This window comes from Tamandua tetradactyla, chromosome 5, assembly GCF_023851605.1.
Source record: "Tamandua tetradactyla isolate mTamTet1 chromosome 5, mTamTet1.pri, whole genome shotgun sequence".
NCBI classification, from domain to species: domain Eukaryota; kingdom Metazoa; phylum Chordata; class Mammalia; order Pilosa; family Myrmecophagidae; genus Tamandua; species Tamandua tetradactyla.
In genome coordinates, this window is record NC_135331.1 from 86656476 (window position 1) to 86728564 (window position 72089).

The window sequence follows — 72089 nt, forward strand, 5'->3', positions numbered from 1 at the left end:
CATTTTGTCAGTCCATGGATGGTAGTTTTTGCAGAAACATTGCATGCAGGGAATGCAGGCTGATCACCTTGGCGAATGGTGCCATATTGGGGTCTGAGTGTGTGTCTCTGTTGCTGGGAGATTAAGCATTCAGCAGTGGCCATAGCCAGGTCAGCTTGATGAGTGGAGGTCCATGCTGGTGATCCCATGGATAACCTCCATCCCTACCACCATGCCCGATTTGTTCATGAGCCCAGTGGGCAATGGCAGAAGTGGCTGAGGAAAGAGGATAACTTACATCCACAGGATGACTCATCTTATCTACTTGATTATTAAAGCCTTTCTCTGCTGAAGTCACCCTCTGGTGAGCATTAACATGGAACACAAATACCGTCAAGTTCTTTCCCTAACCAGAAAGGTCTGTTCATATATCTCTTCCCCAGACCTCTTTGTCATCAATTTCCAAACATGCTCCTTCCAAGTCCCTGACCACCTAGCTAAACCATCAGCAGTAATGAGTCAGTACACAAATGCAATTCTGGGCAATTATCCTTCTAAGCAAAATGAACAATCAGGTGCACTGTTGGAAGTACCACCCAATGGGAAGATTTACCCTCACCACTGTCTTTTCCTTTGTGCCCTTCTTATTTTTTTCCCATCACATAGTTGTATGTGCATCATGATCATTTCTTAGAACATTTGCATCAATTTAGAAAAAGAAATAAAAAGAAAACAGAAAGAAAACCTATGTATACCTTACCCCTTACCCCTCTGTTTCATTGATCACTAGCATTTCAGTGAACTAAATTTATTTTAACATTTGTTCCCCCTATTATTTATTTATTTTTAATCCATATGTTTTACTTATCTGTCCATAAGGTAGAGAAAAGAAGCATCAGACACAAGGTTCACCACTGTCTTTTAAGGACATCTCAGAATGGGGTTGTAGTGCTGCAGTTGTTTGCTTCCATTTTGGTCCCTGCATATCATGCAGAACCATCTGCTAACCAGGTCCAAGTTTTCTCTTTCTCAGTCAACTGAGTGTAAGGAACTCTCCAAGAGGCCATAGCTCTGGTGTGGGAAAGAGAAGGTAATGTGACAGGAGTGTGGGCCATATACATTTGGGCCACTTCTTCATGTAACCTACTTGTGCCTCCAGGACCTGCTTGAGCCCTATCTCTAGTACACCATTTCCATTTTATGATGGAGTGCTGCTGCACATGCCCAACTTTATGGCTTGGTGGGTCAGAGAACATCCACCTCATCATAAGCAACTCAGGTCTCACAGTAACTTGGTGGCCCATAGTTAAGTGTTTAGCCTCTAGTAAGGCCTAGAAGCAGTTGTTTCCCAAAAGGAGAGTAGTTATCTGAAGCAGATGGCAAAGCTTTGCTCCAAGATCCTAAGGGTCTGTGTTGTGATTCTCCTATAGGGGGCTGCCAAAGGCTCCAGACAGCATTCCTATTTGCCACTGACACTTCCATCACCATTGGATCTGCTGGATCATATAGCCCAAGTGGCAAAGAAGCTTGCAAAGCAGCCTCCTCCTGTTCCAGTCCCCACTCAAAAACTAGCAGCTTTTCTTGTCATGTGGAAAATGGACTGTAGTAGCACACCCAAATAAGAAATATGTTGTCTCTCTTATCCAAAGAGGCCAACTGGGCATTGTGCCTCTTTTTTTGGCCATAGGGGCAGAGGCAACAGCTTATCCATCATCTTAGAAGCAATATCTTGACAAGCGCAGCACCACTGGACACCAGGAAATTTCACAGACATGGGAGACTCTTGTATTTTGTTGGATTTATCTCCCATCCCCTGACCTGCAAATCCCTTACTAATAAGTCTGGAATAGTTGCTACTTAGGTCCAATCAGCATGATAATATCAATATAATGGAAAAGATCACTTGCAGGAGGGAGAAACATTCAAGTTCCCTGCAGACAAGATTGTGACATAGGACTGGAGAGTGATACACCCCTGATGCAGGACAGTGGAGGTATACTGCTGGCCTTGCCAGCTGAATGCAAACTGTTTCTGTTAGTCATTACTGACAGCTATTGAGAAAAAAGCATTTGTCAGATCAATAGCTGCATACCAGGTTCCAGGCAGTGTGTTATTTGCTCAAGTGATGATACCACATCTGAAACAGCACCTGCAATTGGAGTCACAACCTGGTTAAATTTATGATAATCCACTGTCAACTGCCAAGTCCTATCTGTTTTCTGCACTGGCCAAATAGGAGAGTTGAATGGGGATGTGGTGGAAATCACCACCCCTGCATCCTTCACGTCCTAAAGAGTGGCACTAATCTCTGCAATTCCTCCAGGAATTTGGTATTGTTTCTGATTCACTACTTTGCCAGGTAGAGGCAGTTCTAGTGGATTCCACCTGACCTTTCCCACCATAATAGCTCTCACTCCATGAGTCAGAAAACCAATGTGGGGATTCTGCCAGTTGCTGAGTAGGTTGATTCCAATTATACATTCTGGAACTGGGGAAATGACCACAGAATGGGTCTAGAAACCCCCTGTGTAATGCACCTCAGTTAAAACTCTATCAATCACCTGAGTTCCAGAAGCTGCTACTACTCTGACTAGTGAACCAGAGTGATGTTTTGGGACTCCTGGTTGACTGTCGCTTCTGAGACTGTCCAATAATCTCTGAAATATCTGATCATTTCCATTTCCCCAGTGCACAGTTAGCTGGCAAAAGGCCATATGTCTCCTTGGGGAAGACTGGGAGGAAGGTTAACAGTGTAAAATTTGGGCAGTGTAAATGGGTGCTTCCCCGTGGGTACCCAACCCTCCCTTCATTTGAGGGGCTCTTGGTCTGAAAACTGTCTCAAATCTGGAAACTGATTAAGGTGTCATGATTCTCTGTGTTTGAAATTCAAGTTAGACTTCTGTTCACTTGGCCTAGAAATCTGCTTCTACAGCTCAAACAAGAGTTTAGTAGGGACCCATGATCTACTTCTAGGTACCCATGATCTGCTAGCCAATGCCACAAGTCTCTGTGTGTCAGATTATTTTGACGGCTGCTTTGAGTCTGCTGTCTGCTATAGATCTAGGGATTCATTCCTATGGAGCCCCCTCATTTTATTTAAATAAGAAATTCCAAATTAAGGTGTTCCCATATTGAGTACAGACATCGAATCCCTCACATGTAACTTGTTTTGATGCTCAGTAGAGTGGTAAACGAGGACTTTCCAAATCCATTAAATTTATGAGTTTTTTATATGTTATGTGTGGTAGTTAGAGTCATTTGTCAACTTGGCCAGGTGAAAGCACCTAGTTTTGTTGCTGTGGACATCATCCAATGGTATGTGAACCTCATCTGTCGCTGATTACATCTGCAGTCGGCTAGGGGGCGTGCCTGCTGCAATGAATGGTGTTTGATTTAATTGGCTGGATGCTTAAATGAGAGAACTCAATGTAGCATAGCCCAAGCAGCTCAGCATTCTCAGCTCAGCCCAGGCCTTTGGAGATGCAGAAACGAATCACCATGGGGAAAGTTGTTGGAACCCAGAGGCCTGGAGAGAAGGTCAGCAGAGATCGCCCTGTGCCTTCCCATGTAATAAAAAGCCTCAGTTGAAAGTTATCTGCCTTTCCTCTAAAGAACTATATGTTTTTAACTAAATAAAACCTCTTTTATTAAAAGCCAATCCGTCTCTGGTATGTTGCATTCTGGCAGCTTTGGTAGACTAGATAAGGAAAGGCACTACCCTATTGATTACAAAGTGCTTCTTCAGAATGTGAGTTGTCTGGTGTGTTTAAAGATTAAAGTATGGCTGAAATTTCTTCCATATTCCAAATGTATAGCGTGTGTTCTCTCATTCGATCAAGTTCAGAATATTGAGTGACAGCATTCCCATTTGGTGATATGGGTTTACTCTAAAGCTTGAAAAATACGTTGTCCAGAAGTTCCTGAAAATCAGCCTCCTCGTCCCTTGTCAGTCTCCCTGTAATGCCCACACCCTGCCCGTAAAGAACCTAAATAGGATGTATTGGTTGGTGCAAGACCTCAGAGCAGTGAACTGCTTTGTCGTCCCCATTCAGCCTCTAGTTTCTAACCCCTATACCCTTCTAAATAAGACTCCTAGCTCTACCCTGTGGCATTCAGTCCTGATTGAAAGGATGCCTTCTTCTGTACACCCACTACACCTGGACTCCCAGCTTTTGTTTGCCTTTGAATGGCAGGCCCAGCAGAAGCTCCCCCACCCAGCTCACCTGGACAGTGTGACCTTGGAGGTTCAGAGTTAGCCTTCATCTTGCTGGAAATGCTTTAGATCAAGACCTAACCCTCTTATATTTAGAGTCCAGCAAACTTCTTCAGGATGTAGATGATTTCCTAATATGCAGTCCTACTTGAGAGGCTTCTGTAATGGACATGTTACCACACAATATTTTAGCTGAACGAGGATATTGGATCTCAGCTTCTAAAGCTCAGATTACCTTAGAAAAGTCCTTTACTTGGGTTTGTCCTCACCCCAGAGAACTGTTCTAGGTCATCTGAGAGAGTCCAGGCTGTGCTCTAATGCTTGTCCGTGGAACAAGGAGGCAATTACAGGCATCCTTGGGAATGGCAGAACCTGGACACCTCGATTCAGAGTAAAGCATGGCCTCTAGTTGAAGTCACCATGGGGCTACGTAGTGGCCCCTTGGAATGGGGAGCAGAGCAAGCTACTGCCTTCACTGCTCTAAAAGGGGCCCTTACCTCCCTGCCTGCCTTGGGCCTGCCAAACTTAGAGAAGCCCTTTACCTGTATCTTACTGAGTAGAAAGGAGTAGTATTGGGAGTCTTAGTACAAAAGTAGCGAATTCCCCAACCAGTAGCACACTTTTCAAAGCTATTAGATGCCACAGCCCAGGGGTGGCCACCTTGCCTCTGAGCAGGAGGGGTCACTGCCTCACTTGTGGAACAAGCCACCCAGCTGACCTGGGGACAGGCCCTAGTAGTATACACAGCCCACCACGATAGAGACTTTCTGGAGACAAGATGACATCAGTGGCTCTCAAGCAGAAGGCTCCTGAAACATTCGGCCCAATTGTTAGACACTCTGGAGGTCCAGATGTATGTCTGTACTACCCTAAATCTAGCCACCCTGTTGCCTGTAAGGAAAATGTACCTTTCAAGCCCAACTGGTCTGAAACATTAGCTCAGAAGTACTCCAGCCGACCAGCCCTACAGGATCAACCCCTACTAACCCCAAAATTGGAATGGTTTACAGATGGAAGAATTTTCACACACACACAAAAAAGGGATGAGAAAGGTAGTATATGCTATATTATTCTTGCAAGAAGTTATTGAGGCAAAGCCTCTACTCCCTGGAACCTCAGCACAAAAAGCCAAACTCATAGCTCTCACCCATTGACTAACACTGGCAGCCGGGAAGATAGTCAACCTCTATACTGATTCTAAATATGCTTTTCTAGTGCTGCATGCCCTCTCTGCTATTTGGAAAGAAATGGGACTGCTCACTTATGACAAGAACCCTATCAAACACAGACAAAAATTTTCAACTTAGTAAATGCTGTGTTGCTTCTTCAGGAAGTTGCAGTGATCCATTGTCAGGGATATCAAAAGCCTGACTCCCTTGTCATCAAAGAAAATACCAAAGCAGATGAAGCTGCCAACCCTTACGATGGCATTAATCTTTAAAATTTCTCTCCCACCCACGCCTGTGCTTAAACACAGGAGGAAGAAGAACTAGCAAAGAAGCCTGAGTATGTATGAGAGGCAGGTGGATGGCTTGCTAATAAAAGAAAAATGTTCTTGCCTAATGAAATTCAATGGAAGGTCCTCCAAGGTCTTCCTCAAAGTACCCATCTAGGCAGGGATGCCCTTACCACTGGGGCACACAGGATTTTTGGAGGACAAAACTTAATTAAAACCATTAAAAAGTCATGTAATAAAGGGAATATATGAAAATCCCACAGCTAACATCATCCTCAATGGGGAAAAACTGAAAACTTTCCCCCTAAGATCAGGAACAAGACAAGATGTCCACTATCACCATTGTTATTCAACGTTGTGTTGGAAGTTCTAGCCAGAGAAATTAGACAAGAAAAAGAAATACAAGGCATCAAAATTGGAAAGGAACAAGTAAAACTCCAACTGTTTGCTATATGATACTATATGTTGAAAACCCTGAAAAATCCACAGCAAAACTACTAGAGATAATAAATGAGTACAGCAAAGTGGCAGGTTAGAAGAGCAACACTCAAAAATCTGTAGTGTTTCTATACACTAGTAATGAACAATCTGAGGGGGAATAATGAAAAAAATTCCATTTGCAATTGCAATTAAAAGAATAAAATATTTAGGAATAAATTTAACTAAAGAGACAGAAGACCTACACAGAGAAAACTATAAGGAATTGTTAAAAGAAATCACAGAAGACCTAAATAAATGGAAGGGCATACCGTGTTCATGGATTGGAAGACTAAATATATAGTTAAGATGTCAATTCTCCTTAAATTGATTTACAGATTCAATGCAATACCAGTTAAAATATGAAAAACTTACTTTTCAGAAATAGAAAAACCAATAACCAAATTTATCTGGAAGGGCAGGGTGCCCCGAATAGCTAAAAGTATCCTGAGAAAGAAAAATGAAGCTGGAGGTCTCATGCTACCTGACTTTAAGGCATATTATGAAGCTACAGTGGTCAAAACAGCATGGTACTGGCATAAAGATAGATATCTTTATCTATCTGACCAATGGAATTAAATAGAATGTTCAGCTGTAGAGCCTCTCATCTGTAGAGAATTGATCTTTGATAAGGCAGTCAAGCCAACTCACCTGGGACAGAATAGTTTCTTCAATAAATGGTGCCTAGAGAACTGGATATCCACATGCAAAAGAATGAAAGAGGATCCATAGCTCACACCCTATACAAAAATTAACTCAAGATGGATCGAAGACCTAAACATTAGATCTAAGACCGTAAAACTGTTAGAAGAAAATGTAAGGAAATATCTTATAAATCTTATTATAGGAGGCGGTTTCCTAGACCTTACACCCAAAGCACGAGCATTGAAGAAATAAATAAATAAATTGGAACTCCTCAAAATTAAATGCTCTTGTGCATCAGAGAACTCTGTTAAGAAGGTAAAAAGACAGCGTACACAATGGGAGACAATATTTGGAAATGACATATCAGATAAAGGTGTAGTATCCAGAATATACAAAGAGATTATTCAACTCAACAACAAAAAAGATGACAATTCAATTACAAAATGGGCAAAAGACTTGAACAGACATTTCTCAGAAGCGACAATAGAAATGGCCAAAAGGCTCGTGAAAAGATGCTCAACTTCCCTGGCTATTAGGGAAATGCAAATCAGAACCACAATGAGATATCATCTCACACCCACCAGAATGGCCATTATCAATAAAACAGAAAATGACAAGTACTGGAGAGGTTGTGGAGAAAGAGGCACACTGATCCACTGTTGGTGGGAATGTCAAATGGTACAACTGCTGAGGAAGGCAATTTTGGTGGTTCCTCAGGAAGCTAAGTATACAACCGCCATATGACTGAGCAATACCATTGCTACATATCTACTCACAGGACATGAGGGCAAAGATTCAAATGGACATTTGCACACCAATGTTTATAGCAACATTATTTATAATTGCCAAGAGATGGAAACAGCCCAAATGTCCATCAACAGATGAGTGACTAAACAAGCTGTGGTATATATATATGATGGAATATTATGCAGCTGTAAGACAGAATAAAGTTATGAAGTATGTAACAACGTGGATGAACCTTAAAGACATTATGTTGAATGAGTTTAGCCAGAAACGGAAGGACAAATACTGTACGGTCTCACTGACATGAAGTAACAATAATGAATAAACTTGGGGAATTTCAGTTAAGAACAGAGGTCATCAGGAGATAGAAATAGGGTAGACATTGGGTAATTGCAACTGAAGGGATACAGATTGTGCAACGCGACTGATTGTAAAAATTCAGGAATGGATAGCACAGTACTACCTAACTGTAATACAATAATGTTAGAACACTGAATGAAGCTGAATGTGAACAAGATAGAGAGAGGAGGTCTGTCATGGTCAAGTTAGTGTGTCACCTTGGCCAAGTGGTGGCACCTGTTTGTCTGGTTGGGCAAGTGCTGGCCTGTCTGTTGCAATGAGGACATTTCATAGACTTAAATCATGATCACGTCAGCTACATCCACACTGATTCCATTTGTAATCAGCCAAAGGGGAGTATCTTCTGCAATAGTGATGCTTAATCTGATCACTGGAAGCGTTTTAAGGAGGATTCAGAAGAGACAGTCTCTTCCTGTTTTGGCTGGTGATCCTCTCCTCTGGAGTTCGTACAATCCTCCATTGGAATCGTCGGCTCACAGCCTGCCCTGCAGATTTTGGACTCTGCGTTCCCATGGTCACGTGAGACACTTTTATAAATTTTATATTTGCACGTGTTCCCTGTTGATTCTGTTTCTCTAGAGCATCCTAACTAATACAAAGATGGACTATACAAACTATCTGCTGTGGTAGCAAGAAATCTGATTATATTATCACATCATTTAAAAACAGTTTTTCAGAATAAAAATAATAAAGATTCTACTTTTGTAAAAAAGCTTGCTATTATCTACTGTCATCTCCAATTAATAAGAGAAAATTCAACACAACCTCTTTCTCCAAATACAGCTCTAATATTGTCTATAAACTGATGTTTAGAATCACTCCTAATTCTCATCTCAGAATCCTTTGGATTCGCTTACACTGAAGACTACAGTAACCCAAAATACTCAATTATGATTTTAAAAGAAGGATGTTTTAAAAACTTATTAGTTAGGCATTGGAAAAGTTATCAGTTTTTTCAAAGTACAGATTTGGCAAATTTGCCTCAAGGTTACATAACAAAAACCATATGACACAAACCATCAACTCAGTCATCTGCCCTCCCATCTTCTTTTCACATACTGGGTGACTGAGGAACACGCACTAACTGGAATTCTGAGGGAGGAGCTGATCTTAGAGACACTTGCCTAAATGACCATGAAGGAAAATAAGGCACTTCTTTTCTTTAAACTTATTCCAATGTTTAAAAAATAAAAAAGAAAGATAAAAAGGTTCTTTTGGTCTTGTTTCTTGACAACCACCGGAAAAATCATTTAATGTAATAAAAGGTTTATTTGTTCTTTTTTCTTTTATTTTCATAACACTCGAAAGTATAAAATGTTACAATTCCAAAACTACATTTTATTTCTGCACCAGCACCCTTTTATAGTAAAAGTATCTACTTTTTGTTCATTTACACTTTATCTTCAATTTCATTACATGTATACAGCAAATAGGCAAGCACGGCTTTTACATCCTTAATGATTTTTTCTTTCTGTAGAGGGAGGTTTTAAAAAAATATCTGAACAGTTTGTACAGTAATATGACACATAATGCATATACACTTGTTCTCATATATATATACATATTTTGTTCTCATATATTTTTTTATTAATAAAAAAATTAACTAACACAACATTTAGAAATCATTCCATTCTACATATGCAATCAGTAATTCTTAATATCATCACATAGATGTATGATCATCATTTCTTAGTACATTTGCATCGATTTAGAAAAAGAAATGGCAAGACAACAGAAAAAGAAATAAAATGATAATATAGAGAAAATAATAAAAATTAAAAATACAAAAAATATATATAAAAAACAAACAAAAAAAAACTATAGCTCAGATGCAGCTTCATTCAGTGTTTTAACATAATTACATTACAATTAGGTAGTATTGTGCTGTCCATTTTTGAGTTTTTGTATCTAGTCCTGTTGCACAGTCTGTATCCCTTCAGCTCCAATTACCCATTATCTTACCCTTTTCTAACTCCTGACGGTCTCTGTTACCAATGACATATTCCAAGTTTATTCTATAATGTCAGTTCACATCAGTGGGACCATACAGTATTTGTCCTTTAGTTTTTGGCTAGTCTCACTCAGCATAATGTTTTTGAGGTCCATCCATGTTATTACATGCTTCATAAGTTTATTCTGTCTTAAAGCTGCATAATATTCCATCGTATGTATATACCACAGTTTGTTTAGCCACTCATCTGTTAATGGACATTTTGGCTGTTTCCATCTCTTTGCAATTGTAAATAATGCTGCTATAAATATTGGTGTGCAAATGTCCATTTGTGTCTTTGCCCTTAAGTCCTTTGAGTAGATACCTAGCAATGGTATTGCTGGGTCGTATGGCAATTCTATATTCAGTTTTTTGAGGAACCGCCAAACTGCCTTCCACAGTGGTTGCACCATTTGACATTCCCACCAACAGTGGATAAGTGTGCCTCTTTCTCCGCATCCTCTCCAGCACTTGTCATTTTCTGTTTTGTTGATAATGGCCATTCTGGTGGGTGTGAGATGATATCTCATTGTGGTTTTGATTTGCATTTCTCTAATGGCCAGGGACATTGAGCATCTCTTCATGTGCCTTTTGGCCATTTGTATTTCCTCTTCTGAGAGGTGTCTGTTCAAGTCTTTTTCCCATTTTGTAATTGGGTTGGCTGTCTTTTTGTTGTTGAGTTGAACAATCTCTTTATAAATTCTGGATACTAGACCTTTATCTGATATGTCATTTCCAAATATTATCTCCCATTGTGTAGGCTGTCTTTCTACTTTCTTGATGAAGTTCTTTGATGCACAAAAGTGTTTAATTTTGAGGAGTTCCCATTTCTTTCTTTCTTTCTTCAGTGCTCTTGCTTTAGGATTAAGGTCCATAAAACCGCCTCAAATTGTAAGTTTCATAAGATATCTCCCTGCATTTTCCTCTAACTGTTTTATGGTCTTAGACCTAATGTTTAGATCTTTGATACATTTTGAGTTAACTTTTGTATAGGGTGTGAGATACGGGTCCTCTTTCATTCTTTTGCATATGAATATCCAGTTCTCTAGGCACCACTTATTGAAGAGACTGTTCTGTCCCAGGTGAGTTGGCTTGACTGCCTTATCAAAGATCAAATGTCCATAGATGAGAGGGTCTATATCTGAGCACTCTATTCGATTCCATTGGTCAATATATCTATCTTTATGCCAATACCATGCTGTTTTGACCACTGTGGCTTTCATAATATGCCTTAAAGTCTGGCAGCGTGAGACCTCCAGCTTCGTTTTTTTTCCTCAAGATACTTTTAGCAATTAGGGGCACCCTGCCCTTCCAGATAAATTTGCTTATTGGTTTTTCTATTTCTGAAAAATAAGTTGTTGGGATTTTCATTGATATTGCACTGAATCTGTAAATTAATTTAGGTAGGATTGACATCTTAACTATATTTAGTCTTCCAATCCATGAACACGGTATGCCCTTCCATCTATTTAGGTCTTCTGTGATTTCTTTTAACAGTTTTTTTTGTAGTTTTCTTTGTATAGGTCTTTTGTCTCTTTAGTTAAATTTATTCCTAAATGTTTTATTCTTTTAGTTGCAATTGTAAACGGAATTTGTTTCTTGATTACCCCCTCAGCATGTTCATTGCTAGTGTATAGAAACGCTACAGATTTTTGAATGTTGATCTTGTAACCTGCTACTTTGCTGTACACAATTATTAGCTCTAGTAGTTTTGTTGTGGATTTTTCCGGGTTTTCAACATATAGTATCATATCGTCTGCAAACCATGATAGTTTTACTTCTTCTTTTCCAATTTTGATGCCTTGTATTTCTTTTTCTTGTCTAATTGCTCTGGCTAGAACCTCCAACACGATGTTGAATAATAGTGGTGATAATGGACATTCTTGTCTTGTTCCTGATCTTAGGGGGAAAGTTTTCAATTTTTCCCCATTGAGGATGATATTAGCTGTGGATTTTTCATATATTCCCTCTATCTTTTTAAGGAAATTCCCTTGTATTCCTATCCTTTGAAGTGTTTTCAACAGGAAAGGATGTTGAATCTTGTCAAATGCCTTCTCTGCATCATTTGAGATGATCATGTAATTTTTCTGCTTTGATTTGTTGATATGGTGTATTACATTTATTGATTTTCTTATGTTGAACCATCCTTGCATACCTGGGATGAATCCTACTTGGTCATGATGTATAATTCTTTTAATGTGTTGTTGGATTCGATTTGCTAGAATTTTGTTGAGGATTTTTGCATCTATAATCATTAGAGAGATTGGTCTGTAGTTTTCTTTTTTTTGTAATATCTTTGCCTGGTTTTGGTATGAGGGTGATGTTGGCTTCATAGATTCAATTAGGTAGCTTTCCCTCCACTTCGATTTTTTTTGAAGAGTTTGAGCAGAGTTAGTACTAATTCTTTCTGGAATGTTTGGTAGAATTCACATGTGAAGCCGTCTGGTCCTGGACTTTTCTTTTTTGGAAGCTTTTGAATGACTGATTCAATTTCTTTACTTGTGATTGGTTTGTTGAGGTCATCGATTTCTTCTTGAGTCAAAGTTGGTTGTTCATGCCTTTCTAGGAACTTGTCCATTTCATCTGCATTGTTGTATTTATTAGCGTAAAGTTGTTCATAGTATCCTATTATTACCTCCTTTATTTCTGTGAGGTCAGTGGTTATGTCTCCTCTTCCATTTCTGATCTTATTTATTTGCATCCTCTCTCTTCTTCTTTTTGTCAATCTTGCTAAGGGCCCATCAATCTTATTGATTTTCTCATAGAACCAACTTCTGGTCTTATTGATTTTCTCTATTGTTTTCATGTTCTCAATTTCATTTATTTCTGCTCTAATCTTTGCTATTTCTTTCCTTTTGCTTGCTTTGGGGTTAGTTTGCTGTTCTTTCTCCAATTCTTCCAAGTGGACAGTTAATTCTTGAATTTTTGCCTTTTCTTCTTTTTTGCTATAGGTATTTAGGGCAATAAATTTCCCTCTTAGCACTGCCTTTGCTGCGTCCCATAGGTTTTGATATGTTGTGTTTTCATTTTCATTCGCCTTGAGATATTTACTAATTTCTCTTGTAATTTCTTCCTTGACCCACTCGTTGTTTAAGAGTGTGTTGTTCAGAAAGATCTGAGTTACCTTGAAGGGACATGTTTAAGTGCCTTTCCAACCTCCAGCCCCACCAGTGGGAATAGAGTTCTGGTGCAAGATGCAATCAGTTCTAGAAAGAAAATAAAATGACATTTTTTGGCACATCTGAATTGTGATGCATGGATTTTGAAAAAAAAAAAACAAAAAACCTGTGTACAGCAAGTTCTGTTTTGGAAAATTGAAGCCAGTTGAAAAATAAAATCTGACATAATCTTATCTTTTGCAAAACTAACAGTCGCCAATAGTCCTACTTCCTTAGTTCATGGATACTTTAGTATTTTATTCAAAATAAGTTTCTTCACTCTTTGCTCCTTAACTGCATTCTGTGTCAACAGCTGTCATTTCAGAGCTTTTGGCAGCCAAACTATTACTGCAAATTGACCTTCAGTGAGTCATATTACTTCATCCAAGTAGATTACAAGGCTTCAAACAAGTGATGCTACTTTCACAGGTCCAAAAGTGACATGCATTTTTTTTCATCATAAAATAGAGCCATGGCTTTCCCATAGAGTAACTTTGCATACTCTCTAGTTCAATCAACTTATTTATTTCTAGGATGCAAGGTTACATGCTTTATACTGAATTTCAATCTACTTTTAAGACTATTATGATTTGAAAGCATCAAGGTGTAATAGTTATGAATTTTAATTCACCATTTTTTTCTTGCTCATATTTTATCCAAAATTTTGAAAAAATTTTTCTCTAAATTTTCCAGAGTTAAAAGATATGTCAAAATAGGTGGGGGTGCACAGGGGTTCAGTGGTAGGATGCTCGCCTTCTATGCAGGAGGCCCGGGTTCAATTCCTGGACCATGCACTTAAAAAAAAAAAAAGAGTGGGAAAGGGTTTCTAAAATGTGCTCAGAGGCAATAAAAACTACCTTTTCCATTTTTTAAATGCATGATCCATTTACTGGATGCAAATAATAGAGCTTGTCATATCATATCCAAGAGCATTAATTCTACCATTTGCATGGTATTAAAGTACTTTTGAAACTTATAATTTATATTTAGAGTCTTTAACATCAATATACAGTATATATCAATGTACATTCTGTCTTTAATAGAGAGTTAGAGAAAATTTATCTAACAATAAATTACCAACATATTAGTTGGAATGTTCTATGATCATTACATTAATTTTGTATGTTATGTTAGTTGATATCAGGATATTCAATTGGGTGATTTCTTCTTGTAGATCTAGCAGAGTATAAAATAAGAGGCCAAAGGTAAGTCCAACTCTGTTTTTTTTTTATTCCATTCATGGTGTATAATCAGTGGCTCACATTATCGTCACATAGATGTATATTCATCACCATGTTCATTTTTTAGAACATTTGCATCACTCCAAGAAAGGAAATAAAAAGAAAAAAGAAAAAGCCTATGCTTACCATATACTTTACCTTTCCCTTTCATTGACCACTAGTATTTCCATCTACCCAATTTATTTTACCTTTTATTCCCCCTATTGTTTATTTACCTTTTAACCATAAAAAAAAAAGAGTGTATTGTTGAGCCTCCACGTATTTGTGAATTTTCTGGCACTCTGCCTATTATTGATTTCCAACTTCATTCCTTTATGATCCAAGAAAGTGTTGTGTATGATTTCAATCTTTTTAAATTTGTTGAGACTTGCTTTGTGACCCAGCATATGGTCTATCTTTGAGAATGATTCATGAGCACTTGAGAAAAAGGTGTATCCTGCTGTTGTGGGGTGTAATGTCCTATAAATGTCTGTTAAGTCTAGCTCATTTATTGTAATATTCAAATTCTCTGTTTATTTATTGATCCTCTGTCTAGATGTTCTGTCCATTGATGAGAGTGGGGAATTGAAGTCTCCAACTATTGTGGTAGATGTGTCTATTTCCCTTTTCAGTGCTTGCAGTGTATTCCTCACGTATTTTGGGGCATTCTGATTCGGTTCATAAATATTTATGATCGTTATGTCTTCTTGTTTAATTGTTCATTTATTAGTAGATAGTATCCTTCTTTGTCTCTTTTAACTGTTTTACATTTGAAGTCTAATTTGTTGGATATTAGTATAGCTACTCCTGCTCTTTTCTGGTTGTTATTTGCATGAAATATCTTTTCCCAACCTTTCACTTTCAACCTATGTTTATCTTTGGGTCTAAGATGTGTTTCCTGTAGATGTGTTTCATATAGAAGGATCCTGTTTTTTAATCCATTCTGCCAGTCTATGTCTTTTGATTGGGGAATTCAGTCCATTAACATTTAGTGTTATTACTGTTTGGGTAATACTTTCCTCTGCCCTTTTGCCTTTTGTATTATATATATCATATCTTATTTTCCTTCTTTCTACACTCTTTTCCATACCTCTCTCTTCTGTCTTTTCGTATCTGACTCTAGTGCTCCCTTTAGTATTTCTTGCAGAGCTGGTCTCTTGGTCACAAATTCTCTCAGTGACTTTTTGTCTGAAAATGTTTTAATTTCTCCCTCCTTTCTGAAGGACAATTTTGCTGGATATAGAAGTCTTGGTTGGCAGTTTTTCTCTTTTAGTAATTTAAATATATCACCCCACTGTCTTCTAGCTTCCATGGTTTCTGCTGAGAAATCTACACATAGTCTTATTGGGTTTCCCTTGTATGTGATGGATTGTTTTTCTCTTGCTGTTTTCAAGATCCTCTCTTTCTCTTTGACCTCTGACATTCTAACTAGTAAGTGTCTTGGAGAGCGCCTATTTGGGTCTATTCTCTTTGGGGTGCGCTGCACTTCTTGCATCTGTAATTTTAGATCTTTCATAAGAGTTGGGAAATTTTCATTGATAATTTCTTCCATTAGTTTTTCTCCTCCTTTTCCCTTCTCTTCTCCTTCTGGGACACCCACAACACGTATGTTTGTGCGCTTCATATTATCATTCAATTCCCTGAGCCCCTGTTCAAATTTTTCCATTCTTTTCCCCATAGTTTCTGTTTCTTTTTGGATTTCAGATGTTCCATCCTCCAAATCACTAATTCTAGCCTCTGTCTCTTTAAATCTACCATTGTAGGTTTCCATTGTTTTTTTCATCTCTTCTACTGTGTCTTTCAATCCCTTAAGTTCTGTGATTTGCTTTTTCAGACTTTCCGTTTCTTCTTTTTGTTCATCCCATGCCTTCTTCATGTCCTCCCTCAATTTATTGATTTTGTTTTTGAAGAGGTTTTCCATTTCTATTCGTATATTCAGAATTAGTTGTCTCAGCTCCTGTATCTCATTTGAGCTATTGGTTTGTTCCTTTGACTGAGCCATATCTTCAATTTTCTTGGTGTGATTTGTTATTTTTTGCTGGTGTCTGGGCATTTAATCAGATTTCCCTGAGTGTGGGACCCAGCAGGTTGAAAGACTTTCCTGTAAAGTCTCTGGGCTCTGTTTTTCTTATCCTGCCTGGTATGTGGTGCTTGTCTGTCTGCGGGTCCCACCAGCAAAAGATGTTGTGGCTCCTTTAACTTTGGAAGACTCTCGCTGCTGGGTGTGTGGTGGAGACAGAGGAAAGGTGTGGGTTGGTTTTAATGGCTTCAAATTCTGAAGTCCTGGCATCTGAATTCCTTGAGAGAGGGATTCCACCTGAGTTGCATTTCACCCCTCCTGCGGTGAAGGTTCAGGTGGTAGAGAGCCCTGAAAGCAGCCTGTTTCTGCATTCGGGGCAGTTGCAACCTGTGTAATCCCAGCGCTGAGCCCAGAGGCAACGAACCCTCCATAGAAACAGCCGCAGAAGGCTCTGTTTCTCCCCCTTTCCTCTTTTTCAGTTATCCCAATCGGCGACTTCCGCCTTGACCAGTTTCGCCTGAGTTGTGGGTCTATTTTTAGTAGTCAGAAGTTGTTCATTAATGCCACTATTGGTGTTAGGTTGGGCTCAGTCTCTACTACTGTTGGAGACTCTTTCCTTTCCCTCCGGGAAGCCGCGCATGGGGGAGGGGCTCCGGTCGCCGGCTGCCGCAGCTTGGGGAACCGCTGTTCCGAGGCTCCCAGCTGGCCCGGGAAGCCGCATGTGGGAGGGCCGCCGCGGCTTGAGGAACCGCCGATCTGAGGTTCCCAGCCGGCCCATGAAGCCGCGTGTGTGGAAGGGGCTCCGGTCGCCGGCCACCGCGGCTTGGGGAACCGCCGATCCAAAGCTCCCAGCTGGCCTGGGAAGGAGGGAGGGAGGGGCTCCGGCCTCCAGTCGCCGCGGCCCGGGGAAGTGCGTGCCTCTCGGGGACCTCACCGCAGCGGAGTCTCTTAGCCGGTCCAGCCATTCCAGAATGGGGTACACTGTGTGTCTGGTCTCTGTCATGGCTCCAGGAGCTGTTCTGTACTGTTTCTAGTTCTTTAGTAGTTGTTCTGGAGGAGGAACTAAGACCCGTGCGCCTTACTAAGCTGCCATCTTCTCTGGAAGTCTGTTCTCATATATTTTTAAGGTAGGTTTAAAATGAAAGTTCAATAATTGTAACTTGGATTTTTTTCCTTAAAAATAGTGTTACGATTTTGTTTTTTGAGTTACTTTTCAAAATTCCTTGTTAGCTTTTCTCTCACGGTGCACTTTCTTCTAATGTAGTAGAAAAAACCCTGCAACTTTTACCCTTTGAGGGCTCTGGAGTGACTAAGCAGCATATCCAATTTTGAATACTTGTTGAAATCCCTTCACAAATGACATCCCTGACCAAAGGCTCATGCCTGATGCATCATCATTACACTGTATATTCCGAGAGAGTGCCGACTTCACTATGAAAAGAAAGATTCCTAGAAGTGTTTCCCAGTAACTGCCCTAGTCACTGAGCAGTTAAGGGCCATCTGTCTCCCCTTCTTCAGTGAGGCCATCTTACGTTTGTTTAAAGTGGGGCATGAAAAGATGATCAGCGCTGTGGGGTGAATTGAGCCTTATTGCTTTACTACTATTCAGTGCAGGTTCTAGAACCACCTTCACCCAAACAGGAAAAAAATTTAAAAAGCTGAGTTGGAGGACAATTTCTCTGTCTTTTGTTTGGTTAAAGAGCAAGGGAAACGGACAAGTGCCTCAGCTCGCTGCACTGACAACAGACAAGCAAAGGCGATTACCAGTTAACTGATCAGCAGACAGGCGCGGTCCGGTCATCACTGGCTGAGGAGTTCAGAGGTCAGGAAGTCATAGGTTAGTTCCCGGTAGCGGCTCGGTTTGCATCACAACCCTTTGGTAAGGATGGACACGCACATCTTGCCTTCGGACTTCAGTAGCCACCACACCTAATACACCCCTGGCTTCAATAGGATGCTCGAGGATTAACGTCGCTGTTGACAGATGTATACGGCGTGTACATTACACCAGCGTCAGGTTCCGGGGGACCTATTGCAGCAGTTAGATGGGGAGTTCTATTTGTCTGATCAAAGGCGTTGTGGTAGGGCCGGCTGGCGTAGGTGAACTCAGAGCAGCTGGTGGGAAACAGGTGCAGGCCCAGTAATAATCCTCGGGGCAGCCTGGGCTGCTGCTGCAAGAGGAAAGGCAAGGGCTGGTGATTTGATGTGGGCATCTGTGTACGTGCCCTCCAGATTTGCGGTTCCATCAGCTGCATCATCCTAAGGCTGTCTTCTCCGTCTGTCGCGGGCACCAGTATTTCATCACTTCTTCAACGGCTGTCTTCAGTTTGACTTCTGCTCTGTTCTGAGCATCTCCCATAGTGATTAGTTCATGTAAACCTACATTCATATGCTCCCGATTGGGCTGGCCTCTATTGTGCTCCTTCTTATCCCTCACTGAGCCTTTGCCTCGGACTATTATTTTACATCCTGTTTCTGCTTCAAGCTATTTAGCTGTCAATCCTCCAAGTCCAAGGATTCTCCCAACAAAATTAAAATCTGGATATTCTTTTACAGGCACAGAAAGTTTCTCTTGATACTGAACAATAGGTCCCACAGCATCAGGCAATCTTGCGCTCCTTTTCTCTGTACTGCCATTTAATGTGTCATTGCACATGTCTTTCCCTACTCCGCTAATTTCTTCGTCCAGCAGCCGCTCGAGTAGGTTGAAGATCCCGCAGAAGTTGGGCAGGCTGCTCATGAGCTTCTTGGGGTTCATCATCTGCATCAAGTAATCGGGGAAGCCTTTGGCTTCTCCTTGGCTTCCCTTTCTCTCGACCACATTCCAAAGCCGCAGCTCGCCGCGCGGGGCTCGGGGAGCAGGGTGAGGGCCGGGAGCCTGAGAGCCCGAGAGCCCGAGAGCCCGAGAGCCCGCGGGCCGCACCGGGGACGCCGAGAGCGCGGAGAGCTCCGGGCGGGGCGCAGGCACCCAGAGCAGCGCGCCCCCCGCCCCCCGCCCCCCACTGGCGCTTCTCCCTCCCGCCGCTCCCAACCTGGAGAGGACCGGCTGGCGGGGGCGGAAGGCGGCTCTCCTCTGGCCCTGGGCTGGGGCCGCCCACCGCGCTCTCCACCCCTGCCGCGGGCTCGGGTTTTCCCGGTGCTCGCCCCGCTGCCGTCGCGCACTGGAAAATAGAAGTTTTTGAGGGTCCTTCACGCTCCTTGTCCACCAATCCCACCCACTGTCAGGAGTATGCTTCCTACTTCAGAAGGTATACTAAACCTTCAGGAGATTTTTATAAGAGACTGCATTTCTTTTCTTTCAAGTTTTTTCATTACTTACATAAAGCTCTACTGATAAGTTTTTCTAATTGTAAAAGGTGTCTGTGAGCCCTATATCATTATCAATGCATAATAAGTTTTACTATTAGGAAACCTTTTTTTTTTCCATTTAATATTTTCATTTCGTGGCAGGACGGACGGGGGTGAGTTAAAGTGATGAAGCGGGGACCAGTTGTGCTGTGCTCGCCGCTCCTTTGTCTGCATTTGCTATTCTGTCCCTTTGGTTGGTTTATTCATGGACCAGTGTCACAGTCTTAATGACAGGGAGTATATAAAAATGCTTTCCTTTTTCTTAGGACCAGAAACCCACCCCTCAATTACTCTTCTTTTGCAAGAATTTCCTGACTATTCTTATTTATTTTCTCACAGAAACTTTACAATCAACCTATCTAACTTGAGAAAAAAGTGGTTCTTGGTATTTTTATCAGGTTGTGTTAAACTTATAAATTAATTTTGCAAAATCACTTCTAATTTAGTCTTTCCTTCCAAGAAAATCGTATGTTCCTCCATTTGTTCAAGTCTACTTTTGTAAATTTCAGGAGTGTTTTAAAGTTTTCCCCATATAAGATTTTACATTTCTCACATTTTTCACTAAAAACAAAAGTATTTTTTGTTCCTACTGTATGTGGGGTCATCTCTTCAATCAATACTTAGCTTTTTATTGTTTGTGTGTGCAAAGGAAATTGCTATTGCTTGGTAATTCATATCCTACGATTTTACTAATTTCTCTCCAACTTTCTCATGTTTCTCTATATGCAATCATACCATTAACAAATGGAGGTACTGTTAATTCTTTCTCTCCCATTCTTTTGCCACGAATTGCTTGTTATTAGTAATCACATTGACTAATACGTTCCATATAATGTCAATAAATAATGGCAATGGAGAACCTTCTTGTCTTGTTCCTAACTCAGCAGAAATGCATTAGCCATTTCTCTGTAACGTTGACCTTTGGTTGAGGGGTGTGAGTGTGTATGTGTGGTGTGTGGACATTTGAATATGTGTGTGTGTTTATGTTCGGAATAATGCTTTGGAAGTCAGGAAGAATTGTTGACAAAATAAAATGTTATGTCAACATCATGGAGAATATAATAGGATTTCCCTTCTTAGATTTACTAATAATTAATTACAACAGTGTTTTTATCAAACAGTGAACTAATCTTTCTGCAGTAATCTCCATTAGGTCATAGTGACTTATTTTTCAAAATTATGCAGTTTGTCTTCATTACTATTTATTAAAGACATTCACAAAAGGAATTTGTCTCTGGTTATCTTTCTATGCAATCATTCTTAGATTCTACCAGCAATGCTATTCTCACTTAGCACCATGAATTAGAATGTTTTCCTTACTTTTTAATGTTTTGGAATAATTTAGTTAGCAGTGGGATTGTTGGGTCCTTAAAGGTTTGAACAAGTACTCTGTGAATATTTCTGAGAGGTCAGGCTTTTTCAGTGAGAAACCCTTTACAACTTTCTCTATTTCTTTATGGAAATTGATTTGGTTAAACTTTCTCTTTCTACTGGATTGTCTTCTCTCGTAGAGCTGGGTATCTGTGTCACTTGGCTCTGACACTACTATAGATTTCAAGCTTTGCCAAAGTACTGAGCCCCTCCCTTCAAATCTGTACTAGAACTAAAGCCCTCTGCACATCATGGGTGTGTGACTCTCCTGTGTGAATGTTGAACTTCCTTCAGTGAGTTCTGAAATGGTGTCCTGCTGTGGCCACACCTACCAGCTGAGATGGCGCCAAAGGAAGTGGATGGTTCCAGTTTTGATCATCTGGGAAAGCGCTGATGGACAGGAAAATACAGGGCCTGTAGGAACGTGAGAATGGACAGCTGCTAATCAGCCTTGCGTTCTGCACTGATCACTTTCTGGATTCAGAGGGGAGCTGGACTTGGCCAAGTTGTTACTGCTCACAAACAAGTCAGCGACTGTTTGCTGAGTACTGGGTCATGGGCCACCAATCTGGTCTGTTCCCATATCTCAGTGGCAAAAGAATTAGTCCAGTTCAGTAGAAAAGAGGGAAAAATGCCCTGATGAGGTACAAGTTTTGGGGAGGGGATATAATGTTCATTTGATGTAGTCATAGGGATGTAAGTATGTTATGGACTGAATTCTGTCCCCCCCAAAAGACACGTTCAAGTCCTCACTCCCAGTCCTGTGTGAATGTGGAGTTATTTGTAAATAGGATCTTTGTGAAAATGAAGCCAAATTGGATTAAAGTTGGTCCTAATCCTGTATGACTGTGTCCTTATAAAGGAAGGAGAGAGAGAAGGGGGGAGGGGGGAGAGAGAAAAAGAGAGAGATAGCTTGATAACTACGTGATGCAATCAGTACACCACAGATTACCAGCAAGTCACTTCTAGAAGCCTATTGCCTTCAGGGGACACAATTATAACCCACTGCATTAAATTAGAAGTCATCAATCCACACTGCTATTACATGGACACATAAGTAAATAACTGGGAGAAGGGAAAACTTTTCTTTACTATGGAATGCCGACAAATAAATGTAAAATGAGTTTCAAAATAATTGTTTTGCAACCATGAGAATAAAGAAATGATACAGGTAAGAATCATCAATAAGAAGACTGTGGAAATTTGTTGAAGAATGTAATATCTACATAGTTGAAAGTGTCTTGTCACAGGTTAGTTCTCTGCTGTCAGGAGGAAGCAGAAGTTGCAGTGGAAATACCTTTAACAAAGTGGCCAAAGTTAAGCTCACCCCTGTGAGGCCAAACGGACATCATGGGCTCCTTATGGGAAGCTCCGAGAAGGAGACACATCACTGCTGTCACATTCTTGTCCCACAGGCATCCCTTACTGCAGGTATGACATGAATCCAGCCATGAGGAAACTTAAGTTGAAGAACTTTGTAAAATAAATGGCCTGTGCTCTACAAAAATATCAAGGTCACGAAAGGCAAAGAGAATCCGAAGAAGCGTTCCCCATGAAAGGAGACTAAAGATTCATACAAGTACATGCAGTGATGGTTCCTGGGTAAGACCCTGGACTGGAAAGAAGGCCTATAAAGGACATTGTTGTGACAACTGGTGAAATTTCAGTAAGGACGGATGTGTGATTTTGATCATTGTGCTCTGATTATGGAAGAAAGCCCCTGTTTTTGGGAAACACTTGTCTCAAATATCTAGGGAGAGAAGGGAAGTAATATCTACAACTTCCCCTCAAATCATTTCATATAGCAAATGTGGCAAAATATTAACAGATGGTGAATTAGGGAAAGGGTATATGGGATTTATTTTTACTATACTTATAAGTATTCCCAAAGTTTGAAATTACTTCCCAATAAAAGTGAAAAGAAAACAAGTTCTTCTGACTTTGACACCATAGGATAATTTGTTATTTTATTAAGGGCAAGCTTTACTAGCCAAACATTTCCTGGCTAGTTCTCCATGAACGCTTTGACACTTTCTTGAAATCATTTTTTTCAAGTCTCCATGTGTTAGAATATCCTTAAAATTCTTCCCTGATTTTTGGTGGCCTTTTTAAAATATAATGTTCACTTTCAGAGAGAATCTCCTTTTTGGGGAATTTGGGATTTGTGAAAAAATCAGTGTAACTTATACCACAAACACTAACCAGCAATGTAAAAGAGAAAAGGTCAACAGAGGGAGGAAATACCTTCATTTTTCTTTCAATTGGAAAAGCTCCATGTTCTGGCTACTTGTCCCAGGTCCGTGGGCATGGGGGAAGGATGACCCCAGGGGACTCTGAGAGAAAAATGATGAGAAGGACCCATCCTCCATCATCACCTCCCCCAGCCCTCCCAGTGTTCCTGTGTTCTTCCCCAAGTCATGGACTGTGAGTCTTTCCTCCTGCAAACCTCAAAAGCTAGAGCCCAGATTCTCACCTCAGGCTGGCTCCAGTGGGACATGAGCCATTACTCCCTAAAGGTTACAAGAGGAAAGAGAGCGTCAGATGTTGAAGCTGTGGCAGAAGGAACAGCAGGAATGAAGAAGGTTAGACCGAGAAGGACTTCCCAATGGAGGATGAGGTGTGAGTGGACAGAAGACAGCTGAGGACACACAGGGCTTGTCCACCAGGAGGGAAGAGAAGGGACTTGGAGGAGGTTCGTCCCCACCCTCGTCCCTGGTCCCTGAAAACACCTCACCCCAGGTCACACGGAGGGGCCCGTCCAGGCCCAGGTGCTCCACCAGGCAGGTGTATCTCAGCTCCTCTCGGGGGAGGACGTCCACAGCTGCCCAGCTCTGGGAGGTTTCGTTCCCTGCAGGTCGGGTCTCCCTGAGTTCTGAGTCCATGGTCAGCTCCTGGCCTTCCCGCAGCCAAGTGAGAGTGATGTTGGCAGGTGAGAAGCCACATGCTCTACATTTCAGGGTGTGATGGCCTTCAGGGTCCTTCCCTTGGGTGACCACAACGGGGGGGGGGGGCACTGGATTCAATAAAGAAAGATCCCAGAGGCAGCGCAGGGCTGGACCTTACTCATCTTCTCCTCCTTCTTTCCCAGATTCCTGTCCCCCACCCTCCTCCAGTCCTCAGGTGTACAGGAAGTTCCAGGAAGGAATGAGGTCAGGCCACAGGGAAACCCATTTCCCCACAGCTCCCTCTCTGCAGCTTTAGTGCTTGACCCCTGGCTGAGCCCCAGGAATGTTTAGGGGGTGATCCTGGAACCTCTCCCCCCACTTAACCGCATGGGCCAACCCCTCACTGCCTGCAAGACCTCGCTCAGATGTCGCCCCTGTGGTGATCCTATTTCAAATTGCCGCCCCTTTTCTCCTAAGCCTCCCTCTACTTCTTCCCCTCTAGGGCCTGACCTCTCTCTAACCTACCCTATCACCTACTGAAACCCAATACCTGATCTTTTTCATAAGTGGCTTGGAAGGTAGGCAGGGGGAGAGGGGAGTTCCTACTGGGTGGTTTGGAGATCTTATAACTGCATATGCTGGGGGTTCCTTACCCACCGATCCCAGGCCACAAGCCCCGCTGACGGCCAGTGCCTCAGCGCCGCCCCACACTCACACCTGACCACCAGCAGCAGCTGGTGATTAGATAGTTTCCATGGAGATGTATCTCCACCCATTCAAGGTGAGGTTGTATACTGTAACCCTTTAAGAGGGAACCATTTTGGAAAAAAGTTTTAGAGCCGCAAGAGCCACCAGAGCAGTCAGAGTCCCAGGGAAACTGTTGAAGTGAAAGCTTGCGAATCTCACTGTGTGCCTTTCCAGCTGAGAGAGAAACCCTGAACGCCATCGGCCTTCTTGAACCTGCATGTCTTAGACATTTTTTAGAGCCTTACTTTAATGTGGGCATTTTTATGGCCTTTGAATGGTAAACTAGCAACTTAATAAATTCCCCTTTTTAAAAGCCGTTCTGTTTCTGTTGTATCACATTCCTGCAGCTTGCAAACTAGAACAGTCAGTTCCATCACCCACCCTACCCCATCTCTGTCTTTAAGAAACTAAACACTAACATCTTCAAAAATAAATTACTAAGAGATGAAATAACATACTGCCTGGGATTTATGTCAAAATAATCCAGTGTGGGTTCTGGATGGGGATACAGCTAATTCAAGATGGGGCCCAACTGATGGTTGTCACCAAGGGCAGGGTATCTCAGGTTTCACAGCACTCTTTAATCTAATTTGTGTATGTTTAAATTTCCTTAGTAGGGAGTTTTTTTTTTAAGTATAAATAATAAATAAAAAGGCCAGTTCCATGTTTGTGCATGCTGAAGTTTGTACTGTAGTAAGCAGGCCCCCCTTTCTCTCCCTTAATTGGGCTGCCTTTCTGCAGAAATCCCCAAACCCCCTCTCCTGACCTTCAGGACTGGGTAAAACTGCAGGCAAGTGAGATTAGACACCTGGGATGGGGACCCTCCTCTAACAGCTCATCTGCTTCTGTAAACTGCTTTGTGCCTTAAACTGACCAATTATCTTTCCTTTAATGTTGCTATTTACCGTATTAGGCTTGCCCTCTCTGTAGCATGTAATAGTGCCTATAAAAATCAATGTTGCCTTTTGTTTGGGGCTCAGACTTTCGAGGTGACTCGGCTGAGCGCCATGTGCACGAGCTAATAAATCACTTGCTTCCGGAAACTGCGGACCCTTAGTCTCAGCCTGCTCTAATTTCGCGGAATGTCCCTGGAGGCCTGCGGCCTCGATCCTGGTTTTTGCGCTACAGTACAATTTAAAGGACTTTGGTAGAAACTGATATAAATATAATATTTACATCAGATCGAAATGGTAACCTAGGACCCAGCAGGGGTATTGTGTAGTCTCAAGAATCAAGAAATTCTGGTTATAATTTCAAATTAATCCATGAATAAAAATAGACATTTTGAGGTGAAAATCACAGGTACAGTTGCCTTCATATATCTGCAAACTTTTCACTGTCCTCATCCTGTTGAGTTGGGCCACTGTGAGTGCCTCTCACCCGCTGGTTCCGTGTAGGCATTTAGGGAGCCCACCCTATGACTGGGACAAGGAGTAGAGATTTAAAAAACTATATTATGATCAATAGTGGGGAATGGAGTGTCATTGAGAGGAGGGAGCCAGCAGGAGGAAGCTGTGTTCTCAGGAAGTCCTTTTTTTACCTTCTGAGGCAAAATGTGGATGAGAACCATAAACTCTTGGTCTTCAGGAGTCTCATAGCCCCCAGGAATTGTATTCAAAGTTGTGTGGGAGTACAGCTGAGAGTGCTTTACCTGGGGGCAGGTGTGGGTGAGGTCAGAGTTTTTATCAGATTGTCGAGGAGCCTTGGTCCAAGGAAGGAATGAGAGAATCTGAACGAGGGTCTACCCATCTGACTGAGTGAAGGGAAAACACTGGACATCCAGGGATCAAGCTATTCTAAGACACCAGCCCATGCAGGGAGCCCCTTTGCCTCAGCTCTTATTTCAGTTGGGTAACCTGAAAGCTCCCAGGTCCTGCTCACAAGCCTTAATTACAATAAAGCTTAATTAAGCCTAAGCCTCAGTGACCTTCCTTACACAGACCCCTTCTCATTCATTATTCACCTTTGTATCTACTTCTGTATTGATGTATTTGTTTGTTTTTTTACTAAAGACTACCAAACTGTGCAAACTTTAGCCCTCACAAACCTTGGAACCAGCTTCTTTACACCATAGAGATGTGTCACACACCAGTAAATTTCACAAAGGGAAAGTAAGTTGTCCTCTCTCTCCTGCCCACAGTCACCTGGCTTCCATCCCAAGGCAACTGTTTGTTACCAGCTGGTCCCATATCATCTACAGATTTTCTATGCATTTATGTACTCTTACAGTGTTCTGTACAAATAGAAGATGATCCTCATTCTTGTATGCTGTTTTGTAAATTGTTGGGAAGTTTCATGAGATTTCAATGGGCACTGCTGATTTTTCTGCTCCTCCTCCCCAAAATAAAAGTTGTTCAAGTGGGATTCAAACCAATCACTTAGTCAAACTAGAGACACACACCATTGTGCTTCATGCTAGGCTCTGAGATATTGGAGACATCATTGCAATTCCTACAGGTTTCATCAACACACTCCAAGGAGGAAGAGGCCCCTGGACTACCAGCCCAGGCAACAGGACAAAAGGAAGAGAGAGACCATCAGCTGCTGGGGAGTCCTTCCCCCAACTCAATATCCCATCCCTGAGAATCACCCTGAAGAAGGGGAGGGGCTCAGAGAGTCCTACTTTGTATGTACCATCAATAAAGTACACTTTTTCTAGCAAAAAAAAATCAACTGGGTATATTTGTGTGAGTCTATTTCTGGGTTCTCTATTTTGTTTCCTGAAACAGTATGCTGGTCATTCTGCCTACATACCTTATTTCTGTATTGATAACTCTTTGTGTTTATATGTGTGTATGTATGTACATTTGTATTTTTTTTCCTTAAATTGGGTAGAGTAGGGGTTGCAAGGGTAGTTCAGGGGTAGAATTCTCACCTGCCACATGGGAGACATGGATTTGATTCCTGGCCCATAAGCTTCCCAAAAACAAACAAAACAAAAACAAACAAAAAATTCAACAAATGGTGCTGCAATAACAGGATACTCACATGGAAGAAGAATGAAATGTGACCCTACCAGACAGCATACAAAAAGAGAAATTGGGTAGAGTGATACCTCACTCTTCATGTTCCCTTTTTAAAATTGTTTGAGCTGTTCTAGTTCCTTTGTTTTTCCATATAAATTTTAGAATAGGTTTGTCTATCTCCGCAAGAAATCTTGCTGTAATTTTGAAAGAAATTGAGTTAAATCTATAGATCTGTTTGGGGAGAAATGACATCCTTATTGTGTTGAGTCTTCAAGTTTATGAACACAGTATGGCTCCCTGTTCATTTAGATCTTTGGTTACTTTCATCAGTGCTTTGTAATTTTCAGCATACAAATCCCATTTTAACCTTCGGTATTTTATTTTGGGGGGCAATTATAAATGATATTGTTTTTAATTCTGGTTTTCACATGTTTATTGCTTCCGTAGAGAAATATGGTTGGCTTTTGCAAGTTGATATTGCATCCTATGGCCTTGAGGAAGTCACTTATTGGTTCCAAGAGGTTTTTTCCTTTTTAAATAAATTCCTGGAATTTTCTAGATAGACAATCAGGTCACCGTCATAGAGAGAGACAGTTTTATTTCTTAGTTTTAAATATTGTCTTATTGCATGATGTCTACCATTATTATATTGTTATATGTAGTAAGAGTAGATATTCTTGCCTGTTCTTGATATTGAAAGGGCTTTCTGGGGGAATGTATATAGTCTCTCATCATTAAGTATTGTGTTAGCTGTAGGTTTTGTAGATGCTCTTTATTAAGTTGAAGTTTCTTTGCATTTCCTCCATGTTGTAGTGTGCATAAGAACTTCAGTCCTTTGGTAGAGGTGAAAATATTCCAGTTATGTATATACCACATTTTGTTTATCCATTGATCTGTTGATGGACTCCTGGGTGGCTTCCATCTTCTCATCATTATGAATAATGCTGCTATGAGCATTTGGGTGCAAACATCTGGTTGAGACCCTGCTTTCAATTCTTTTGGGTATATACTGAGAATTAGGATTGCCAGGTATATGGTAGATGTTTATTTAACTTTCTGCGGATATGTCAAATTGTTTTCACAGTGGCTGCACCATTTCACATTCCCACCAATAGCGTCCATGGGTTTCCATTACTTCACATCCTCATGAGCACATTTTATTTTCTGTCTCTCTCTCTCTCTCTTTTTTTTAATAATAGCCATTCTAGTGGGTGTGAGGTAGTGTCTTCTGGTGATTTTGATTTGCATTTCCCTTATGGCTAATGATATCAATTGGGTATCCCTTCATGTGCATATGGGCCATTTGTACAACTTGTTTGGAGAAATGTCTACAGAAGTTATTTCTTCATTTTTAAGTTTTTGTTTGTCTTATTATCATTGAGTTTACTTCTCCTTTCTTGACTGTGTTAGCTCCTGGCTTGGTGTTACTCTGTTCACTGTAGTGCTGACTCCTTGATCCCTAATGATTTCAACCTAATTAAATGTAGTGGACTAAATAATAAACCTCCAAACATATTCATGCACTAGTCTTTGGGTTCTGTGACAAGGTGCATTACATAGCAAAGGGAATTTGCTGGTGTCATTAAGGTTAGGGATCTTAATATAGGAAGATAAACCAGTATTACCTGTGTTGGCTCAATCAAATCACATACACCCTTAAAAGCAGAGAACTTTTCTCTAGCTGGAGTCAGGGAGATTTTGCAGAAGAAAAGGGCAGAGGGGGAAGTCAGAGAATTCAAGCATGAGAAGGATACAGTTCATTTTAGGGAGATTTTGCAGAAGAAAAGGGCAGAGGGGGAAGTCAGAGAATTCAAGCATGAGAAGGATACAGTTCATTTTAGGGGGCCACTGGCAAGGACCCAAGGGAGGCCTCCAGGAGCTAAGGGTGCATGCAGCCTGAGAACCAGCAAGGAAATAGGGAACTCAACCACACAACTGTAAGGAACAGAATTCAGACAACTGTATGAGCTTGGAGGTAGATTTCATACCCAGAGCCTGAAATTAGGAGTGCAGCCAAGCCTACACCTTGATCATATCCAGTAAGAACTGTGTCCGATTCCAACATGCAGATCCTAATTTCCAGAACTGTAGGAAATTACATGTGTGTATGTGTGTGTGTGTGTGTGTATGTTTTAGCATGGGCAGGCTCCAGGAATCGAACCCAGATCTCTGGCATGGCAGGAGAGAATTCTGCCACTGAGCTACCATTGTACCACCCTATATGTGTTTTTTAAAGTCCCTGAATTTGTGGTAATTTTTTCTGGCAGCAGTAAGAAACCAGCAGCAAGTAGGAAACCAATACAGCAATACAGCTGAGATGATGCTTTCATTCCCTGGCCACTCAGTTTCTCAAATCCTCTCCTTCAATGACTTTCTATTGTAATCTACCTGAGCTCCAGTACCTGTCATTCCTTTGACCGTGTTATTGCCAATAACTCAGCCCTTTCACAGGCTTTATTTCTTCTTTCCCTCTCTGACCACTATATGTTCCTTGCAGGGTGGTCATAATCTCTAGACATATTGATACTATTATGGCATCACATATTATAATGTAATATCACAAACCGTCCATTATTTGCTGGTATTTCAGGGAGGTGTCCACCCTGTAGTACATCAAGTAAATCCTCTGGGATTCCCAATCGATGGCTCCTACCATCTTTTCACTGTCTCTCACCTGTTTGTTCTCTCTTCCCTCCTTACACACTTTAAATTCTATGGTAAATAATTTCAATCCCTCCCTTGCCTCCCTTTTGCTTTGTCACTCTTGCTTAGCAAAACTACACAGCTGCTGAATTCTACTTCTGCTTACTCTGTACCTGCCCTCAGACAGCTAAAGGAGGCTGGAGAAAAACATGAAACTGAACTGACTGTTCTGTCTCTAAATTCATGATCAAACCTCAAGGGAAGCCTATCCTGTGTCCCCACAATCATCCTATCCCTGCCCAGTTCTCTCTGTCCCCTCCTATCTTAGATGACTACTAAACACTTTCTCTCTCTGCTCAAATATACAACTCTCCTTCATTCTTATTTCAGCTAATGATGTTGCTTCTGCCTTCACTGAGAAAACTTAGCACATACACATTTTATAAATTTCCACCATGACCAGCTCATATATTTGTATCTGTCCCATGTGATGGACCTTACAGTCAGTTTTGATAAGTTTACTGTCTGTGCTTCCACTCAGAGCCTGTTCCCCTGCTGCTGCCCACTACTTCAGCCCTTCTCCTGTACTTAAAGGCACTTGCCCAGCAACCCCTCCATTTTCTATTGTTAATCATCAACTTTTTTTGTTTGCTTTTAACTTTGTCACTGTCATGGCCATGAAAATGCAGATGCCAGACCTCAGCTGGAATGAATGCAATTGGTCCGTGTCTACAGCTGATGCACCTCAAAACCCATTGCCATGTTTGCTTCAAGACTGACCATGCTTCCCTTTGGCTTCTACAATTAATGGTTGAAAACAATAGGGAAACTAAGGCAGGATTCTACCTCCACTGAAGGTTGGCTTAGAAGCACTTATTGAACTTTCCTTGAACTGCACTGCATCTAGGATGATTTCAGGCAACTTTCCATCCCTCTCTCCTTCACTTGGTTTCAGGCTTTCATCAGAGTCTAATGACTCTTCCAATCTTTTCCGTCTCCCTCCCCACTTTATCTCACAGGGGCTTCCACTATCAAAATCCTTGTGTGTTTAATACTGTATGGGTTTCAGGACCTGTGGTGGTTTGAAGCTGTGTGTACCCCAAAAAACATATTCTTAAATCTAATGTATTCCTCTGAGTGTAAATGAATGGTAGGTAGGATGTTGTAATGAGCCTGCTTCAGTTAAGGTGTGATCCACCTCTTTTAAGAAGGTTCTGAATCCTCTTACTAGAGTCCTTTATAAATGGAGTGAAGGGAGGGAGACTGGGAGAGAGAGAGAGAGAGAGAGAGAGAGAGAGAGAGAGAGAGAGAGAGAGAGAGAGAGAGAGAGAGAGAGAGAGAGACAGAGAGAGAGAGAGAGAGAGAGAGGCACACACATACACACAGAAAGAGAGAGAGAGAGAGAGAGGCACACACATACACACAGAAAGAGAGAGAGAGAGAGCAGAGTGCCACAGAAGCAAGAAGCTAAAGCTCCAATAAGACTTGGAAGAGAAGGGGAGAGGCCAGAAGATGCCACCATGTGTCCTGCCACATGACAGATGAGCCAAGGATCACTGGCAGCCATTCTTCAGGAAGAAAGCATCATCTTAATGATGGTCCAGTTTGGACAGTTTCCTGCCCTTAAATTGTAAGCTAACGAATTATCTCTGTTTAAGCTAAGACATTTCATGTTATCTTCTTTGTGCTGTCTAGAAAACGAAACCAAATTTTGGTACCAGGAGCATGGGGTGCTGCTATTATTAATACCAACAATGAGGAAACAACTTTGGAATTGGGTAATGGGTAGTGGCTGGAAGAATTGTAAAGTGCTTGGTAGAAAGGGCTTAGATTGCTTTGAAGGGACTGTGGTAGAAATACGGATGCTAAAGGTACTTCTGAGGAGGCCTTGGAAGAAGACGATGAATGTGGTATTAGAAACCAGAGGAAAGGTGATCCTTGTTTTAAAGTGGCAGAGAACTTGCAAAATTTCGTTCTGATCTTAATGGAAGGCAGAATTTGATAGAATGAGTTTGGATATTTAGCTGAGATTTCCAAGCTAAGTGTGGGATTAGCAGCCCAGCTTTTCCTTGAGGGAGAGCAAGGCTGGGCCTTGACAAATGTTTCTACTTTTCTTGGGTTTGAGAAAAGTCCTTCTAGAAAGCAGATCTTGAGGCCTTGAGATCAGAAGTCTCCTGGGGGCAGCAGGCACAGAATTATGTGTTTCAACATGATAGAGTAATGTCTGAACAAGGTCCAGAGAGAAATGACCTGATATTCTTTTTAAGTTGAGTGAGCATCCCCAGCCAAAAGCCAACTCATTCAAATCTCAGCTGACACAGGCAGCTACCACAGGTTCCTTGTCTGCTGAGAGCAAGCTTGTAAGGTAGAAAGGACTTCTGAGCCAAGGACAAGACGAAAAAATGATTTACTCTGTGGGGTGGCAGGGTCGGGAATCTCCCAGCTGGTTCTCTTAGTCCAACATGGGAAAAACAAGAAGTCAAGGTCGTTCTTTAGCTCAATTTCCAGTATGATCAACCAGGCTTAGCCATTTCAAACCCATTTGGATTTTGTAAGTCATGGGTGAAATGCAAAGCTTCTCACCACACCCTGTGTTTCTCCCCATCGAGCTCACTGAGAGACAGCAGGTAGGTTGGGGAGGAAAATGTTCAAACCTGATTCTGATTGTTAGCAAAGCCAGTTTTCCCCCAGCAAACCACCAATCTCCAGCCAATCAGATTATGCTTGCCTTCTATCGCCTGTGTGAACTGGCCTGGCTGAGCCACTGGCTGGGCTGGGTTCAAGTTGGGCAGCCAGGTGTCTGCAAGGTTATTGGAAGGCCTCAGGAAAGGCCACCCAAGCCTGAAATGGTTCCCCTACTGGCTGGTCAGGGAAGTCTGCAATTTCCCAGGGATTGTTGAGTTATTCCTTGGTGTTTAGTATGGTCCTTTCCTTGCCATTCTTTGGTAAATACAGGTTGGTCTGGGATACAGGATCCCTTTAACCTTCTTCTTTTTAATGGTCTGTATATTATAGACCATGGGTTTAATTTCTTGGGTAAGCCACAAAAATCAGTTGCACTTTTTCATGTTATATTCTCGAGTTTTCAATACACTTGAATACTTGTCCTGTTCAGGTTAAACAGGAAGCAAAGCTGGGAGGTAGAGGGCCTGGTATGGAGGGATGGAAGAGAGGAGGAAGGAGTCTTATGCCTTTTAATCCTTCAATTCTTATATTAATACCGACTTTCATAGTTATTTGATTTTTGGTATTGTACCATATTGAGCCTCTTCTTCTTTCTCTGTATATTTTTCATATTTTCTTGGTGGTTACCATGGGGCTAAAATTTTACATCCTAAATCTATAAAAATCACATTTGTTTGATACAACTTAATTTCACTATCATACACTTACCCTGTTTCTATACCTCTCTGTCACCCAACTTTCTGCTGTTCTTATTATAAATTATATTTTTACACATTGTATTTCCCAAACCATAGGTTTATCATTATTATTTATGCATTTGCTTCTTTGAACCTGTAAGAAGTGAAAAGTGGAATTGCATACCAAAAACATGATACAATATTACTGGCACTTTTAGTTACCCTTATGGTTACTGTTATCAGAGGTCTTCTGTTCCTTTCTGTTTCTCCAATACACTGTCTCTTGACCTTTCCTTTCATTCTAAAGGACTTCCTTTAGCATTGCCTGCAGGGAAGGTCTAGTGGTAACAAACTCCCTCAGCTTTTATTTATCTGGAATGTTTTAATCTCTCTCTCATTTTTACAATAACATCTGTTTAATTTATTTGTTTCTTAGATGGTAAGAATGGAGGTTATTTGGGCAATGGCCTACCTTTATATCAGTCTGTACACATGAATTGATTGGAACCTGATAAACATAGAAATTCTAACACATTTCTTAAATTTTCCCCCATGAAAAAAGGGGCTGGAGGGAATTTCCCCCAAAATGCAGAGGCATTTCAAGTATACATTAACACACACCTGGCCCTTTGCAGGATTCATTTAACTCTAATAGAAGAATCACACTGCTCAGAGAAGGAGCAGAGGTTTCCCACTCATCCTGCTTATCAGAATGGTTCAGATAAACCACTCATTCAGGCAGATGTGCACTGGAGAGCAATGTTGAAACAAATTTAAAGCATAATACAGGATTTAAAATACTAACTCAGGTAATTCATGTAGTCACCACTGTTTGAGGAAACTGATGCTCATTTCTCTTAAGAAAAAGACTTTTTTAAAAAAATTAATCATTTTAAGATAAAATTTTTCAAGCAAGTATTACATATGTATGTTGATGATAATTTCACCTTTTCCTGATGACACAGTCATAACAATAGACAGTTATCAGAAGATGATGTAATATAACGATGCCCTCTAGGCTGGGCTGGCTGTCCCTACATTAAAAGGTCTTGAACACAGTATTCTATTCAGTTTTTTTCAGTCTTCTTTTCAAGGTACCACCTTAAACTGTTGCTAAGCCATGTGGTGGGAAATCAAATGTGAAAATTATTAAAATCTCATGTAAAAACAAATGCATGTACAGTAATGTAATAGACTTTGTGACTTAAATGAGTTGTTCAGAGGCATTTTTAAAAAAAACTATTCCAAGTTTCTTGGGTGTGTTCCATTTTGATGAGATTTCTAGATTATCTCTGAATGAATGAGGCATTACTGTACATAAATATTTAAACTGTTCATTCGACTATCAACAGAAATATATAACTTTACATTGGTATCTCTGCTTTTATAAACAAAGTATTCTATGACTTTAAGGTAAGGGTTAACAGTCCAGTTTCTTTCCTGCCCCCCCACCAAAAAAATTGAACATAAATAAACATAAATAAATGTCCTACTGATAGTATCAGTCTGTCCTATACAGAGGAAAAAAATCTAGGTGAATTATGTCACAGTTAATGCATGTCTTCTTCCAATACATTCAAAGACATTGTTTTTTTTAAAAATCGATATTAAAATAGGTTTTTTGTGGGACTTCCGGAGAAGATGGCGGCTTAGTAAGACGCGTGGGTCTTAGTTCCTCCTCCAGAAAAGCAACTAAAGAAACAGAAACAATACAAAACAGCTCCCGGAGTCACGACAGAGACCAAAAAGACAGCGTACCCCATTCTGGAACAGCTGAATGGGCAGGGAGAATCTGCTGCGGTGAGCTACCCGAGGGGCGCGCGTTTTCCCGGCCGGGGCGGCTGGCGACTGGGGTCCCCTCCACGCACGTGGCTCACCGGCCTGACTGGGAACGTTGGATAGCGGGGCCCTCCCGTCACGCTTGGCGTTTCGGGCCAGCTGGGCAATTAGGACCGGCACTCTCCCAAGCCGCGGCGGCCAGCGACCCCCACCTCCACGCACGGTTTCCCGGGCCGACTGCGGTGCAGACAGACGAGCGCCACGAGCGCCACCTACTGGGCAGGAAAAGAAAAACAGAGCCCAGAGATTTTACAGAAAAAGCTTTCAACCAGCTGTGTGACACACCCAGGGAAATCTGATCAAATGCCCAGACACCAGCAGAAAATAATGGATGACGCTCGGAAAATTGAAGATATGGCCCAGTCAAAGGAACAAACCAATAGTTCAAATGAGATACAGGAGCTGAGACAACTAATGCTGAATATACGAACAGAAATGGAAATATTCTTCAAAAACCAAATCAATAAATTGAGGGAGGACATGAAGAAGACATGGGCTGAACAAAAAGAAGAAATAGAAAATCTGAAAAAACAAATCACAGAACTTATGGGAGTGAAGGACAAAGAAGAAAAAATGGAAAAAACAATGGATACCTACAATGGTAGATCTAAAGAGGCAGAAGCTACAATTAGTGAACTGGAGGATGGAACATCTGAATTCCAAAAAGAAACAGAAACTATAGGGAAAAGAATGGAAAAACTTGAGCAGGGGATCAGGGAACTGAATGACAATATGAAGCGCACAAATATACGTGTTGTGGGTGTCCCAGAAGGAGAAGAGAAGGGAAAAGGAGGAGAAAAACTAATGGAAGAAATTATCACTGAAAATTTCCCAACTCTTATGAAAGACCTAAATTTACAGATCCAAGAAGTGCAGCGCACCCCAAAGAAAATAGACCCAAATAGGCGTTCTCCAAGACACTTACTAGTTAGAATGTCAGAGGTCAAAGAGAAAGAGAGGATCTTGAAAGCAGCAAGAGAAAAACAATCTGTCACATACAAGGGAAACCCAATAAGACTATGTGTAGATTTCTCAGCAGAAACCATGGAAGCTAGAAGACAGTGGGATGATATATTTAAATTACTGAAAGAGAAAAACTGCCAACCAAGACTCCTATATCCAGCAAAATTGTCCTTCAAAAATGAAGGAGAAATTAAAACATTTATAGACAAAAAATCACTGAGAGAATTTGTGACCAAGAGACCAGCTCTGCAAGAAATACTAAAGGGAGCACTAGAGTCAGATACGAAAAGACAGAAGAGAGAGGTATGGAGTGAAGTGTAGAAAGAAGGAAAATCAGATATGATATATATAATACAAAAGCCAAAATGGTAGAGGAAAATATTATCCAAACAGTAATAATACTAAAAGTTAATGAACTGAATTTCCCAATCAAAAGACATAGAATGGCAGAATGGATTACGACCCAGCAATACCACTGCTAAGTATCTACTCAAGGGACTTAAGGGCAAAGACACAGATGGACATTTGCACACCAGTGTTTATAGCAGCATTATCTACAATTGCAAAGAGATGGAAACAGCCAAAATGTTCATCAACAGACGAGTGGCTAAACAAACTGTGGCGTATACCTACGATGGAATATTATGCAGCTTTAAGACAGACTAAACTTATGAAGCATGTAATAACATGGATGGACCTAGAGAACATTATGCTGAGTGAGTCTAGCCCAAAACTAAAGGACAAATACTGTAAGGTCCCACTGATGTGAACCGACATTTGAGAATCAGCTTGGAATATATCATTGGTAACAGAGACCAGCAGGAGTTAGAAACAGGGTAAGATAATGGGTAATTGGAGCTGAAGGGATACAGACTGTGCAACAGGACTAGATACAAAAACTCAAAAATGGACAGCACAATAATACCTAAGTGTAATGTAACTATGTTGGAACACTGAATGAAGCTGCACCTGAAATATGGTTTTTTGTTTGTTTGTTTGTGTGTTTGTATCTTTTGTTTTTGTTTTTTTCTTTTTCCTTTATATATATATATATTATTAGTATTATTATTTTAATTCTCTTCTCTATATTAACATTCTATATTTTTTTCTGCTGTTTTGCTAGTTCTTTTCCTAAATCGAAGCAAATGTACTAAGAAATGATGATCATACATCTATGTGATGATACTAAGAATTACTGAGTGCATTTGTAGAATGGAATGATTTCTAAATGTTGTGTTAATTTCTTTTCTTTTTTTTGATTAATAAAAAAATTAAACAAAAAAAAATAGGTCTTTTGCATTTTCAATCTGAGAATTCAAGGTACTTAAAAATTTGTAAATACACATACATACAAATTCTCCATATATACAAATTTTCACAAAACTAAGAAGTTGCAAACAAATAAGAAGTCTCATGTAAACTTGACAAGCAACAATTAAATGCTTTACCACTGACATATCCTAAATAGAGTGGTCATAGTAGTTTTAATAAGTTTTCTACATGGCCTTTTAATCAAGTTTTCCCTTTTAGGACCTAAAAGTCACTAGAAGTCTTCTGAAATTCTGATTTAAGAATTCAAGATGCTCTCAATTTACTATTTATATTTAAGGCCACTTTGGTAAAGGCATTGCAGCAAGAACACAAAAACAAGAGCATATTTTCTAATATTTTTTCACCTGCAAAACTGTAGCAAAACATGATCAGCTTTATGATACAGACAGGTATCCCTCAACATTTTTAAAGAATTTAGGCATGTATAAATAGAAGAGCTCTTTAAAAGGGAAAAATTCAAGAATGAATAAAACCTTCTAATTTTGTTTTGTAATTGTCCAGTAGCAATGGTTAAAATTATTTTAGGACATTCATTCCAAGATATATGACAGCACCTTAAATGTGGCTGACCTATTTTCCCAGTAACATTTCCTACATAAAAATGTGTTAAGGTTACAAATACTGATATGTACAAATAACTGATTTCTAAGAAAAAATATATATAGTACTGCAGCACAATGAATGTGGTATCTGCAATAACTTAATATTAGCCATCTTTTTTCAAAGAGAGAAAGAATTTATTACTATGCACTTAGCAGGAGAGCAGACAGCCTAACAGCCCAAAATCTGATTCCCTTGGGTTTAGGGGGTTCAAGGTCTTTAAGGATTTTAGCAAAAGAAGATGAGGTCGGGCTGGCCATGGTGGCACGGTGGCTCAGCAGGTAAGAATTCTTGCCTGCCATGCCCAAGGACCCGGGTTTGATTCCCGGTGCCTGCCCATGTAAAAAAAAAAAAAAGAAGAAGAAGATGAGGTCATTTTGGATAGTAAGTTCAAAGCAGAAAAGGAGACAGTGTTATCATTTCCATTTCAATAGGAGAATATAAGTTGAAAGGAAGGGAGGCAGAACTATCACTTCAGCAAGGGGACATGAGGTATAGTAAGTTCAAAGCAGAAAAGGAAACAGTGCTATCATTATAAAGGAAGGGAGACAAGTTATCTTTCAATAGCAGAGCCTAGCAGATAGGATTTACAAATGTAAGGGGATAAGGCTAGTTAATAACTGACTTCATTAGCATTAGGGCCTTTGCCCTACAAGAAAATGACCAGATAAAGGGCATAACAGCTTTTACAAGGGCACAAGAAAAGGGCTTTCACAATCATTTCAATATCCAGATATCTTAATTATAGTTTAGGGCTTTCAGGTATTCCCCTCTGTCTACTCCAATAACCCAAAAAGCACAAGGAACATTTATATAATGATTCAGTAATCAAAATCATCCCTTAAATCCTGGAGATGGCTCTTAGGCACTAATCCTAAATACGTTCAGTTTACTATTACAGAAATAAGTTTCATAAGGACAAGCCTCAAAATTGAGGCCTTGGTTTATTAAATTGGGAGCCCCTCTTGCTTAAGAAAATATGTCAGGAACTCCCCAGGTGGGGAAGCTTAATAGTCTCTCAAGGGACTTTTCAAACATTTTTTTCATTTTCTGCCCCAAATACTTTGAAATGCATCATTTAATAACATTAACTTGTACAGAACATTGAGATTTTGTTCCTTATTCCAGGTTCCATATCAAATAAAGCTAAATTAGGTTGTTTAACTGACTTGACAGACTAAATTAGATAGTGCAAATTTTTGGACAAAATATTCATTTTCCTTTTATCTCACACAAAAGTTAAAGTTTTAAAATACAGACAATATTATTCTTTTCCTTGTGTACTGATTTACTTTAGTTTTAACCAGGTCAGTTTCATCACATCTTTAATTAGAGTTTTATCTCTTTCAGTATATTTTTATTTTTTTAACTGTTGCTATGTGGACCCATGCTAACTTTCAGAGCTGGAGAACCAAATCTGAGTTTTAGGTGTCACGCAGACTCTTAAAGTTCCAGGGAACTACTGGGCTAATACAAAGCGTAAAGCACCTCAGAATGTAATGGTAACAGTTACCGCTTACATTCTGAGCTTTAATTTGTAAAAGCATTTTTAAATGAAGCTTCTTTCAGAAATAAAAATATTAGACAGTTGTTTTACATTAAGGAACCATAGCAGAGGTTTTGTTCGGTTTCACTTTTACACATTTACCAGAGTTACGTTATTTAACAGATAAAGTACAATTTATATATTTGTTCAACCTTTCTTTTAAAGTTTCTCCTTGTTACAGATAGAGCTCTGACCTGTAGTTGAGCACATATACTCTTAGGGAAGTATTAGAGCAAAGCAGGGCAACTGACTATTTGGTTGTTTCTAGGCTCTGTAGCCTTTTTAAGAATAATTAAAACCATGACCAACAACACTGCACCACTGCTTAACATCATACAGACAGTGAGAACATTGCCAGATTTTTAGGAATTTATACAATCTTTAAATATATGAATATTTTACCTATATAAATTTAACCAGTAACAGGATAGAAAATCCCTTTTAACCATCGTAATATTTCCCAAACACCCACCTCCTGTGCAATAGGGTAAACTATTTTAGCACTTTACTTATACAAGCTGAAAGAACAAATTATTTGTAACAATTTTTCCCTTAACAGTAAAAAGACTTGTCTTCTGAAATAAAGGATAATACCTACATAAACATCAACAAGCACATCCTCCTGATGTCCACATTATTTTCACAGGGAGAAAACTACACTTTTGTTTTGTATGAATACTCAGTTTAACAGCAAAGCTTTCTTTTTTTTAAATATATGATACACAAAGCTTTTGAACCTGCATACTTTCTTCCAAGAGCAGTATTCATGAAAGGGGAAAGAGACAGAGATACTACAAAATAATGAAAGTGGGAAGAAATTTATGCTTGGGTTTGGAACATAGCCAAGCATTTGTATACTTTATACTCAGGACACATAAATGATTACTTTATAATATACCTAAAATCTCTCAGTTCAATTAAGCACTACCTTTAGAGGTCAGAAAAGCCTCAAGCAAAAATAGGTCTTTCTTTATCTGCTTTTTAAATTCTTTCAGCATTTGTATTCCTTTGTTACCACTGTCTTATACTATGTTTTAGTACATGTATATTCTAACTAGAATATAAAATCTTAAAAGCTAAGGCTTATGTCTTTTTTTATTCATGACCGTCTAAAATTAACAAAGCCACTACAAATTCAAATTCTTACACATACTGAGGTAACAAATGCCTAGGTAAAAAAAAACTAGATTCTTTGAAATATAGGTAATCAAGGTTATAAGAAAATCCATTTATACTTCTTACTAAACTTACCCAATTTCTTAAATAGGGTATATTTTAAGCATCAGGATAACCTTAATTATACTTTATATAAGTATTATTATTATCGGGTATGTTACTCAGTTTATGTAACTTAAGCTATCTATATCTAGTTAGGCTATTTTAAGAGGAATTTTGAAAATGTATTTATACTAGCTTATTTTTAGTAAGCATATATATATTTAGAGAGAACACACTCAAGCAGAATAAAATCACATTTGTTCAATTCAAAATTTATCATAGGGTGATTCAGTGGTAGTATGCTCACCTTCCATGTGGGAGACCCGGGTTCGATTCCTAGACCATACACCCTCCCCCCCAAAATAAAACAGAAAAAAAAAAAGAAAAACTTTTATCATAAAATTCCTTTCATCTGAGTTGAAAAAAATCTCTGTTTTAATATTTTAAAATATAATTTTTAAAAATTGTCTATCAAGTTGTGGAAAATAAACTGCAATTGTTTAATTTGTCCCAAGTCTAAATTCAGGAAAAACTTTTCCATATCTCTCAAAGATCTTTCATTTTACTTACTGAAATTTGATCATTAGATTTTATTCAGTTAGTCCTATCCCAAGACTATTTAATATTAGCCAATTTTTATATACTTGATACAGATACCTTTTTCTGCCAATTCACAGGTTAAAAGCTGTTACTGGAGCCCTTTGTTTTGCACTTATTACCTGGTGTTTAAATAATGCAGGCTTTTAAAAGACTTCTCTTTTAAAAGACTTGTCTGAAGATGCACTTCACTGACTGGGAAATGAAAAAACAATGAGGACACCAGCAGTGGTTTTTGTGGTCCCAAAGCCACTCCCCTGATCACGGCTTTGTCTAACACTAAAGATACTGTCTAAATTTGCAAGTGCTGCATATTGTCTGCGCTTTATTTGTTGAAACTTTACTAACAGCTAATGCCTTGATGGCTCTGGGAAGTACTGAAAATTCCAAAATCAGCACTGGAAAATTTGGGGAAGCAATCGAAATGAGCAAAATTAGCATTTACTGATCCAGCACTTCCATCTGTTGTTTGGGGCTGAAAAGGAGAATGATTTGCTGTGGGGGAAACCTCCAAAATTACTCGAACCACTAGACTGTCCAAGTGCATCAAAGTTCACAAAATCTGCATTTGTGGAATTCTGAGCTGCATGACTGTTGAAATGTGCAAAGTTAGCAAAATCGGCTGTCGCTGTTGACTGAGGAGTTCCTGGAGCAGCAAAGATGTCTGGGCCATGATCACTCAAAAGATTCAACTGTTTCTCTTCCTGCTGCTGCCCTTGAAAGTGACCTACAACAGAGGATGACCAAGTGTGCCGTTATTTAAGTGCAGTGCTGCTCCTAAGAGATATTTCAGTGATTTGACCTCAGGTGTGCTGCTTGTGCTGCTGGCAGAGGACCCTGAAACAGATGCATGAACTAATGCTACCATTTTGGCTTGTTCGGGTGGAACGTACTATCTTTTCTTTGCATACTTTTGTCGTAGATACTCTTTCATTTTTTGTAGATCCCGGAAGTCTGGAATTACTGAAGATCTATCAGCAAATAATCCTAACGAACCCTGTTCACAGACCTCCTTTCCATGTTTTTGCAGGAATTTAATCTCCTATTGTGTGAATGATGTCATGGAAATAGTTTTCACCCAGTGTGCCCCAGGAAGTGCAGACATAGGAGCCCACCATCATGCTCACGTACGTAAGTAGCGACACGAAACACTGTTCTGTTGTACCGGAGGTAGATCTTGTCCTGCTTCTGCCTGGCCCAGGCCGCGGCGCCGAGGGAGGAGGCCAGCAGGTCTGGGCGCCAGCGGCGCTGCGCGGGAGTCCCGCGATCCCACCGGCCGCCTTATGCCCGTGGCCGCCTCCCTACGCGCCCTTAATCAGCGCGCGCTGCTGGCACAGACCCTGCCTCTGCGGCTAGGCTCAGCTCCACTCGCCTGCACTCGGTGCGGACGCTGCGGAGCGCGGGTGAACCTGCCACACCAACCCGGCAGTCGCACTACAGCTGCCGTCGCCGCCCGACTTCTATGTGTGTCATTTTTGAAAGAAAGTCCCACCAGATAAAAAATCTTTGGTAGGAAATAGTTTTCTTTCACCACTTTTATTTCATCCCACTGCCTTCTTGACTCCACGGTTTTGATGAGGAATCAGCGCTTACTCATTGGGACTACCCTGTACACAGCATGTTGCTTTTCTCTTGCAGCGCTTGGAACTCTCTCCTGTCCTTGGCATTTGACAGTCTGACTACTATGTCTCTAGAATAATTCTTCTCAAGTTTAAGGAAAAAGCAAAGATTAATGATAAATGAAATAGTAAGAATAAACAACAGATAGACTCGGTGAAACCAGAAGTAGGTTCTTTAAAAAGATTTAAAAAATCAACAAATTTTTAGTTAGATTGAGGGAGGAAAAAAGGGAGAGTATGCAAATAATGACAATCAAAAATGATAGGTGGGATACTGCAACTGACCCCAAGAAATTGAAAGGATTATGAGGATACTATGAACAACTGTACTCCAAGAAATTCAATAACTTAAAGGAAATAAACAAATTCCCCCCAAATACTCAAACTATCTACACTGACTTCAAGAAGAAATAGATCTCAACAATAACAGGAAAGAGATTTAATTAGTAATCAAAACCTTCCAATAAAGAAAAGGACAAGAGCGGATGTATTCACAGGTGAATTTTGCCAAACATTCCAAGAAGAATTTACACCTATTCTGCTCAAACTCTTCCAAACAGTTGAAGTGGAGGGAAATTTCCCTTACATGTTCTGTGAAGCCAACATCACCATAATTCCAAGAGCCAGAAAAAGATACCACAAGGAAAAGAAAATTCATGAACAATATCCCTCATGAATATTGATACAAAAACTTCTACAAAAACACTAGCAAATTGAATCCAACAACATATTAAAATTATTGTTTACCATGATGAATTGGATTGACCCTAGGTACAAAGGTGATTCAACATAAGAATATCAGTCAATGTAATACACCCACATCAACAGAATGAAGGAGAAAAATCCACATGATTACGTCAATTGTTGACGTGATCTTCATAAACCACATAGAATACTAGGAATAGAAGGAAACTTAAACTGGATACAAGGGTATATTTGAAGGTCCATGACTCACATCATACTCAATGAGTAAGGACTGAAAACTTTCCCTTTACGATCAAGAACAAGACAAAATGCCCACTGTCACCACTATTATTCAACACTGTATTGGAAGTTCTTGCCAGAGCAACCAGTCAAGAAAAAAGAACTAAAAGGCATCCAAACCGGCAAGGAAGTACTAAAACTTACCCTATTTGCAGATGACATGATCTTATATATAGATAATCCTGAAAAATCTGCAACAAAGATACTAGAGTCAATAAATGATTCAGCAATGTGGCATAGTATAAGATCCACACTCGAAATCAATAGTAATTCTATACACTAGTATAGAAATCAAGGCATCATTAAGGCAATGTTTCATTCCTGAGGACTGGTTGCAGACAATCTTTGGCTTCTCTGTCTCATGCCAAGGCTCATGGCAGTGTTTACTTCTCTCTCTCTTCTCTTCCAGGTTTCACTGATTTTAGTTTCTTGCTTCCATGGTTTCCTTTCTGTGTCTGAAATTCATTCTCTTTATAAAGGCCTCCCGTAATAGGATTAAGAACCAGCCTGATTGAGATAGGACACACCTTAACTGAAGTAACCTCAACAAAAGTCCTACCTACAATGGTTTACAGCCGCAGGAATGGATTACATTTAATAACATGGCTTTAAGGCATACATGTGGTTTCAAGTCATCACAACTAGTAAAGAACAATCTGAAAAGGAAATGAGAAAATAGCTTCCATTTACAATAGTAACCAAAAGAATAAAATATTTAGGAATAAATTTATTCCTTTATATCCTTTATTGGATGTAAGTTTCTATACCTGGAAAACCATAAACCATTGCCAAAAGAAATAAAAGAAGACAAATAAATGGAAGGACATTCCATATTCATGGATTGGAAGACTAAATATTGTTAAGATGCCAAATCTCCCCAAAGAGATTTACAGATTTGTTTTAATTTGCTAAAATTGCTGAAATGCAATATACCAGAGACAGACTGGCTTTTAACAATGGGGATTTATTACTTTATAAGCTTACCATTCTGAGGCTATGAAAATTTTGAAATCAAGGCACCAACAGATGATCCAATCATCCTGGACCCTCTGTCACATGGCAAGGCACACTACAGTGTCTGCTGGTCTACTCTCCCAGGTTTCATTGCTTTCTGCTTTTGGCTGCTCCATCTGCAGCATTTTTTCTGAGCTTCTGATCATGTCCTTCTCTTTCAGCTTCTTCATGTCCTTTCTCTCTACTTCATGCTCTTAAAAAGCATTCCAGTAAGAGGATTAAGACTCATCTGGGGCATGCCTCAGCTGAAATAAACTAACCAGAAGGTCCCACCCACAATAGATCTACAACCACAGGATTACATTAGCTTTAAGAACATGATCTTCTCTGAGGCCCATAAAACCTCCAAACCATTGCAAGATTCAATATGATTTCAATAAAAATTCTAGCAGCCTTATTTGCAGAAATGGAGAAGCCAAATGTCAAATTTATTTGGAAGGGTAAGGGGCCCCAAATATCCAAAACCATGTTGAATAAGATGAAAAAGTTGGAAGGCTCACATGTGCTGATTTTGAAACTCATTATGATGCTGCAATAATCAAAACAGCATCATAATGGTATAGGACAGACATATAGACCGATGGAATCAAACTGACACTTCAGAAATAAACCTTCACATTTATTGCCAATTGATTGTTGACAAAGGTAACAAGTCCAATCAATGGGGTAAGAATATTCTCTTCACCAAATGGTACAGGGAAACTGGATATCAAAATTCAAAAGACAAATGGGGACTTATACCTTACACCATAAACAAATATCAACTCAAAATGGATAAAAGACCTTAATATAAGAGCTAGAACTATCAATCTCCTAGAAGAAAACATAGGAAAGCATCTTCAGAACTTTGTATTAGACAATGGTTTCTCATACTTTACAATAAAAGTACAAGTACAGCAACAAAAATAGACAAATGGGGCTCCATCAAATAAAAACTTCAATGCATCAGAGAACTTCATTATGAAAGTAAACAGACAACCTACTCAACGGGGTAAAATATTTGGGAACTTCCTATCTCTTAAGGATTTAATATCCGGAAGATAAAAAAAATCCTATATTTCAATAACAGTAAGACAAACCACCCAATCAAAAATAGACTTGAATAGACATTTCTCCAAAAAAGATGTACATATGGCCAAAGAGAACAAGAAAACATGCTCCACATCATTAGCCATTAGGTAAATGCAAATCAAAAGCACAATGTAATACCTCTTCACACTGGCCAGAATAGCTACAATTTGAAGCAATGGAATATAACAAGTATTGGAAATGATGGGAATGAATATGGATACTTGTTCATTCTTGGTGGGAATGTAAAATGGTGCATCCACTGTTGGAAACAGTTTGGTGGTTCCTTGGAAAGTTAATATAGGATTGCTAAATTACATGTTTTAATTTCCTTTGCTGCACAGGCAAATACCATGCAATGGGTCAGCTTAAACAAGGGAAATTTAATAGTCAATGTTTTTCAGGCTAAGAGATAATCTAAATCAAGGTGTCATTAAGGTGATTCTTTCTCTGCAAAACTGGCATCCTGGGCTGGCTGCCAGAGATCCTTTCTCCTTAGCCTGTTACCTGACAAGTCACATGATGATATCTCCTAGTCTCTCCCATCTCTTCTGGGTTCTGTTGATGTTGAGCTTCTGGCTGCACTGTCTGTGCTTTCTCTCTTATGTATGAATTTCATTATACTTTTAAAGGGCTGCAGTAATAGGATTAAGATCCATCCTGATTGAAATGAGGCACACCTTAACTGAAATAACCTCATTAAAGGATCTTATTTACAACAGGAATAGATTAAGTGTAAGAATATGTTTTTCTGGAGTTCATACAATTCAAAACCATCCCATTACAAACACATTTCTAGGTATATAACCAAAAGAACTGAAAGTACTCAAGCAGACGCTTCACACTGCTGTTCATAGCAGCATTAATGAAGATCGAATGAAGATGGAAGCAACATGAGAGTCCATCAACAGATGAGTGGATAAGCAAATTGCATATACATACAGCGGAATATTATTCTGCTGTAAAATGGAATGAGGGGTAGCTCAGTGGTAGAATTCTCACCTGCCATGCAGAAGACCCGGGTTTGATTCCCAGTACATGCAGTTCCCCAAAAACAAATAAACAAGCAAAAAACAAACAAACAAAAATTCAACAAATCATGCTGCAATAGTGGGATACTCACATGGAAAAATAAATGAAATGTGACCCCACCATAGAACATACAAGAAAAAAGGAATGAGGTTTCAATGCATGTGACCACATGGATGAACTTTGAAGACATCATGTGAGTAAAATAAACCAGACACAAAAGAACACATATTGCCTGATTTCACTGATATGAAATGAATAGAATAAGTCAATTCATAATCAGAAACTAGAACACAGCTTACCTGGGGCCAGGTGAGGTGTGGTATGGGGAGTTAATGCTTAATTGGTAGAGTTTCTATTTAGAATGATAGAAAAGTTTTGGTAATGGATAGTGGTGATTACATTGTAAATTGACACTATGGAATTATATATTTGAATGAGATTCATGGGGTAAATGTTAGCAATGTACATACTAGAATAAAAATTAAAAAACAGGACTGCACAATATAAACAGGATACAAACAGTGAATCCTAATATAAACTTGGACTACAGTATAATAACGATATTGTGTCCTCAACTGTAACATAGTTACTATAGTAATGCAAAGTGTTAACAATAAGGATGAGATATATGAACTCTGTATTTTTGTGTGATTTCTCTGCAAACATAATTTCTTTTAAAATTGTTTAAAAGCTAGGCAAGCTAAAAAAGTAAAACTAACAGAAGCAAAACACATCTTTCACAGTCTTTGCAGATTGGCTCTGTGTGGGCTGATGCTTCCTTCAAAACCCTCCTAGCAGTGTACAAGATGAACAGCCCCAGGCACAAGCCTAGGTTCTCTCAGTCTTTTCTGTGCATATGTCTTGTCCTGGGCATGTGCTCATGGCCTTAGGAATCCTCCCATTTATAGGGATCCAAATGCTCCATCTTCTTCCTGTGAAATAATCTTTTTACCATGATTTGATTGTTTCTTACCCTGAGTTAGCTACCTGACTTTTGTTAGCAGGATCTTTGACAACTGTGGCATATAAACAAACTGGAAAGTATGAAATGATGATAATTTTAATAATAATAAAAAAAATCAAACAGCCCAGGAGTCAAAGATACATTGTTTGGGAAAAAAAGAAAAACAGGAGCATTGTGAGCCTGATTGCAGTGCCAAATACACATATCTATATATGAAGGAGCCAAAACTACTTCTCTCACGCATTATATTCTCAATGGCTCAGGCATTGTCAAAATTGTGTTGTCCTCTGTAGTTAATAAACGAAAAGGAACCTGATCTCTACTGGACTCTCCAGCTGGTAACAGGGAGAACTTCTCCAGGTTTAAAGAGACAAGTCTGAGTCTCCACCTCACTGGTAGACCCTCCCTTCCTCCTTCCCTTCCTCCTGACCGCGGGGATTCCCGCTACATTGAAGTCGGCTACGTAGACGTAGACGACACGCAGTTCCTGCAGTTCGATAGCGACGAGGCAAGTCCGAGGATGGAGCTGCGGGCGCCGTGGGTGGAGCAGGAGGGGCCGGAGTATTGGGAGCGCGAGACGCCAAGCAGTGTACACGGTCTCACCGAATGTTCCTGAGCGGCATACACCGCAACTACTACCAGAGCGAGGCGGGTGAGCACGGGGACCGTTTCTTAGGACAGTATCCCCGGGATCCCCCAAGGACAGGCAGGTCACCCTGGGTCTGCGGGTCCCCAGTTCACCCCGAGGCCACGGGACCCCCCGGACCCCCATTCGTGAAGCGTGGGAGGGACTTTCACTCGGTTTCCCTTTTCAGTTTAGACCCAAATGGGCTCCGACCAATCACCGCTCGGGGGTCGGAGCTGGAGCAGTTCCCGCGGGGCTGACCGTGGGGACCGGGCCAGGGTCTCACACTCCCCAGAGGATGTCTGGCTGCGGTGGGGTCTTTCCGCGGGTACTATCGCGTCGCCTACGACGGCCTAGATTACATCGCCCTGAACGAGGACCTGCGCTCCTGGACGGCGGCGGACACGGCGGCTCAGATCACACCGCGCAAGTGGGAGGCGGCCGGGACTGCAGAGAACATGAGGGCCTACCTGGAGGGCAGGTGCGTGGAGTGGCTCCGGAGATACCTGGAGAACGGGAAGGAGACGCTGCAGCGCACATGGGCCGCGGGGCGCCTCCTGGGTCTCCTTCGGTCGGGGTCTGCGCCCCCGCCTTGTGTCCCTCAGGGAGGAGGAAATAGGATCAGTGCCAGAACACTGTCCAGCCTTGAGTCCAGGGGGAAGAATTGGTGGGATTTTCCAGACCCTGAACCAGAGGGATTCGCCCAGCGGGCCCCACCTCTGTTAGGAATGATGAAGGGATCCAGCCTCTCCGGGGATGGAGGGAGAGGATCCTGGAAGTAACTGGTCAGCAGTTCCCTTTGTCCCTGGCAGCCTTGGGAACCGCCTGGCAAGTTTTCAGGCGCATTCTTTACTCCACATCCATTGTCTTTGGAGTCTGACTCAGGCTTGATTGTGTAACTTGGCCTCCACTAAAGTCAGGTCTTGAAGTCCCTGATCTCCCTCTGACACCTGCAGCCTCCTACCCTGGGCTGTCTCATCCTGATTGTAAAATTTACAGGGAAAAAGGAGATGAGGCCAGATCCCCAAGCTCAAGCTAATGTCTAGAGTTTGCCTTGCCTCCTTCAAAAAATTGACCTATCCTTTCTCAGGTTGGTCACATGAGACCTGCTCCAATGTACCATGGGAGTTATTGGAAAGTCTCTGAAGTCTCTGATCTTCCCACACAGACCCTCCCCACCTAAGGACACACGTATCCCACCACCCCATCTCTGACCTTGCAGTCACACTGAGGTGCTGGGCCCTGGGGTTCTACCCAGCGGAGATCACACTGACCTGGCAGCGGGAGGGGGAGGACCAGACCCAGGACACAGAGTTTGTGGAGACCAGGCCTGCGGGGGATGGAACCTTCCAGAAGTGGGCGGCTGTGGTGGTTCCCCCTGGAGAGGAGCAGAGATGCATGTGCCATGTGCAACATGAGGGGCTGTTTGAGCCCCTCACCCTGAAATGGAGTAAGGAGGGGGATGAGGGTGGGGCGTTGTGTTAGTTAGATTCAGTTGTCAACTTGGTCAGGTGAGCATACCTAGTCTTGTTGCTGCAGACATAAGCCAATGGTACGTTAACCTCATCTGTTGCTAATTACATCTGCAGTCGGCTAGGAGGTGTGTCTGCTGCAATGAGTGACAATTGACTTAATTGGCTGGTTCTTAAATGAGAGATTGCACTGCTAAGCAGCTCAGCATTCCTCATCTCAGCACTGGCAGCTCAGCCCAGGCCTTTGGCGATGCAGAAGAAGTCACCCCGGAGAAAGTTGTTGGAACCCAGGGGCCTGGAGAGAAGACCAGCAGAGACCATCTTGTGCCTTCCACGTAAGAAAGAACCTCAGTGGAAAGTTAGCTGCCCTTCCTCTGAAGAACCAACAAAATAAATCCCCTTTTATTAAAAGCCAATCTGTCTCTGGTGTGTTGCATTCCAGCAGCTAGCAAACTAGAACAGGCGTCTTCTCAGGGAAAGCAGGAGCCCTTCTGAGCTCCTCTAACAGGGTCAGTGCTGAGGCCTGGGGGTTAAGGCCCCTGACCTCCCTTCCCTTCTCATTGCCTCCTTCATAGCCCACCATCCCCATCCTGGGAATGAGGTGGCTGGAGTTCTGATCTGGAGGAAGAAGAACTCAGGAAGGGAAGGGGATGAGGGTCTGAGGGTTCTTATCACACTGGGGGGTTTCCAATCCCACGTAACAGTTGGTCATGTCCCCTTCCCTATGAAGCCCCTCCTCAGACATGTGCTGATCCAGTCTGAGACCTGTCAACTACACTTGATTTGAATAATGTTCCCCTAATGATGATATTGAGGCATCTGTTCCCAGCAGTCAGAGGGAAGGTCCCTGCTGAGGATAGACGTCCATGAGGACAGATAGTCTAGTCCTACACATCTCCTTTCCTCATGGTTCCTGATCCTGCCCTGGGTCTGCAGTCACAGTTCTTGAAACTTTCCTGGGATTCAGAACTAGATCTCTAGGACATCAGGCTCTGCCTCTCACTAGTTGTTTTTTTCCACAGGTAGAAAAGGAGGGAGCTATGCTCAGGCTGCTGGTATGTGGTGGTACAGAGGGGGAGATGGAATGGAGGGTATAAGTCTGATTCCTGAGACCTTGGGGGAGTGTAGTCGGGAGCCCACGGGGCGGCTCACCCACCCCATAATTCCTCCTTTTCTCACATCTCTGCTGTTTGCTGTGACCAGATCCTGTTTTTTTTCCTCCCCAGGTGGTGGCAGTGTGCAGGGCTCTGATGAGTCTCTCACAGCTCCTAAGGGTGAGACCCTGGATGCCCTGAAATGAGAGAGGAGTAGGGGCAGAGAGGACACGTCTGGTTGATGGAAATTGCTTGAATTTGGACATTTTGTGTGTGTAGAGGGCTGCTCATGTCAGCACTTACAGTGACAGACTTGACTATGCTTTTAATTAATATCTTTGTAGTGTGAGAAAGCTGCCTTGTGTGGGACCTTGTGATACAAGAGCTTTCACACTTCCACTTATGACTTCAAGAACTCTTGACATCCTGTTCTGCAACTGTCCTCTGAATGTGTCTTCATTCCGATTTGGTTAAGTTGAGGATGTGGGAATACCAGCCCACTCCCTACTAACCAAGTCCACCTACCCCCATGGACCTGTGTTCCCTTCCCCAGACCGACCTTCCTGATCCAGCAGAGGCAGGGCTGGGATGCTTCCATCCCTTTCATAACTCTTGCTGCACAAAACTGCACCTTACTACCCTGTGAAAATAGAAATCTGGGTATGAATTTATTTTTTCAAATTCTTGCCATGAGGTGGATTTGATGGGTTAATTAATGAACAAGAAGATTCTTAAAATGTTAAAAGTAAATAAATGTAAGATCTGAGAACCTTCCAGCATCTGTGTGTTTGCTGTATTGAGTGTAGCAGGTGGGACAGGAGACGGCTGTGGGGAGCTGAGGGTGGACAGGGCCTGTGTCCAGTCGGTGCTCAGGACTTCGTGGGCTTTGACTCAGTCACTGCTCGACTGGGCCATCCTCACAGCCCCCTGTCCTCATCCTTAGCAGGATTTTGTCCCACCAGGACTATGGTCACAGGGTCTCAGACATAACTCGTGTATGAGTTCTGGGCTCTTCCTACCCTGGTGCCCCTGCTTCTGATGGCAGCAGGACTCGTGTGTCGTGTCATTGTCCCCATGAGTAATAGGGCGGCCCCTGAACACAGGAGTCTCTGCCATCAAGGGATTGATTCTCAGCTTTGCCCAGCCACTGCTCTCCATCTTAGACTGTACCCTGGTTTGTTCTTTCTGCCTTTTCCCAAATATTTTTCAAGAAGCTGTATTCTGGAATTAGCAGAGGAGAGGCTCACTAGCCAAAGCAGGAAGACAAACTGTCTCTTCTGAATCCTCCTTAAAAGCCTTCCAGTGATTAGATTAAGCATCACTCATTGCAGAAGACACACCCCTTGGCTGATCACAAATGTAATCAGCTGTGGATGCAGCTGACAGAATCATCATTTAAGTCCATGGAATGTCCTCACAGCAACAGACAGGCCAGCACTTGCCAATTCAGACAAATGAGCACTACCATCTGGCCAAGTTGACACATGAACCTGACCGTGACAGTCCACCCCTTGTCAATTTGGCAGCTATACATATCACCTTAAACCATACTTAATCTCTGAATAGAAAACAGTAAAAGACACATTTTTCCCTTGCCTAACAATACTCAGCTGTTCCACATGCAACTGGAAATGCATTAAATCTCCCTGGAATAGGATGCAAGTCCTTGGGTAATATTCATTCTTAAATTTGATATCTTACAACTTAAATAGTATCACATGGACAAAACAGTATTATAATCCTCATTTCTGTAACTGATCACATGGTCTTAATTCATATTTATCACTACCTTCTTCCACTACCCATTCCATGTTCCTTTACCCTCAGCAAGCACTTCAGCTGGCCATGGTTCTTTGCCTGCTGGGGTGACCCAAACCTTCATTCCTGAAGTTTCAGAGCCATTGGTAGTCCTGCCTGGATTGGGTTGTTGCAGTTTTCCACTGATTTTAATCACAGGGCATGGTAGTACTAAAAGATCGCTAGGGATCTCCTATATTCCAAAAAAAAACCTCTCCTTTACCTCCAGTGTGTAGTTGCAGTCCTATTTCCCCCTGATAATCAGAGTCAATCACCCTAGCCAGTAAAGTAATCCCCTTCTTGCCTTGTTGATCCAGGGGCATGAGTAGCCCAAAGTGACCAGGTGGCAGTCAGACTCCAGTTCAATGGAATCACTGTTGTTTCTCCTGGTGGGACCACTACCCTTTCAGGAACTAAAACCTGTAGACCAGCAGAGCTCAAGGTCACAGGGACAGGAAGCAAACATTTTCCTAGTGAATTGCTAGGGGTAATAGTGAGTGGTGCCTCTTCCATTTCCAGCCCTTGGTTCATGGATCCTGGCTATGGGAGAAACAGCGCCATACAGTGGATGCTGATTTAGAGCATACACAGACTCCTGGAGAACATCACCCAGCCCTGCAAGGTATTCCCACCTAATTGGCACCATAATTGAGTTTTCAAAAGGTCATTCCACAATTCTATCGATCCAGCTGCCTCTGGATAATGGGGAACATGGTAAGACCAGAGAATTCCACTAACGTGTGCCCATTCCCACACTTCATTTCCAGTGAGGTGTTTTCCTTCATCAGAAGCAGTGCTATGTGGAATACCATGATGATGGATAAGGCATTCTGTAAGCTCATTGATGGTAGCTTTGGCAGAAGCATTGCATGCAAGGGAAGTAAACCCATATTCAAAGTATGTGTCTATTCCAGTTAGAATATATCACTGCCCCTTCCATGAAGGGAGTGGTCCAGAGTAAACCTGCCACTATGTAGCTGGCTGGTCACTTCGGGGAATGTGCCATACTGGGGGCTGAGTGCAGGTCTCTGCTGCTGGCAGATTGGGCCCTCAGCTGTGGCTGTAGCCAGATCAATTTTGGTGAGTGGAAGTTCATGTTACTGAGCCCATACATAACCTCCATCCCTACCACCATGACCATTTTATTCATGAGCCCATTGGGCAATGACAGGAGCTGCTGGGGAAAGAGGCTGACTGGTATACACAAAATGGGTCATCTTATCCACTTGATTATTAAAACTTTCCTCTGCTGAAGTCACCCTCTGGTGCACATTCACATGGAACACAAATATCTTCATGTTTTTAGCTCACTCAGAAAGGTCTATCCACATACCTCTTCCCTAGCTCTTTTTGTCACCAATTTTCCAATTATGATTTTTCCATGTCCCTGACCATCTAGCCAAACCATTAGCAGCAGCTCATTAGTCCGTATACAAATGCATCTGTGGCCAGTTCTCCTTCCAAGAAAAATGAACAACCAAGTGCACTGCTTGAAGTTCTGCCCACTGGGAAGATTTCCCCTCACTGTCCTTCAAGGACACTCTAGAAAAGGAATGTAGTGCTGCAGCTGTCCACTTTCTGCTGGTACCTGCTTATCGTGCAGAAGCATCTGTAAACCAGGCCTCAGTTTTCTCTTTCTCAGTCAATTCACTGTAAGGAACTCCCCAAGGGGCCATAGCTTTGGTATGGGAAAGAGAAGGTAATGGGGCAGGAGTGCAGACCATGGTCATTTGGGCCACTTCCTCATGTAACTTACTTGTGCCTTCAGGACCTGCTCTGGCCCTGTCTTATATATACTATTTCCATTTTATGATGGAGTATTGCTGCACATGCCCAACTTTATGGCTTTTTAGGTCAGATAACACCTAGCTCATGATAGGCAACTCAGGTCTCATGGTAACTTGAGTGGCCCATGGTTAAGTGTTCAGTCTCTAATAAGGCCCAGTAGCAAGCCAAAAACTGTTTCTCTAAAGGTGAGCAGCTACCTGCAGCAGATGGTAAGGCTTTGCTCCAAAATCCTGAGGGTCTGCATTGTGATTCTTCTATAGGACCTGCCAAAGGCTTCAAACAGCATCTCTACTTGCCACTGACACTTCTAGCACCATTGGATCTGCTGGATCATATGGTCCAAGTGGCGGAGTAGCTTATACAGCAGCCTGGACCTGTCATAGCACCTCCTCTTGTTCTGTTCCCCACTTAAAACTGGTAGCTTTCTGGTCACTTGATAAATCGGCTGGAGTAGCACACCCAAATGAGGAATATATTGTCCTCAAACTCCAAAGAGACCAACTAGGTGTTCTTTTCTGGTCATAGGAGAGGCCAGATGCAGCAATTTATCCTTCACCTTAAAAGGGATATCCTGATATGCCCCACACCACTGGACACCTACAAATTTCACTGAGGTGGAAGCCTCCTGTATTTTTGTTGGATTTACCTCCCATCCTCTGATATACAAATGCCTTACCAATAAGTCTAGAGCAGTTGCTACTTCTTGCTCATTAGTTCCACTCAACATGATATAATCAATATAATAAACTGGTGTGATGTCTTGTGCAAGGGAGAAATTATCAAGGTCCCTGTGCACAAGATTATGACATAGGGCTGGGAGTTGATAACCCCCTGAGGTAGGACAGTGAAAATATGTTGCTGACCTTGCCAGCTGAAAGCAAACTGTTTCTGGTGATCCTTACTAACAGCTAGTGAGAAAAAAGCATTTGCCAAGTCAATAGCTGTGTACCAGGTACCAAGGGTTGTATTGATTTGTTCAAGCAATGATACCAGATCTGGAACAGCAGCTGCAATTGGAGTCACCACCTGGATGAGCTTGATATGATAATCCACTGCCATCCTCCAAGAACCAAATGTTTTCTGCACAGGCCAAATAGGAAAGCTGAATGGGGATGTGGTGGAAATCACCACCCTTGCATCCTTCAAATCCTTAACAGTGGCAGTAATCCCTGCAATTTCTCTAGGAATCCTGTATTTCTTCTGATTTAGTATTTTGTAGGTAGGGGCACTTCTAGTGGCTTCCACTTGGCCTTTCCCACCATAATAGCCCTCATTGCATGAGTTAGAGAGCCAATGCGGGGATTCTGCCAGTTGCTCAGTAGGTCTATTCCAATTATGCATTCTGGAACTGGGGAAATAACTACAGAATGGGTTTGGAGGCCCACAGGACCCACTGTGAGATGAACCTGAGCTAAAACTTCATTGATCACCTGACCTCCTTAAGCCCTCCCTTATCACAATCCTCACTGTGTTTAAGGATTCCAAGTCAGTGACAGCAATTCCCACAGTAATAGCTGACCAACAGAGAAGTGCAACTATAGAGCTCTTCTGGGATGATGGCGCTAGTCTCACAAATGTATTTCTTACAGTTCTGGTAAAAAGTGCATCCTTTGGACATTCCTGGGGTGTATGTGTAGGTTTTCCATGATAAATCCATTCTAACATTCTGCGCTGGTTTGAAAGGATGTATGAACCCTAGAAAAGCCATGTTTTAATCAAAATTCCATTTCATAATGGCAGAATAATCCCTTTTCAATACTGTATGTTTGAATCTGTAATCAGATCATCACCCTGGAGATGTATCCCAATCATGAGTGGTGGCTAAATGGATTAGGGGAGATGTGTCTCCACCCATTTGAATGGGTCTTGATTAGTTTCTGAAGTCCTATAAAAGAGGAAACATGTTGGAGAATGAGAGATTCAGAGACAGCACAGCAGAATGACGCAGCCATGAGAAGCAGAGTCCACCAGCCAGCGACCTTTGGAGATGCCTCCTGGGGAGCTTCATGAAACTGGAAACCAGGAGAGAAAGCTAGCAGATGATGCCGTGTTTGCCATGTGCCCTTCCAGCTGAGTGAGAAGCCCTGAATGTGTTCGCCATGTGCCTTCTCATTTGAGAGAGAAACCCTGAACTTCATCGATCTTCTTGAACCAAGGAATCTCTCCCTGGATGCCTTAGATTGGACATTTCTATAGACTTGCTTTAATTGGGAAATTTTCTTGGCCTTAGAACTGTAAACTAGCAACTTATTAAATTTCCCTTTTTAAAAGCCACTGTGTTTCTGGTATATTGCATTCTGACAGCTAGCAAATTAGAACACATTCCAATCTCTCTAAGTCTCTGGATCCCCTCAACTACATTATACCAGGGCAGTTCTGGCATTTCAAACTCAGATAATGTTGGCCACCTTTTGATCCATGTTTCAGTCAACCATCCAAACAAACAGTTAATGCTTTTTCTAACCCCCTGAGCTATAATATTGAATGCAGAATCTCTACAATAAAGTCAGTTTGATCCAGCTTTATATTCCTCCCACCATTATCCCACACCCTTAAAATCTGTTGCCAAATATATTCCCGTGATTTCTGTCTATATAAATTGGAAAGCTCACACAGTTCTTTTGGGGTGTAACGTACCTCCTCATGGGTGACACTTTGTTCCTCACTTTTTGGGGCCTGTTGGGATTTTAGCCTAGTTATAGGCTAGAAGAAATGAAGGGTGGTGGTGGTGGGTCATGAAAAAAATTAGAAGTATCTTCCAAGCCATTTGCTTTAAGGCATTCATTTGCAATTTAATCACTCTAGGGCTAATCCCTTTAGGTGGAGGTTGGGTGGCCAACTCCTCAGGGCAGGCTGGAGGTGGGGCGGCTATGTCCTCAGGGCAGAATATTACAGGGTGATCTAGAGAAGACTCAGATGACCTAGGCTTTCAACCTCTCCACTGACATCATTATCAATCCATATGTCGCCATGCCATTTTACAGGGTCCAACTCCTTTCCAATCAGTGCCCTCACTTTAAAAGCAGACACTATGTAAGATGGAGATTTCAGTTTACGTTGTAAAATGGCTACTCTAACAATAAAATTCTGAGTCTGATATTTGGAGCTTTCCAGTTTACATCTTCAGGAAATAAAATTTTCCTTCAGGGCACTCATAGAAACGTTTACATCAGTCAGACATGGGTAAGCTGCTCATTTGAAGCTTTAAGCCCATCCCTTTTACTCATTAACATACACAGTGTATCTAACAACAACCAGCCAACATCTCTATACCTCCTATTTTCACAAAATTCCTTAAAGATATAAAAAACATTATCCCCCAGAGCCTGGCTTTATACAAGCAAAGCGTTAGAAGAATCCAATGTTGATATTTTAGCTATCTCTTTTGCCAACCCACCCCATGGATTGTCAGTATCATTCTGATTATGGGAAACAGAGTCCTTAGGGCCTTTGAGTCCAGTCAGAGTAGAAAATCAACTATAAAAATCCATTATTAAGATTCTGTTTTTTAAGAACCCCACTCTTGGTTCCAAGCTGTATTAGCTAGGGTTCTCTAGAGAAATAGAAGCAGCAGGAAATATACATAGATATAAAATTTATAAAAGTGTCTCACATAACTATGGGAACACACAGTCCAAAATCTATAGGGTAGGCTGTGAAGCTGACAACTCTAAAGAAGGGTCTTGACAAACTCCACAGAAGAAGCTCACTGACCAAAGCAGGAAGAGAAACTGTTTCTTCTGAATCCTCCTTAAAAGCCTTCCAGAGATTAGTTTAAGTATCACTCATTGCTGAAGACATTCCCCTTGGCTTATTGCAAATGTAATGTGCTGTGGATGCCACTGACATACTCATGATTTATGTCCATGAAATGTCTTCGTAACAACAGACAGGCCAGCACTTGCCCAACCAGACAAATGGGCACCACCACCTGGCCGAGATAACACATAAACCTGACCATGACATTGTTTAACCTCCATATGTTTGTATTTCCTGCTTCTTTGTTTGCTATTGATTTCTAGTTTCATTCCACTATTTTCATAGAAAGTACTTTGTATAATTCCAATTATTCAATATTTGTTAAAACCTGTTTTGTGCCCCAGCATGTGCTGTATCCTGAATCATGTTCCATGAGCACTTGAGAAGACTGTATGTCCTGCTGATCTGGGATGCAACATTCTATATTTGTCTGTTAGGTCTAGTTGATTAATCATATTATTTTAGGTTCTCCATTTCTTTATTCATCCTCTGTCTAGATGTTCTGTCTATTGGAGAGAGTGGTGTGTTGAAATCTCTCAGAGTTCTGGCAGAGTTATCTTATTATTCCCTTCAGTTTTGCCAGTGTTTGCTTCATGTACTTTGGGACCCCTTGATTAGGAGAACAGATATTTATGATTGTTATTTCTTCTTGCTGAATTGCCCCCTTTATTAACACTTATTAATATATGGTGTCCTTCTTTTTCTCATTTTTGCATTTAAAGTTTGTTTTGTATGATATTATCATAGCTACCCCAGTCTTTTGTTTTTGTTCTTATTACTACTTGCACTGAATACCTTTATTTCCACCCTTTCACTTTCAACCTATTTGTATCTTTGTGTCTAAACTGAGTCTCTTGTAAACAGCATCTAGATGGATCATGTTTTTAAATCCATTGCTGCCAGTCTGTCTCTTTTGACTGGGGACTTTATTTCATTCACATTCAAAGTTATTTTTGTAAAGGCAGTTCTTAATTCAACCATTTTATCATTTGGTTTTGGTTGTGAGATCTCTTTTTTTATTTTGATTTTTCTCCTTTTAGTTACCCTTTCTAATACTCTTCAATTCTATACCTTCCTACAGACCTCTCTCCTGTCTTTTCTTTTCAGCCCAAAGCACTCCGTGTAGTAATTCTTATAGGGCTGGTCTCTTATTAATGAACTCTCTCAGCTTCTGTTTATCTGTGAATATTTTAAACTGTCCCTCATTTTTGATGGACAGAACTTTGCTGGATAGAGAATACTTTGCTGGCAATTATTCTCTTTCAGTTTCTTAAACATATTGTACCACTGCCTTCTCTCCTCTATGGTGTTTCATGATAAATCAGCACTTAGATTATTTGACTTCCTTTGTATATGGTTGTATTAGCTAGGGTTCTCTAGAGAAACAGAATCAAGAGGTAATATCCATAAATATAAAATTTATAAAAGTGTTTCACATAACAATGGGAATGTAGAATCCAAAGTCTGTAGGGCAGACTGTGAAGCTGACGACTCTGATGGAGGGTCTGGACAAATTCCACAGGAGAGGCTCACCGGCTGAAGTAGGAAGTGAGAGTGTCTCTTCTGAATCCTCCTTAAAGCCTTCCATTGATTAAATTACATGTCACTCATTGCAGAAGACACTCCCTTGGCTGTGTACAAATGGAATCAGCTGTGGATACAGCTGACATGATCAGGATTTAATTCTATGAAATGCTCTCATAGCAACATCTAGGTCAGCAGTTGCCCAACCAAGCAAATGGGTATGACCACCTGACCAAGTTGACACATGAAGCTGACCATGACAGTGGTAAATTGCTTTTCTCTTGCAACATTCAGAATTTTCTCTTTCTTTTTGGCGTTTGACAGTCTGTTGACTGTGTGTCTCGGAGTGGGTCTATTTGGATTTATCCTGTTTGCAGTGGGTTGGATCTTGGATTTGTATATTTATGTCATTTGTATGGGTTGGAAATTTTCCAGCCATTATTTATTTGAATATTCTTCCCAGCTCTTTTCCCTTCTTTCTCCCGTGGGACACCCATGATGTGTATGTTTGTGAGCTGTGTGCCAATGAATTCCCTGAGTCCTTCTTCAAATTTTTCCATTTTTTCTCCATTTTTTTTGTCTGTTTGAATTTAGTTGATCTGTCTTCTAGCTTGGTGATTCTTTACTCTGCCCATTCGAATCTGTAATTTATCTCACCAATATATTTTTATTTCATCTACAGTGGCTTTTATTCCCATAATCTCTGTTACTTTTCTATGTATTATTTCAAATTCTTCTTTTTGCTCTTCTGTGTCTTCTTAATATCCTTTATATCTTTACACAGATTTTCCTTAATTTCTTTGAATTGATTCAGGAGATTTTTTTACACATCTTTGATTAGTTGTTCCAGATTCTGGGTCCTCTTCTACTTTTTATTTAACTTTAAATTGTATACAATAACATATATACAAAGCAAAGAAAGAAAAAACAATGGCTTTCAAAACACTCTTCAACAAGTAGTTACAGGACAGATCCCAGAATTTGTCATGGACTACCACACCATCATATCAGATGTTTCCTTCTAGCTGATCCAGAATATAGGAGGCTAAAAGGCCTAAATATTTTCTTATCATCACAATTGACTTTTTATTTCTTTTTTTGTGAAAAATAACATATATACAAAAAAAGGAATAAATTTCAAAGTACAGCACAACAATTAATTGTAGAACAGGCTCAGAGTTTGGTTTGGGTTACAATTCCTCAATTTTAGGTCTTTATTTATAGCTGCTGTAAGATACGGGAGACTAAAAGAAATATCAGTTTAATGATTCAGAAATCATATTCTTTGTTAAACCCTACCTTCTCTCTATAACTCCACCATCACCTTTGATCTTTCTATCCTAATCTTTAGGGGTATTTGCGCTATGGCCATTCTAAGTTTTTCATGTTGAAAAATGCTGTCAATAATATGGGGTAGGGAAATGGATCTAGCTGATGTTCTGCAGAGGTTGGGCCCTCTAGGTTTCAGCACTTTTCTGGTTTAGGGACCCATCTGGTGGTTGTAGGTTTCTGGAAAGTCACCGTAGTGCACGGAACCATTGTAGAATCTTATATATTGCCCTAGGTGTTCTTTAAGATTGGCTGGAATGGTTTTGCTTGGGGTTCAGCAAGTCATGATAGGTAGCAATGTCTAACTGAAGCTTGTATAAGAGTGATCTCCAGTGTAGCATCTTGACTCTATTTGAACTGTCTCTGCCACTGATAATTTATTAGTTATACTTCTTTTCCTCATTTTGATCAGGATGAAATTGTTGGTCCTATGGAGCCTAGGCTGGATTCATCCCTGGGAGTCATCTCCCACATTGCCAAGGAGACTTTCACCCCTGAATGTCATGTTCCATGTAGGCAAAAGGGCAATAATTTCACTTACAGAGAGGGTGAGGCCACATCTGAGCAACAAAAGAGGTCCTCCAGAAGTAACTCTTATGCATACCTATAGGTAGGCAAAGCTTCTCTGCTACATACATAAGCTTCACAGGAGTAAACCTCAAGATCAAGGGCTTGTCTTCTTGATTTGAGCATCCCTAATGTTTGACACAGTATCAGGGGTTTCCCTGGTGGCAATGTTTAATAGTTCCATATTTTTCTTCTACTTTTATGTTTGTTCCTTTGACTGGGACATTTTTTTTTTCTTGAGTTTTAGTATGCTTTGTGATTTTTTGCTGATATCTGCTCATCTGATTATCTTGTTGGGTCAATTCTGAAGTTTGGTTTCTCTGTCTTATCTAAGATTTAGTTGTTGCTGCAAGTTTATTAGGGCACTACTTTGCTAGTTGGGTTGTCCATATTTCTCAGTGAAAACAGGGCTGAGTACCCACGAAGGGGTATCGACCTGTTCCAATGGGCCTGGGACAGGGTCTGGAGAGGCCCTGAAAAGCCCTGCAGTTCCCCTGCACTTCCTGGCCTTCCCAACAGATGGTGCTGTCCATGATATAATGCTCTTCAGAAACTGATGACCTCCTACAGACACCCACGTTCTGACTGGGCAGGGCTGAAACTGCAGGGTTCCTGTGTCCTCCATTCCTACCCAAAATCTGTCTCAGTCTGGGGCTGTGTCCCCCACTTTACTTGTGGTGTAGGATTCCCCCTGCCACCCCAGCCTGCAACCAACCCCTAGGGAAGGCTGAGACTACCCACTGCCTTTTTCCTCAAGGTTGGGACATGGGCACAAGCACCCGTGACTGGAATCACAGTCTCTGTTCATATTTTCTCAGACTCTCCATCCCTCACTGACCTGGGCCTTGAAATGTACCCCCCGTCCACCAGGTCCCCAAACAATTGATTTCAGAGAACTTCTGCCTGCTGACTTTCTGCTTTTGGGAAAAAAATTCTGACTTTCCTTCTCTAATCTTCCATTTTTGAAACTCCTTCTTTTGCCGTTTTATATTCCACTATTCCTCCTGGTTTAAGTCCTGCGGTGGGTCCCTGTGAACTTGGATGTCTGTGTCCAGATATAGGTGGGGATCTGTCTCCCTGCTGTGCGAGATTTTATAGTCTGTGTCCCCAGTGGGAGGTGGGGGGTCCCAGCTACTGCCTCTGGGACTGAGTGAGGAGGAGGGGAGAGGACCAGCCAGTCTGGAACGGAAATTTCCTGCCTGATATTGTTCTCCTTCTTCGATTCAGCATTTGTGGGATCCTGCTCCAGTTTCTGCCATGCTCCAGAGTTCTAAGCAAGTGAGAATTGTCCTTTTTTGCTGAATCTCTGGGAGGAGAATTTTAATGGCATTTTGATGACATCACCTCTGGTTACAATTTAAAGATGGATTAGCAGGATCTTCTAATGGAGTGACTGTAATGTGTAGAGCAAGAATGGCCAAGAAGGATACCAAAAATTTCAGAGTATGCCAATCGCTAGATGGAATCGCACCAGCAGAGATGGGGAAGGCTCCAAAAGAATCATATTTGAGGATTCATTAAAATGCATTCAGTTTAGGAAATGTCGAATCTGAGGAATTTATTCAAAATCCAAGTGAAGTTATTGAATTGCTAGTTGGATATGAGTCTGAATTTAGGAGAAATATCTGGGTTAGAGAAATAGATTTGGCAGATGTTGCCATATAAATGATAGTTAAAGCCTTGAGAATGGATATGAGCACAAAGGATATGATTAGCTGTTGTATTAGCCAAGGTTCACCAAGGTCCAAGTTTTGTAGGGCGGGACATAAGCAGGACATTCACAAGGGTGACTGTGAATTCTGACAAGCCGAACTCCACATAGCAGGCTGTAAGCTGGAAGCTAGCTGACTAAAGTAGAGGTAGAAATGGTTCTTTCTGAACAAGTGCTAGAGAAAATGTGGAAAAAGAGATGTACCTATTCACTATTGGTAGGGAAGCTGAGAGATGCAGCCACTTGGAGGGCAGTGTGGTGGTTCCACAAGAGGTTAGTGGTGAGGCTGCCATATGATCCTGCAACCCCATGGCTCAATATATACCTATAGGAACCGAGTATGGGATCATGAATGGGCATTTACACGCTGGTGCTTATGACAGCAGTTTTCACATTTCACAATGAATGGAGGTGGCCTAAGGGTACAGAAACTGAGGCATGTAAGGGGCAACTGTGGTGTATACATACAATGAACTACTGAGCAGCTGCAAGAAGGAATGAAGCTGTGAGGCATGCAACTAAGTGAATGAACCTTAAGGACAGTCTGTTGAACAAAGTGTCAGAAACAAAAAAAACACACAAATATTATCATGTCTTGCTTATATGGATTAACTACAATATACAAACTCAGAGAACTGAAGTCAAGAGCATGGGTTTTCAGGTTGGGGTCTATTTGTAAAGTGTCCTAGTTTGCAAGCTCCTATACTAGCCACATCTATTTAGGAGTTGTAACTGATATTTCTAAATTCTGAGATACTGAGCTATTTTTATATAACCTGGTCATTCCCTGAAACTTTTTGTGACATCTGAGACTCAGAATTAGAGCACTGAAGCTATGAAAGTCAGCATTACCCCCATTCAGCAATTGTTAAAAAAGCTGAAAAAGTGATCAGACGTCATCTAGAGATATGACTGAAACTGATATGGATAGGACTAAGGTAAATGAGAACATTGGATAAAGGATGATATGGACCATATTTTCAAACTTCAACCTTTGTTCAAGACCAAAGATTTGGTGTGGAATTTGCATTTTTGATAGCAAATTACCTAATTTAACTTGTATGTTCAGTTTAGTTGAACACTGTAAGTACATGGAATCTTGAATAGGGCATGAGATCTTCTATTTTTTTTTAGAATTTTTTTTTTTTTTTTACATGGGCAGGCACCGGGAATCAAACCCAGGTCCTCTGGCATGGCAGGCAAGTGTCCTTGCCTGCTGAGCCACCCTGGCCTGCCCAGGGCATGAGATCTTAATGGTTTGTCCAGAGTAGTGTGATGCACTGATATATCCCAGAGTAATTTGGGTAGTGAATAAAAAGTATCTGCAAAGTCCCCTTTGGAAACTTAGGAGAAAGGAGTAGAATAGTCAACCTCCCTTTTAGGAATTCCTGATATTCCTGCAAGCAGTGGGGACAACCACATCAATAGGCTGTGCCCTCAATCTTGAAATTTGCCCGTATGAAACTTATTCTTAAAAAACATAAGCTAAGCCTACTTATAATTATGCCTAAGGGACACTACCAGAGAACCTCTTTTGTTGCTCAGATGTTGCCCCTCTCTTTAAGCCAACTTGGCAGGTCAACTCACTGCCCTCCCCACGATGTGGGATATGACTCTCAGGGGGTGTAAATCTCCCTGGCAACATGGGATAGAACTCCTGAGCTGAGCCAGGGCCCAGCATCATCAGATTGAGAAAGCCTTCTTAACCAGAAGGAGGAAGAGAGAAATCAGACAAAATAAAGTTTTAGTGGCTGAAGAATTTGAAACAGAGTTGAGAGGTTATCCTGAAGTTATTATTATGCATTATATCGATATACCTTTTTAGTATTTGATGTATTGGAGTGACTGGAAGGAAGTATCTGAAACTGTACAGCTGTGTTCCAGTAGCCTTGATTCTTGAAGAAGATGTATAATTACATAGCTTATACAGTGTGACTGTGTGATTATGAAAATCTTGTGCCTGGATAATTTATCCAGTGTATGGGTAAATGAGTAAAAAAAAGTAAGGATAATAAATAAATAATAGGGGAAGATAAAGGATAGAAGTTTAGTAGATTAAAATATTGTGGGTCAATGAGAGGCAGGAGTAAGGGGTATGGGATGAGTGAGTTCTTTTTTGTTGTTGTTCTTTTTATTTCATTTATTGGGAAAATGCAAATGTTCTAAAAACTGATCATGGTGAGGAATACACAAGTATGTGATGATGTTATGAGCCACTGATCAATATGGCTGAATTGTATGTATGTGGATATTTCTCAATAAAAATAGTTTTTAAAAAGAAATGTTTCTTTCTAGTTTCCTAAATCCTCAGTTCTAGGATTTGAGACCAACAGCTGATTGGATGAGGAGATGCTCCACATTGCTGAGATTTACCTCTTTTGTTGATTGCAGATGTAATCAGCCCTAGATGTGATTACTGAGTGTAGATGCAAATCTATTCATGGACACACCTTGCAGTTCCATCAGGCCAGTGTTTGTTTCACTAAACATCTGGACACCATGACCTGGCCAGGTTGGCACAGGGAATTTAATTTTCACTGCCATAGAATACAAAAAGAAGAAGGCCTGAACCCTGAGCCCTCCAGTGCTAAGTGGATTGATCAGACCGCACACCAAGGGTAGACTGCCCAGATCTGGCAATGCATCTGGAAGGAAACTTCACTGTGCACCCCAGTCACCTGAGGATCTTGTTTTGTTCAGATGGTCTGGAGTAGGCATGAGTGTCTATACTATGCCAATGATGCTGTTGGTGCTGCTACTGCTGGTCTTCTGATCACATTTTTAGTAGCAGGAGCTGAGACCTGGATTCCCACGTGTCTGTGCACCAGCCCCACCAGCAGGACTTGTTAGATAAGTGATTCCTCTGTCCTGGGCCTGGAATCTTGAGAGATGGTTCTGGGGAGAGGCCTGAGCATCCTGTAACAAGTCCCCATGCAGTCCTGGAGATCCAACAGAAATGGACCCACTGAGGTTAGTGAGGAGAGCAGTGCCCAGTGTGGTGAGGGGTCATAGAACCATTTTTTTTTTAACATGGATAGGCACCAGGAATCAAACCTGTGTCTCCAGCATGGCAGGGAAAAATGCTGCCACTGAGCCACCATTGCCCATGTAGAACCATTTTTTTTCCTCTGGAAAGAAAAGGGAGAACACATATCATCAATTTAAGATGTAATATTGGGAGATAAATGTTGTTTCTCTTCTATGGGCTACAGCCAGGTGGAAGGTTTAGGAAGTGGTTCATGGCTCAGCATAAAAAAATCTTGAAATGATTGCTCTCTGGAATAATTTCCCACACCATTTTCTCATTTCCTTATTGGTGTAAATAGTAAAATCAATTTTTCTGATTTAAACATAAAGGAATTCATATTATGATGTTTGGGCCCATTTTATTTTAGGGGCAGCCACAGAATGGGCTTGAGCTACACAGCCTGGAACAGAATCCACAGTCCCACCTTGGGTGGGTCCCACCTGGGAACCATGGCTGCCGCTGCTGGGCACAGATGCCTCTGCACCCACCACTGACATGCCTGGTGCTGGACCCTGCACTAGGATGGCCATCACTGCTGCTCCTGCTACTGGGTGACCCTCCTGCCTCTGATGCCACTGCGGCCACATGCATTCCACATGGTCTGAGCTTCTCTGTGTCACCATCTACTGAGCCAGAGTCTGGCATGTTGTTGTCTGACGAATGAACCTAAGCTTCCTGCCATGTCCAGGTGCAAGGATGTTTTGGAAACTGAGTTTTTCTCTTCTTTGGAGTGAGGTGGTCCCTGCCTCTTACCAAGACTCTAAGTGCAGAACTTCCCTAACCTAGGAAGAGGGCTCAGATGCTGGGGGCTGGGAGATGAAAAAACAGACAAATGTCGGTTCCTGGTGCTGTGATCTGAAACTGGAGCTTTCCCTGGTACTCTGTAGGAAGTTGGGTTCAACTGGATGAATGAGTGACTAATCAATGGCATCTTTAACTTCTTTCCTTTATAGTCTGTGTTGGGGTTCAGCTTTCCTCTACTCCAGTTTATACCTGTAGGCTACATGGAGTGTCACTGTGGTATGTGAAATGACTGCTCAAAATGTCTTCTCCCCTGTCTCTTTAATATTTTTTTTACTTCTTAAATTGTGATAATAAAATACATGTATCATAAAATTTATGCATTTAACCTTTCTTAAGTATGCACTTTGACATTAATTACATTGACGATGTCTTGTAAACTTCACTACTATCTATTTCCAGAACATTTTCATCATTCCAAACAGAAACTCTTACCCATTAAGCAGTGATTCCCCTATTCCCTCAACCCCTGGCAACCACTATTCTACTCTTTGTCTATGGAGTTGCTTATTCTAGATACTTCATGTAAGAGGAATCATATGATATTTTCCTTTGTAATGTTGTGTTGTAGGAGTTCTTTATATTTTTTTGATAGTCAATACTATCAGATATATTATTTTCAACATTTTCTACTCTTCTTTAAGTTGTGTTTCCACTTTCTGACAATTTCTGTTGATGCACAGAAGTTTTTTTATCTTGATGAAGTCCAATTTTACTGTTCTTTTGTGGTTGCTTTTGCCTTTGGTGTAAAGTCCAAGGGTCCATTGCCAAATCTAAGGTCAGTGCTTATATTAATTCCTTGATGCATTTTGAGTTAATTTTTTAATATGATGAGACATAAGGGCTCACTTTCATCTTTTCTATGTGGAAATTCAGTTTTCCCAACACCATTTATTGAAGAAGCTATTCTTTTCCCATTTAATATTTCAGTGCCTTTGTAGAATATTAACTGGCCAGAGATATATGGCTTTATTTCTGCACTCTCAATTTTGTCTCATTGGTCTATATGTCAATTCTAATACCAGTAACAGACTTTTAATATTTTTGTATTACGGTAACACAGTCAAGAAACAATATTTCCCATTTTAACCACTCTCATGTTCGCAGTTCAGTGCTATTAAATACATTCTCTATCGTGTACTATAGTGTATATATAGTACAGACACTGTCCTGTATATTGTAGGTGTGATCACCACCCATGATGATGACTTTCTCATCCACATAATCAGAAACTTTATTCTCATTAAGCAATAATACCCAATTCACTCTCCACTCCCAGCCTTTGTTAAACTACAATCTATTTTTTGTTCCTATACAGTTGCTTATTTGGGGCATTTAATATAAGTGAAATCCTACAATATTTGTCCAACCACCCTGCTGCGATTACTGTAGCTTACTGTAATGGGCCACAAATGAGGCTGCTGTGGACAGCAGAGGGTCCACGTGTGAGCTCAGACGGTCACCACCATTGTAGCCGCACTGCCCATGCCGCACAGTCCCCATCCCTCCCAGAGCTCACAGCCGTAGGTGGACTGGAGGGTCCGGGGCCTTCCCAGCCCACCCGGGCTAGGCAGTGTCAGGAAGGGCAGAGCCTGCCTCCAAGGCCCCCATCAGTGGTCCCTGCTCCCCCCACCCCACCTTATCTCTTGGCTTCACCTTAGGAGACATGCACAGTGCAGGTAAACCAGTGTGTTCCCCAATTCTGATCTCCTTTACTTGCTGCGGTCGGCTTTGCAGTCGGGAATGGTCCCCACCCAGTTCCTACTGATCGAAAAGGCACTGAAAGGAGAGTTACAGACTTGGGCAATGCCGTGAACTGTCATCTTCGGCAAGTCACTCACTCTCCATGGTTCTCTCTTTGTCTTGTGTACATGGAAGTTTATACTGTGACCGTACAGGTCTCCTTCCGTGTTAGCAGTTTCACATTCTCAGTGTAGTTCCTGAAAACAGAATCTACAGTACACAGCATTTATTCAAAAAGGCCTTCAATCACCCAAGACAATACAGTAATTCCCCCCTTTTTCTGTTGATTTAGTCATGAGAAACCCAGTGTGGCCTGGTAGCAGTCATGGCTTCCAGTTCAGTGAAATCATTATTGTGTCTCCCAATAGGAATACTCCTCCTTTTGGAATGAAGACCTGTAAACTAAAAGAGCTTAAGGTTTCAGGAATAAGAAGCAAAAATTTTCTTAGTGGGTCACTAGGGGTGATGGTGAGTGGTGCCACTCCCATTTCTTCCCCTTGATTCCTGGACCTGTGACTCCTGTCTATGGGAGAAACAGCAGCATACACTGCAGGCTGATTCGGAGCAAACACAACCTCCTGGAGAACATTTCCTCAGCACTGCAAGGTATTGCTACCTAGTGCCACCTAGTGGTGCCTTAATTGGATCTTCCAGAGGCTGTTCCACCATTCTATCAACCCAGATGCCTCTGGATAATGGAGAACATGGTAAGACCAGAGAATTCCATGACCATGACCGTGTGTCCATTTCTGCACTTCATTTGCTGTGAACTGTGTTTCTTGATCAGAAGCAATGCTGTGTGGAATACCATGATGGTGGATAAAGCATTCTGCAAGTACATTGATGGTAGTTTTGGCAGAAGCATTGCATGCAAGGAAGGCAAACCCATATCTGGAGTATTCATATATTTCAGATACAACAAATTGCTGCCCCTTCCATGATGGAAGTTGTCCAACATAATCAACCTGCCACCAGGAAGCAGGCTGATCACCTCTGGAAATGGTACCATATCGGGGACTGATAGTGGGTCCTGCTGCTGGCAGATTGGACACTCAGCAGTCTCTATAGCCAGGTTGGCCTTGATAAGTGGAAGTCCATGTTGCTGAGCCCATGCATAACCCCCATCTCTACCACCATGCCCACTTTGTTCACGAGCCCATTGGTCAATGGCAGGAGTGGCTGAGGAAAGAGGATGACTTGTATCCATAAAACAGGTCATCTTATTCATTTGATTATGAAAACCTTCCTCTGCTGAAGTCACTCCCTGGTAAGCATTTGCATGAGACACAAATATCTTCATGGTTTTGCCCATGCAGACAAGTTTATCTATATACTTCTTCAGCAGACCTCTTTGTCACCAATTTTCCAATCATGTTCCTTCTAAGTTCCTGACCATCCAGCTAAACCATTAGCAACACCCCATGAGTCCGTATACAAATGCACCCCTGGCCTGTTCTCCTTCCAAGCAAAATGAAATACCATGTACACTGCTTGAAGTCCCACCCACTAGGAAGATTTCCCCTCACCACGGTCCTTTAAGGAAATCCCAGAAAGGGGTTGTACTGTTGCAGCTGTCTACTTCTGGGTAGTCTCGGCATATCATGCAGAAACATCTGTAAACCAGGCCCAAGTTTTCTCTTCCTCAGTCAGCTGACTGTAAGGAACTCCCCAAGACGGCATAGCTCTGGTCTGGGAAAGAGAAGGTAATGTGGCAGGAATGTGGGCATGGGCATTTGGGCCAATTCCTCATGTAACTTACTTGTGCCTTTAAGACCTGCTGGAGCTCTCATATATACAATTTCCATTTTTTGGTGGAGTGCAGCTATGCATGCCCAACTTTATGGCTTGTTGAATCAGACAACACTTAGATCATGATAGGCAACTCAGGTCTCATGATAACTTGGTGGCCCATGGTTAGCAGCTTTTAGCCTGCTGGTGGCCCCTACTTTAACAAAAGGGACAGAAGAAGGCTAAAGCTGTTTCTCAAGAGGAGAATATTTATCTGCAGTGAATGGTAAGGCTTTACTCCAAGATCCCAAGGGACTGTGTTGTGATTCTCCTTTAAGGGGTTTGCCAAAGGCTCTGAGCAGCATCTCTATTTGTTACTGATACTTCCAGCACCATTGGACCTGCTGAACCATATGGCCCAAGTGTCAGAGCAGCTTACACAGCAACCTGGACTTGATGCAGACCCTCCTCTTGTTCTAGTCCCCACTCAAAACTAGCAGCTTTTCTGGTCGGTAAATGGGCCAGAGTAGTACACCCAAATGAAGAATAAGTTGTCTCCAAAATCCAAAGAAGCCGACTAAGAAATATACCTCTTTTTTGTCATAAGAAGGGCCAGATACAACAACTTATCCTTCACCTTTAAAGAGATACCACGACATGCCCCACACCACTGGATGCCTAGAAATTTCACTGAGGTGGACGGTCCCTATATTTCTGTTGGATTTATCTCCCATCCTCTGACACACAAATGCTTTACCAGTAT

General features: G+C 41.3%; 3 pseudogenes; 1 reads left to right on the top strand and 2 right to left on the bottom strand.

Annotated features, from left to right (window-relative positions):
* Nucleotides 1-18100: 18100 nt before the first annotated feature.
* LOC143683206 (KH domain-containing RNA-binding protein QKI pseudogene) lies at nucleotides 18101-23863 on the bottom strand (annotated as a pseudogene).
* A 17962-nt stretch (nucleotides 23864-41825) lies between these two features.
* Nucleotides 41826-42751, bottom strand: LOC143683207 (arf-GAP domain and FG repeat-containing protein 1 pseudogene; annotated as a pseudogene).
* Nucleotides 42752-42798: 47 nt separating this feature from the next.
* On the top strand, nucleotides 42799-50485 carry LOC143683208 (patr class I histocompatibility antigen, A-126 alpha chain-like; annotated as a pseudogene).
* The last annotated feature ends 21604 nt before the right edge of the window (nucleotides 50486-72089 follow it).